The sequence below is a fragment of the Ochlerotatus camptorhynchus genome, unplaced genomic scaffold, assembly GCF_037179485.1.
Source record: "Ochlerotatus camptorhynchus isolate MF236.1 unplaced genomic scaffold, CSIRO-AGI_Acam_v1.1 ptg000307l, whole genome shotgun sequence".
Lineage (NCBI taxonomy): Eukaryota > Metazoa > Arthropoda > Insecta > Diptera > Culicidae > Ochlerotatus > Ochlerotatus camptorhynchus.
The window spans coordinates 2,981,756-3,053,844 of record NW_027040795.1 but is presented as its reverse complement, the minus strand read 5'-3'; the positions used below and the strand labels follow the sequence as shown (position 1 = coordinate 3,053,844).

At 42.1% G+C, this 72,089-nt stretch overlaps 1 pseudogene; it reads left to right on the top strand.

The window, feature by feature from the left end:
* Positions 1 to 32,182: 32,182 nt before the first annotated feature.
* On the top strand, positions 32,183 to 42,066 carry LOC135707270 (uncharacterized; annotated as a pseudogene).
* Positions 42,067 to 72,089: the final 30,023 nt, after the last annotated feature.

Here is a 72,089-nt window from a genome sequence, read left to right as displayed (position 1 = left end):
AACTATGATGTTTCCTTGAAATTGGTTAAATCAAGCCGCCATATTTGAAAACCTGGTGAGCAAAATATACGTCCAGGATCTATTGTATTTTACACCATCGGGTCGAAAATGGGTGTTAATACTGGAGCAGGGGTCTATGGCCGTGGAGTCAGTAAAGTTGTACCAGTCTTACAGTTTTTCAAGCTGAAACTCAAGCAATCATTGAATTGTGAATATCTGCCAAATAAGGAAATACAGGTTTGCTAAGATCTGTATATTCTTGGACAGCCAAGAAGCTCTTAATGTGCTTAAGGCATTTACATGTCTAGTGTGGGAATGCTTTCTTTCTTTAAAACAATTGGCCAAAAGGAACGAAGTTACATTATACTGGGTGCCCGGCAGGCTTGATAAAACTCCTCAAGTTCACTGAAGGATTTAAAATACTCTTATCATGCGAGTTTAGGAAGCCCTCGCTTCGAGTGAGTGAAGGCAGGAATATGGAAGAGGTAAACAAAAACTCCCCGAGACTGAGGAAGAGTGAACTGAAGCGAGAGGTTGATTTGACGAGAGGTGCACTTTTAGAGGCTCCGGATGATTTTTTTTTGTTCGAGGCATAAAGCTCAGAGTTCACCCAGGGTGAGAGTTATAGCGAATTCGTTTATTATTCAGTTCCAACCTGGATCGGGTATCAAGATTGGGCCTGCATGTTTTCTGACAAACGTCAGTTCGATCGTTTGTTTTTAAAACCCAGCTCAGGTTGAGGTTCGCACTGACAAAAAGTTCGGTTTCGCACTGGGTTGGAACTGGTTCCAACCCCGATAATAAACGAATTCGCTATTAGAGTGTGTGAAAGAAAACATGAAAATGAATGGCAACGAACATCACTCTCGTGTTATCCCCTTTCGCTCACAAACTGTGAGGTCGGTAGAATGATTTGTGAGTAGCAGTTCTACTCCTTATAAAAATGCTACGTTCGGCTCATTTCAGACTCGCGAGTGAGGCTCCATCAAGCCTGGTGCCCCGTCATTGTGGTATTATAGGAATTGAAAAAGCCGACAGTCTAGCAAGACAAGCTTCTGCATCGAGATTCACCGGTCCGGAACCATTTTGTGGAGTCCCTGAGTGCGTCCTAAGAACTTGGGAAATGTTGATGGTAGAATCTAATTGGAATACCACGGATACATCCAGACAAGTCAAAAGATTTATAGATTTATGATAATTTATACGAAAAGGTGATCCACCTATGATGCGGAGCGACAGCCCCTAATACTGTCACATATGTTGATTCGTAGTTTTCGGCCACCGTTCATTCAGTCAAACATCTATTCTTTCAAATGTTCGATTAGCCATCTTTTTTTTCAGCCTAGTGTTTAAGTGATCAAACGTCATTTTGCCACCTGTTCCTACATCAAGCATCCTTATTTACAATATCCTGCCCCCTCATGGATACATTTCGGACATCTTGCGTGTTAACTTCAAAGGCCTTGTGTGATGTGATCGTCCTGGACCACAAAATACATGATGACCTTGTGAACGACCTGGATGCTTCGAGTGGACTTGGTTTATGCCATCATTTATCATCACCAGTTGTGCATTACTACTAGTGACTTCCGTTACGTTGATATTTGATCGCTTCTTCTGAGTTTCCATAACCCGGTATAAACTATGGATCACTTAGTAATGAAACAAACTCTTTTGCTTATTGCAGCGCTCCTAGTGGACGTTTTTGGAAGCTCTTGATGTCTACTTGTTGACAACAACAATAACAGTGGAAAGCTGGCTAAAGTATTGAAATTTCCTAAAAACACCGAATGGCACATGCTCAAAACGTACAGGGAAACGTTGACGACGAATCGGAAGCCTCAAAGTAAACGACGGATTGGAACTGCCAACTGTCAGCTCCATGGAAAGGTCGTAAGGTCGATCAGAAGCAACCCAGGCATGTCCGATTGCGATTTGAGTAAAAATTATGATGCCACCCATAGTACAGTGCAGTGAATTTGCTACCGCGAAGGCTTACAGACATAGCGCGCCAGTAAGCAACCAAATCGATCACTCAAACAGAATACCGTATCTAGAACCCGTGCTCGGAAGCTGTATGACAACCTGCTGAACAAGTCCGGTGGGTGCATACTTATGGATGATGAAACCTATGTAAAAGCCGACTTCGGACAGCTTCCATGACCAAAATTTTACAAGGCGAAGATTCGAGGGCGTGTCCCTGACAGATTTAAAATTTGATTTTGCGGATAAATTCACACGCAAATATATGATCTGGCAGGGAATTTTCAGCTGCGGTCAGAAGACAAAGATTTTCGTCACTGAGAAAATGAAGAGCTCAGAGGTTTACGATAGTGACATTTTGGCGGGATCTTGCGAGTTGTCACTACAGCCGGGAAGTACAACAATGGTACAATGACAGCGTAGTCCAGTTTCTTCCGAAAACCCTCAATCAGCCCAATTATTCCCAGTTCAGGCACATTGACAACTACTGAGCAATTATGAAGAGGAAACTGAAGGATAAAGGTACAACCATTAAAACGACAGTTGATGGTGGGATGAAATAGCCAAAACAGTGGACGAGACCGTTGTAAGCCGCTTGATGGGTCCGTGTATCCGTTAATTCAAATCCGAAATAGACCCAAATTATGTTGTTCCATTACTAAGTGGGCCATGCTTTAGGAACACATTGCACTAACGTACTTCCACTACTGGTGCGTTTACCCTAATGCTGCCAAACTTATAATAAGGCCTGTACTCGAAAAAAAAATGCACCAGACAAAAGTGTTCGCCAAAAATTTATATTGAGTCGAATTTGTTGAAACTTTCAGGGAATGAACAAATACATATGGATTATGTTTCGGCATAATTACTTTATTCAATTTCCTTTCCTTCGCTGAAAGCCCGCACCTTTCTCTTAAGACCCCTCATTACATTTTGTGCAATGGTGGAGCCGAACTTTTTGGTCACTTTCATCCATTCTTTCGTCAACTCCAGCTCGTTCTTAAACACCTTGAACGATTTTCGAACTTTGGCCTTCATTATGGCCCAATATCTTTCCACCGGACGAATCTCTGGTGAATTTGGGGGGTTGGTGGTTTTTGGTACAAAAACAACGTAATTGTCTCTGTACCAATCCAACGTCGATCGCGCGTAATGGCATGATGCCAGGTCCAGCCAAAATAATGTCTCGCCTCCGTGGGACCGTAGGAAGGGCAACAGACGCTTCTGGAGGCACTCGGTGCGGTAAATTTCGCTGTTGATGGTACCCATTGTGATGTACGGTTTAGTCAGTTTACCGCATTGGCATATGGCCTGCCCGAGCAAGTATTTTTTGGCGAATTTGTCCACTTTCTTCTTCCTTATGACTTCCGGAACATGAAACCGTGATTTGGCAACGTAGAACTCCAGCCCCGGTATCTGCTTTGCGTCTGCCTTGTTTCGTCATCCATAACCACACACATCGGTTTCGTTAACCACTCTCGATACAGCTTCCTTGCGCGGGATTTGGCCGCCGTGTTTTGTTGATCACGCCGGTTCGGTGCCTTCCGGACCTAGAATACACGAAACACAGCTCGTTTCATGGTTTGTTGAACGAACCAGGCGGAACACTTTGCCTTCAGAGCCGCGTCGCTAATCGAAAAGGTTCGGATTACGCTTGAAATAATCCAACACCTTCCGGGCCTTAACAGGGTCAGCTGTCTTCGATTTTCTTCCACTTCCAGCCCGCCGCTCGGTCGTCTGGGACTCCTTAAACGATTTCACCACCCGAGACACAGTTGTATGGGTGATTCCCAGTTGTCTTCCGATCCATCTCATGGTCGCAGTCGGATTTTCCATGACGGCGCGCAAAATTCTCCGGCGATTTTCTTCTTGTTTCGATGACATCTCAATAACCACTGAACCGATTGTTATGAAATTTTGCACATGTAAACAATTCACTCGAAACTAGTTATACCCAGATTTTCATCAATTTTTACCCACGGATAAAAAAGTTACACACGGATAAAAATGGTGTATTTTTTTTCGAGTACAAGCCTTATGTTAGTTTCAGCATATAATCGTCAAACGGCCCGCAACAACGACTAACATAATGAGTTACACCAATAAACTCTATTCTACGAAGTATTGGCCCGTTATCAGAATGACTCGGTTTATGTAGACGTTCTTAAGGTCACAACTCATCAGAATGAAAATGGTCATCTAATGGCCCCTAAGCACGTTCCGCAAGCCTCGAAGAATGTGGCCAATGTGGAGAATGTGCAGCAGAAACCAGCTTTCAGCTATCCAAAGGCTCTAGAACTGGTCTTCGATACCCCGTAGGGAATAGAAAAAAAAAAAAAAAACATTCATTCAGTTTAACTATGTTCGACTGAAAGCGAAATAGAAAGAAACGACATATCAAACACTTACATCGAATCCCCGTCTTGGGCCATTCTTTCTGGAACCAATTCAATCTCTATTGATTGATCAAACTTTATGCTTAAAACAGCTATCTTACAGTTTTCCATGCGATTCAGCATCCGGTGCAATAATTTTCTCAATTTAAACGCCATTTGGAACGCTCGACGGCTACCACGTTCAACGCGATCATCTCGCTGTCGGTGCTTCACACCTGACACATCAATTTCCAATGTCTACGATAAACGCGAAACGTGCCTCGGATTACTCATTTCCTTGCCAATAGCCGATTTGCACCAACTATCTGGAAAGTGTTACAAACGTGGCCCATCGTCGTCTCGATGCACAAAGCGCATCTTCTGCGTCGTCGTCATTCAGAACTCATTTGCGTCGTTACAGCACGTTCTCCGCCGACAAACAGCTTTAGTTCACTCCAGTACCATTTATCTATGTGTATAGCAATGGTACTACTTTCAAGTGTCTGTCCCCGGTCAAGAAGCATCATCATCACTGTCATCAGCTTCGCTGATGCATACGGAATGACCGCCTCAGCTGTGAACGAGTTCGCTCTCTACCAACACAATAAAAAAAGCTAATTTCCATAAAACAAACAGCCAAGCGGTGCAAAAAAAAAACTTCAAGCGAGTGCAGCTTCAACATTAGTCATCTAATTAACAATCCCCCGTAAGCTCCACGAGCGAGATCAGATGTTGTTGAAGCTGCAAACCTCGTCATCCCAGTTGTAGCGTGTATCTCTTTGCAGCATGCATCCACTCAAGGTTATCCCGTTCACGGTTTTGTTATTGGTTCTCACACACCAGCATGACGCGGGGCAAAGACGATGGGAAACGTACCCGTTTCTAACCTGAAGCTCATGGTTTTCCGCTGTTAGGAGGACGGCTGATCCATCAATTTACGACTCCGTATGGAACGTCGATGCAGTTCTAGCTAATCGTATAGAATGTGCGAAGCCTGGCAAAAAAGTGCTAATTCAATCCGATCAAGTTAAGTGCAATGCTTTGGCAAATTTCCTGATTCGCGTGAAGTTTTCAATCTTGTTTCTTTCGTTGCCGTTCGATAATGGTTCCCGGGTGGAAGAAAGCAGCACATGAAATAATTCCCAACGAGTGATTAATGATCCGTCCAGGCTTACCCGTCCGACCACCACCGTCCTGCCCTGGGTTGAGACTGATAGCACCTTTTTTCTTGCTTCGGTTGTTATTTTTTCTAGAGACAAGCTTAATCGACACTGTAGGTTTTGAGGCCGGGTTGCCGCTGGAGGATTTGGTTGATAAACCCCGAACAAAAAATGGTTACAAATCCGTCAATGTACGATAATACATCATGTGGCTGCTTCGTAAAAGACTTATGCCGAAGCCGCACTCCCAGCAGCGGTGATTGCGATAACGTCAACAGGCACAGGTGAATAGATAAGTCAACGAACGGTGCGCGGAGGTGCTGGGGGATAGGGCTACAACTTGACAGAGTTACCTCACTCATATGCCCAACGGAATTGAGGATGATCAATGTTTACCTCTCTGAGCGTACACCGAAAGGAATGGAAATACCTCCCAATATTGACAACCATTTGTAGTGGCACGTCTTTGAAGGCACGGAGGCATGTGTTTACTAAAAAAGCTGATTGCCGTGACCGATTGATGAATTGTGAACATAGATTTGATGTTCCACGAAGGGAAAACGCTTGCATTTTGTAGTGTAAAATATCTACCGCTACATGCCATGTATTCTTCTGGCTCATCGCAGTTCTTCAACTCAACATGGTAGTAGTTCAAACTGGACGCACCCTGACTCCGGTTGTTTAAAACGACCATGGCAGCGATTACAATGACTTGAGTGTGACTGAATTTAGTTATATATAAGTTACTACAAATGTGTGTGTGCATGTGTGTCATCCTCTATCCCTCACCCAGCCGGGGGCGTTGGACAAGTAGAACTGTGAATAATTTGATCAAATCTCATGCTCAGTAATGGTGCCCTTTATGTTGTGAAGACTAGTACTTCAAAAAGGGTAACTTTTGAGGCAAGACAGGGTGTCCTCAACAAGTTAAGAGAACAGGATGCACTAGATATCTACAACAGGTACAGCAAAACATCATGTTTTCACGCATATTTTTCTCTAGTCTCATTGCTGCACTTTTTGCGATTTATGAGTAAAGGAAAATCAAATCTGGGTTGATCTCGTTGCCGGGTACAGCGAGTTTTGCCATCTTTCTGCACGCGTTATTTCTAAACATCCAAATTTCAGTCAGATTTACTCATTTCCATAAGAAGTAGGGCTACCCAATATTGAGCAAACAATATTGCATCTGACAAAATAGCAAATTAACATTCGGAATCCTTTTTTTTTACTTAATTAGAGAGATTTTTAGCCGTTGGCTAGTTCATCTCTAGGGGTCGTCCATTAATTATGTCACACATTTAGGGGGAGGGATGTTTTGAAAACTGTGACGAGCCATACAAAAAATTTAAGGTTTATACAAAAAATGTGACAAAAGGGGGAGATTTTACATACATAACGTGACATAATTAATGGACCATCCCCTATAAAATATGAGGCCCCATAGGGGGGTTCTGCCTGCAAATTTTGTTATTCACATGTACTTGAAATAGAAGCAATTAAAATAGATTCCAGTAAAAGGACTAACAATACAGACAATGAGAAAAAAAAACAATCTGGTACATCAAAGTTATGCAGGGTTTTCAAAGAGATCGGAGCTCCTCCGTCCGGCAAAAGAAAGTTAAGAGGACCTAAATGTTGTTGTATAGCCCAGCGTCCTTGATGAAATAAATAGCTGTCGCTAAAGTGGAAGGTTCGTCACCCAGTATGTCCCTAATGCTGTTGTGAAATGCGTACTGCTTCCGTAGTTGTTAGTATTGCGGACACCACCACAGGATGTGTTCCACCGATGCAGTGGTTCCGCAAACGTAGCATATTCTGTGGAACTACATCCCACCAAAACTATGTGAGATCCTTGTATGGCCTGTCCTAGGACGAGAAACTACCTTCTGGTGCGTAGTTTTGACATATCCGTCCACTTGCTCGTCGTTCCTTTGATTCTTCGGATGAAGAGGGATTGGGATTGGCACCACTCTGCTTCTCAGGCTTCCCACATTTTGCTGACTATCCATCGCTTTATGTCTTGCAGTGGCACTTCGTCGGTGTAACGGGGGCCAGCTGGTCCAGACCCTGGCAGGCTATCGGCTTCGTTGTTTCCTGGGATACCGCAGTGCCCAGGGATCCAGGAAAACACCGTGTTCGAAGGAGTGGCCTCCACAATACCCTGTATCCAGGAGTGAGTCAGGGTCTCCGGTGTAAGGGCTTGTATCACGCTGTGCGAATCGGATAGCACCAGTATGGGCCGGTCCGAAAGTGTGGTAACGACAACAAAGATGGCCGCAGCTTCGACGGAGAAAACTGAGCATTCCCAAGTAACATTTCTGGTTTTATGAGGGATCTGTAGACAATGATTTAGTCTTGTAGAATGCTTTAAAACCTCGATAAAACTAGCAATGTTGCTTGGGTTGTGGCGGTAGGCTGCTACTCATCGGTGCTGAAATTCCGGCTACTCCAATTCCGACCCCAGCTCGGGAAAGCGATCCTTCCGTGTATATGTGGGCATGGGTTGGGTAGTCCGAGCCTAGCAATTTGGCTACTGTTCTCTTCAGCACTGCAGAGTTATCTCCAGTTTTGAACCTGCTCTTTATCTGACTCTCGATTTTTGGTGGAGGTATGCGCCAATTTTTGTCTCCATACCAGTGGATTTTGGTCACTGGGGAGAGCTCCGAATTGGCAGTCATACGGAGGAGTCTGTTTCCCTCATCGAGCAGAAAGATCCTGTCATTTCCGGAGGTCATTGCGGTAAAGGCAGCGGCTTTCGTTGCAATTGCTGCGGTTATACGATGGCGGAAGGGCAGAATACCCGCTTCGATGCATGCGACATCGGCGGGCGTTGACGGACGAAGACCAGAGACAATCCGAACGTAGGTATTGAAAGTTGGTGCTAGTATCTGCACGAGCTTTTCGGTGGCGATCAAGACCGTACAGTAGGCGACTATCGATGACGGCTCTAGCAACCCGGAAATGAGAGTTGCGATTGTTAGACCGGTGGGGGCGAGAGATGGTGCGGATCAAGTTGATCCTACTGCGGAAGTCGTTCTCGATCGTCTTAAAGTGCTGCTCGAAGTTGAGGGACCAGTCAACAAGTACCCGCAGAATACGGACCGTCTTCTTCAGTGGTATGGGCTGGCTTCGAACTTTGCTAGGTGGCCCGTTGACATTGTGCCGGGATGGACACACGTGGCACCTGACGCTTTTGGTGACTGAAAGCTGAAACCTACCGCGCTGGCCCACCTGGCTACAGCGGAGACTGCTTCCTGGGCCTTGATCCTGTTACGTGCTGCTGTTGGGCCGGTAGTGATGATAAGTACATCGTCAGCATACACGAAAATGTAAACATTTTTCGGCAGTCCTCCGAAAACTCCGTTCATGGCCACAAATAAGAGGGTAACGGCGATAACTGAACCTTGTGGGACGCCCGTCTCTCCTCTGAAAAGCTGGGACCTCGTGTCGCCAACTGCGACTCTGAAAGAACGATCGGTCAGGAAATTTTTGATGAAGTGGACCATGGTTCGACACAGCCCCAGTTGACAAGCTGCTCTAAGACGAGGGGCGTCCACGTCCTGTTGAAGGCCTTCGATATATCCAGCGAGACGATATCGGTGTGAAAACGCTATCGTTGGCACTCTTGAGGACCTCCCTAATGTTGCGAAATAAGTTGACGTTCCGTACCCTTGACGGAAGGCGTGCTGTCGATGGTCTAGCAGGTTTTCGGTTTCAAGGAAATGCTTTAGCCTCCTGTTGACCAGTCCCTTCAGGACCTTGGACATACAGCATGTCAAGTTTATTGGCCGGAACTTACTAACTTCACGGGTTGTTTCATTGGCTTTTGGGATGGGAATGACTTAGATCTCCTTCCACGACGCTGGATACGAGCTGGTGAGCCAGAGCTTGTTGAAAAGCTCCAGCATCCCCGATTTCGTCGGGACCCGCCGGCTTTCCGTTGCTGCAGCGGAGGGCATGCTGCAATTCCTGCCAGGAGAATGCTTCGTTGATGTTCGAGTTCCCAGCGTCAGAAGAAACAGAGAAACTTGCAATGGATGACGTCGAAGGCTTAGATTTCCGCTGGAATTCGTCTTCGTACTTCTCGATGGCTACTAGATCGGTAAAGTCAGAAACCGCTTCACCGTTAATCTGTACGTGGAGCGGTGTCATGCACCGTTTCCCACTGAGGGCGTTGACTTGCCTCCATAAGTCGGCCGAAGACTGTGACGAATTCATTCCTTCCAGAAAGTTCATCCAGCTGGTTCGTTTGACGACACGGATTTCTTGCCGGCATTGATTGTGCGACTCATGGTAGTGACGGAGAGTATCCTCGCGGTCGGGATGTCCGATAGGAAGGCGCTTTACACGGCGAAGTGCTTTACCCCGGGCTTTAATGGCTTTCCTCGTATCTTCATTCCACCAGCGTAGCACTTTCCGCCCCGGAACGCTGCTGGTCTTTGGGATGGTTGCTGTTGCCGCGACCAGGGTAACACCTCGAGGGTCGGAACGGGGGCAGCTCCAGCTTGGGTGGTGCCCGTTCAGATCCTCAACCAGGATGCGCGGTTCTTCAAAACCCCGATGACCACGGAGTGCCGGAAGTTGTTTCCCCGTTTTGCTGTCCACGTGTACTTACTGCCTAGAGAGCGGTTCATTCGGTCTGTTGGCGCTTTGTTAGTTTCCTGGAGTGCGATGACCCAGGGGGGATCGTCGTGGCAAAGGAGCTTTAGATCACCAATGTGGTTCAGGAACCCATTAATGTTCCACTGCGGGATGACGTTTACTGGCTTAGGCAGTGCAGGAGTGGGGTACGGGTGCGCCGTGATTGTGGAGCTAGTGTCATCGCGACGGTGACTGCCACTCTGGTCGACGGGCAGATCTATATCGTAGGTGTCCGATCCATCGTGATGGTCGGAGCCAGTTGACAGATTGATATTGTATGCTGAATGAGACAGGGCCCCACCAAGGGCAGGTGTAGAGGTTCCAGGGCAGGGATGACCCAACAGAGAAAGAAGAGGTATTACCTGGTGGCGTACTAGGTTTGGCAGCTTCGGTCGTTGTTATAGCAGCATATTCGAGTCCCTCGAAGTCCTTCGGGGAATGGGTCGGTGAGCCCTTGTCCGTCCCGATACTTGAAGCAGACTTGACTCCTTCGTCGTCCATAAGGGGACGAGCGTTTCCGCCCTTGTGCGTCCCTCTTCCAGACCTCCCCCGGCGAAGGGTGGTTACCGTCAGTTTCGGGGTGGGAATGGCATCCGCACCGACGGGGCTCCAACTACCGGGGGCTATCGTTGGGCTCTTCTTTTGTTCCTTCGTCCGCGGGCCGCATTCGCAATCAGATCGATGTTTTTCAATCGTCATTTTGTCAGTCCCAACTTTGCTTACTCAATTATGGTGGATATGAGCAGATCCTACTCCAATTTGGGTTGTTTAGAAATAGCTTGCACCCATGCATAAACTGAGCAATTCGCATAACCTTGGGCTAAGCATCTAAAGCGGACGTTGCCCATGTCAATATATTCAAATAATCGTATTCAATTTCAATTTCTTTATTGACAGTAATAATGACAGTTTAGTTTTATGCCATCAATATTTATGATAATATTTCCCTAATATTTGCACCAATATAATGATAAGAGTAACTGGCGCTTCGAATCATGGTTTAAACATCATCCTCATTATTACAATAGTTATCAGAACTGGTAAATCACGAACAAAACTATTGAGGCATTAGCTTGTTTAGCGGCTGTGGTAAGCGTTATTACATCTCACCCCAGCAGGCCTGGGTTTAATCTCAGTCAGCGCTGCCATGATGTTCTGAGACATAAAATCTCTGAACTCGCCTTCCTTTGGAAGGGAAGTAAGGCCGATGGTCCCCGGTTTATGAGTTGATGGATTGATAGGTAGGGTCCAGGTGTGGGAGCTGCCTCCCTGGCGTTGGTAGCATTGGTGCTCAGTACGGAAAACAAATCAACAAAGCAAGGAATAGCTTGTTTAAAGAAACTGTGTTGAAAATAGCTGGAACGTCTATTGAAGACTCAAAGTGACGATTGACACGACCACGATTTGTTGTACATCATCATTTTTGTAATTGCGGATCTAAAAACTAGGTGTCGCATGACCAGTTTTGGCTTTGCTTTGATTCGCCAATACATGGCTGCAGGGACACTTGCCTTACCAACCAGACTTAGGCCTTGATGTCTCCACTTTACTCGATCCATGGCCACATTTCGCCAGCCTCGTAGTCTTCTTTTTGTTCCTGTTGATTTCGAGAACCATTTTCACTTACGACGTGCCAGCGTATCACGTGTGAGTGATACCCCGGTACCATTAGTGACGTAACTACTTGCGTTTACGTTGATTTTTTGGTTTACTAATACAATAATATTTCACAATCTGCTTCACCTCTCTCTGTACCTCATTTCTAGGTAGTCATATTTGCTATTGTAGCGAAATCAAGAAAGAAAAGAAATGGTTAAACTTTCCTCACCATACCAGTTGATATTTATAAAACATGGACAGTTTTGGCGTGATGACATGCACTTCCAATGAATTTTTCCAATACATTTAGAAAATGATGATCGAGGAATATTTCAAAAAGAAGAAGTAGGCAAATTATTAACCCTTTGTAGAACCATAAGATTATAAATGCCCCATATGGTATTACTAAACTTTAAGCTCCATAAATAAGTGGATCACACTTGATTAACATCAACCAACCTAAATTAAAACTATCCCTTATGCAAACTCAATTATGTATGCAAGTGACCATCTGTCGATTTTGCACAAAAATTCAGCCAAACCCACGAAAGTACCCTGAACTGATCCAGCCTAGACCTACCGTTCAATCCAAAGCAAACGGTAACGACCACCCCTCGGATTAACACTCCAAACAAGGCCCCGAACGACTCGGGTGACTTTAATCCACACCGATCGCATACCTACTTAACGATTCGAAGCATGCATAAATTAAAATACCTCTTTTGCCTTGATAGCTATCTGACGGGTACAAACGGTCACTTACTCGGTCAGTAACCCAACAAAGTTACTCGAAGGATGTGTCATTTTCGTTAACGACTTGGCGATTTTGTGTGAATTCAACGAATGTGGCGCGAAAACGAGCGATGTGGTGGGCACATGTACATGTAGGTAGGTACACATCATCAGACAGAGCCCCTTTCCCTTTTTGACCAAATATGGCTGGGAAGATTGGAGGGAAAAAGTTTCATGTTCGACAGGCCCGGTCCTAATTATCGCCGATGATGAGATGCCACACGAGATTCTTCTTTGGAGGATGGACCCGGCCCAGTGCAGCGCTCTCGGCTCTTACGTGACACAAAGTTTTATTTACGTGCGGGGATGATGGAATACGGAAAAGGAGAAAATACTTTTTATTACACCTTGCGCTTCTGGGGACACAGTGGGGTGGTGCAAACTGGGGAATTCGTTTTAAATCAAGAAAAACAAATGATTGACATTGGAACAGTTAAACTCGAATGAGGCATCCTTGTGCCGATTTATTGATGCCTGTTTGGGGTAGACCCACCGTGCAGAAACCTGTCCAAATTTAGCATTCCGGCGGAGGCACTTGAATTTCGGCAAAAGGAAGAGGAAAGGACAATAACGAAGACGTTAATCTGATCATTCTTCGGTCCCAATGTAGGCTAGGAATGTGTTTTTCTTTTCTGCCAAGTCCAGATCCCGAGCACGAGTTGTCCAGTGTTTATTTTTATTTTGGTCTCGTCGTCTTTCCACCGTTGTTTTTGCCCACCGTCGAGCGAGGGGGTGGGAGGGAAGAGCCTTCCGCGAGCCGCGTAATCGTTTTGTGGTCCCGGTGTTTATATTCGTGATCTTGGTTACACACTTTCCACGGTTTGTTTTGTTCCAAGCGGTAGCCGCTTATTAATAATTCAAAGGGGGGATAGGTTTTGTTTTTCTGCTTTGTTTTCCTTCTGGAGATCTTTGTCGATCTGCTAGATTTCATTATGCTGCTTTGTATTTCGTGGGATAACATGCATGTCAGTGAGGTGGTTTTACTTGACGCAGCTATTTCGGGTGCTTGTCTTCCGTGAGCTGCAACAAGATTCGGCTTTGTAAATCTTACTCACGACAGTGGGAACTATGTTTTTGTTTTATTTTTTTTTCGTGTTTGAGTGAGGATCATTAAAGTGGTATGAATTATGATAGGCGGTGTAATTAAGTTAAATATATTTAAAGAGCATATTGAATAAGAAACAGGTTTTCAGCGGTACGGTGGTGTAGTGGTAAGCGTGATTACCTCTCACCCCAGCAGGCCTGGGTTCAATCCCAGTCGGCGCCGTCGGGATGTTCTGAGGCATAACAGGCAAGTAAAGTCGTTCGTCCCCGGTTCATGAGTTGATGGGTCGATATGTAGGGTCCAGGTGTGGGAGCTGCCTCCCTGGCGTTGGTGGCATTGGTGCCCAGCACGAAACACAAGATCAACGGAAAACAAATCAATTAAAAAAAAAGAAACAGGTTTGAGATATCTTGTAGAATATTTTTAGTTAAGAATTGACGTATTGACAAAGACATTCCAGAAACCCCTAGTTCCTCTAACACGGTTTTGCCAGTAACATTCAACGTTCTTCACAGTTGTCCTGGTCCTGTTGTCCGTAGAAGTTTGGGGGTCATGCAGCTTGCTTGTGGAACAGCGTATTATGTATAGTCTACCTACCTCCAGGCTTAGCATGCTCAATATTTCGCACCAATAGCTAATTTGTTAATGCTGTTTGAAGTCTGCCTTGACGTAGTTTGATGCGTTGCTAATCTTGCTTGCACGCCATTTTGATAACTAAAGAGCAAATGCTAAAATCAAAATGGAGGCATCATTCTGCACGCAGACACTTACAAAATCAAGGGTGTTCAATTTTTTTAAATGCTCGGTTAAAAGAAATGTGTCAAGTTTAAGTCATCCAAATTTTGATCGTAACACCCTTCAAGTCCGTAAATACAGTAGATTTATGTTTAGGCAAAAGGCCATTCTCATTTTCGCATCATAAAAATTATAAGAGAAATATCCGCTGATCTATTAGGACCTTCAATGAAAAACTCATGTGTGAATTAAAATTTAGTGATTTAACTGCACAGTGAACTCCATTTTTACTTTATCGTTTGCTTAAAGTCAAATCAAGTTTCATCAACTGACGGAAGAGTTCTATACAAAAGCGTAATTTATTTAAAAAAAAAAATAAGCAAGTCAACTTTGCTTACCTTCGAACTATAAGGATGATCCCTAAAATTTTGCTTTAATAAGTTAGTTTGATTTATCCTCAATAATACATATAAGACCCTTTTAGAACATTCGATAAATTTTGACCTAAATATAATTGTATGTGTTTCGTATAATCACATAATCACATCATCAGTTCACATACAAAATATGCATTGAAACATCACCTTTGGATAGCAGCAAGTAGCGCAATATCCTTCTTCCCCCTACTAAAGATCAACAATTGAAAATTACTTTATTTTTGGAGAAAATTGTTTGTAGCTTTTTTATTAGAGAATTAAACAAAGCACTTCCTTCAGAAAAAAAAAGCACTTTTTAATGAATAGTTTAAAATTATTACAAGGCAAGTTTGCGTTTTAAGATAAGAACTTATATTATCAAAACTGGTTTAGAAAATTAATCATAAGTCTTATCACTATAGTTTCTTCAACATACCGTAAAATTGTGTTATCAATACTCCCGATCATAAGTTTGAGGTCATCCTTTAAAAAACTTGTAAAAGTTTTTTACTCATCTCTCTGCCATTTTACAACCCATTTTTGATCTTTATAGGTGGTAGTTCATAGGTTTTTTTCTTCCCTTGTTTTGTTTTCCGTTGATCTTGTTTTCCGTGCTGAGTACCAATGCTACCGACACCAGGGAGGCAGCTCCCACACCTGGACCCTACCTATCGACCCATCAACTCATGAACCGGGGACCAACGGCTTTACTTCCCTTCCGAAGGAAGGCGTGATCAGAGATGTTATGCCTCAGAACATCCTGGCGGCGCCGACTAGGATTGAACCCAGGCCTGCTGGGGTGAGAAGTAATCACGCTTACCACTACATCACCGGCACCGCTAATTTTCTGATATGTTATAAATGAAAAAAAGCCAGATGATTTAATGGAAGTTAAAATGTTTACATAGGGGAAATGGCTCTTATGTTGGCCTATGGATCTAAGAATGGGCCCATCGCTAAAAATGCTATTTATCAATTTTATCTAGATGAACGCGTCATTGGGACGGTACGTATGGATATTTTTGGTCGCTATTGAAAATTTAGTCGATTGCTGAATTTATGTATGGACCCAAATTAGGGGCATTTAGGCCGACATTACATCCATTTACCCACATACATAATTTTATGATAATATTAGAAAAATATAAGAGCTTTGAAATTCTGTCAAAATATATGTTTTATACCCAACCTGATATATTACCATATAAAAATGGCGAATTTTCAAATGGAAAACGTCAATAACTCTTGATTGGAAAATGGTATCGATAAGGTCATCGCGGTAAAACTGCGACTTCAAAAGTTTTAGCAGTTATCTCCAGACAAAATTGCTGAGAAATTTGAAATAAAAGAATATAGCTTAGTGAGTAGTTAGTCTTTTTTAGAAATACCACAAGTCCATAGAGGGAAATTTCTCTAAATCGGTCAATCGGAGATTAAACTAAGAACATCTAAACGAGATTATTGTGATTGCAGTTTTGAGCTTTGAGTTGGAGATCTTCAAACTACACACATAGAAATAACAACTTTTACACGAGACGTCCTCCATATTGGATGTAAATCATGGAACGTAAACAAACATTTCATGTAAAATTGAGTGTTCTCAAACAGAAACATAAGCAACTCGACGAAGATAACGTTTGATTGAATAGTTTTCTCGTTTCTTCCTACTGATTCTTATGTCAAAAAGGCCGTTTACATGTGTCGGTCGCTGGGAACCGAAATTTACATGACATTTTCGTAGTTTGTAGCTAATTGCCATAAAGTCATACGGTCAATTGAATACTCTCTGACTAAGCGGACATAGTGAAGATCTGAGGGATTATCTGATTGAATAGTTGATCAGAAGGTCTTATGAATAATTAATTAATCTGAATCGTTGTAAAACTATCCAAGGGGCTTTGAAATTCTCCGAAGTTCAGTGATCGACTCTGAATCTGCATTAACTTCAAAAAAATTGGAAGTACTTTGAAAAACTACTCTGAAACGTGGGGATATATAGAGAGTTATAAATATCAGGAAAACTGTGGAAGCATAAGGACAATTCCATGAATTTTAGTGAAATCCAGAGAACTCTAATTTATTTAGAACTTCAAAGAGCTTCTAGGGATATTTATGGAAGTCACCGGCTATCGTGAAAGCTTAAAGATCTTCAAGAAGATATTCAGACAACTTCGTACATTTCAGGAAAATGTTGAAAACTTTATCGAAGATATAGAGTAGTTTTTAGGAGAACTTCAGAAGAGTTCTGACGAGAACTTTAGAGTGGTCATGAGGAGAACTTCACAGTAGTTTTGAGGAGAAATTCAGAGTAGTTCTGTGTAGGGTTTCAGAGTAGTTCTAAAACTTTTAGAGTAGTTCTGAGGCGACCTTCAGAGTAGTTCTGAAGAGAATTTCAGGGAAGTTCCGAGAGCTCCAAAGAAGTTCCACCGGACTCAGGAAAATATCGGGCAATTTATTAAACTCCTCGGGAGCACCCGTAGCATATCTGGTCAGCGTAGTTCTGAGTACTTTAAATGGCCACCAATGTTCTTATTTTTGAGTTCTCGTTGTAGTTTGATGTGTCACATAAGGATGTAGGTTAAAGTTTCACATCTTCGGGGGTATTCGGAATATGTCCGGATCTGAGTTACGTGGTATGTTTGAATTCTGATGTAGTTTGATGCGTCGCATGATGGTGTTCAATAATCCGACCAGTTCCCAGAGGGTACCCAGATCCTGTTCGAATCTGGTTCGAATCTTCAGTTCCTAATATGGCCATCAATGATCATATTTTTTCTAATTCTCATGTAACTTGATGTGTCGCATGTGGGTGTTGGTGCAAGAAGAATCCCCAAGTAAAAATTAGGGTTTTATGAGGGTACTGTAGACCATGATTTAGACTTGTCGAGTGCTTTAAAACCTCAATAAAACTAACAATGTGACTTGGGTCAGACCAGTTCTCCGGGGGTACCCGGAACATGGTTCTGACTACTTACTACGACCTTGGATGATTATTTGGTTCACGTCTTGAAGGTTCTGGTTAGTTCAAGAACAGAAGTTTTTTTTTGCTTTATCACAATCACGATCGTCAAACGGCTGATGATTGTAACGCTTGGTACATTCCTTTCAATGTGCTTGCCAAAGCACTCTCCATAACCATCCATCAAGATGACGAGAGAAGTAAAAAAAAACTGGTGAATGTCGTCTGCGGTGGTGATCCATCACTGATCTGGTCATTCCCGACAATCACGACACTCATCCGTGCTCGTTGCAGTTGCTGCTTTGCTTGCTTATGTGAGTTTGTTCGTGAGTGAGCTTCCGTTAAATTTTGCCAGCTTTGTTTGAAACTTACACAGTTGCGCCTGCCGAGCCGAACTTGAAATGCGTAGGCATTGTTTTCATTTTCTTCTGTCGTGTCGCTTTTTCTCATCATCGTACTGCAGAAGTCTTCACTGTTTCCGTTATGCTTTTCAACATCAGCAGCAAATGTTACGTTTTGCCTGTGAGCAGTGACCATTACTGGCTCTACCTCTCACTGCGTGACAAAACGTTCTGTCAGCGATAGTCGGTTGATGCATTAACGAGTGTCGCGTGAGTGTCATGATATTTTGCATCACTGCTTGCAATGTATTCAGATCCTTAAAAATAGAATATCCTCAAAAACCCTTTATAGCTTCCCTCAAAGATTACCACAAAATTACGTTGAAGCACATCCTTTCCTGAGTTTAACCGACATTTTTCTCCCAATCGATTAAAAAAATTTCATTTAAAGTTTATTTATTACCTCATTTTCGATTTAATCATACAGACTACTCTACCTAATGGGCCGGCGCCGGTGGTGTAGTGGTAAGCGTGACTGCTTTCTAACACCCCGATGGGTCTGGGTTCAATCCCAGCCGAGGTCGGTGGGATTTTTCTGAGGCATAAAAATCTCTAGTCACGTCTTCCTTCGGAAGGGAAGTAAAGCCGTTGGTCCCGGCCCATGTGTGTTGAATGGGTGCAATATCCTACGCAGGTGTGGAAGCTGCCTTTCTGCACATTCGATTGCCGTCAACGGATGGCAATCGATGTCCGTCGGTGATTGGCACTAGATTGCGGAACAGAGACCGACGTTAAATAAAGGAAAGAAAGGAAAGAAGTACTCTACCTAATCGTAAAATCATAATGGACACCAACGTCGTTGAAGGCTTTCAGGCATGAGTTTAGTGGGTGTTTTAACCGCAGGCAGTTTTATGTGCAGGTACAGCAACAAGGGCATATCTCATCAGTTGCCGAGGTGGAACATAGAGATGGATTTCCTGGAGTAATTGAGGGCAGTCGATGTTTCCGCCATGTAGGTCCAAATTTGAACAGTTGCTGAATACTTTGTCGCCTTCCATGCAATATTTCCAAGTCAATCAAAGCGCAATGAGCTGAGTAGTCTGATAGATACAGGGGTCGACAGATCGCGTGGTGTAAATCTAATGAATAGTCTATGTATCCCTTCAACTTTGTGATAAGTGACGTGTGGGACGGAACCCAGATGGATGCAGCGTATTATATGAGGCTACGGACTAAAGTCTGGAACGCGCAAAAATGGGTCAACTTCAAATTGGTGTATTTCTGTTAAAAAATGCGTAAAAAAAACCCTGAAATGCTGCATTTGGAATTTGAGTGTATATACAATGGTTGCTATGATGAGTTTTCATCGTTTGCTCTCCAGTTTTCAAAATGACGTCCAAGCAAGAGGAGCAGCGTGTCAAAATTTTGCTTGCGCAGCAAGAGAATCCAACGTTCCCACACGCCAAGTTGGCAAAATTGCTGAATTGCGGGGAGCGTCTGTTGACCACCAGGAAGCTTGTAAGCGGCGGCAATCGAAATCCGGAAGCGGAATTCTAACCTCTCCACCCGGAAAGTCACTGGCAAGCCCAATGTCTCCCATATTACTGTGCAGCGGGCCAAGAAACGATCCGGGTTGTCGACGTTTAAGAAGGTGAAGGTGGCGAACCAAGATTACAAACAAAACACGTCGGCGAAGCAGCGGTCCCGAAAGCTGTATACGAATCTGCTCACAAAGTTCGACTGTGTCGTCATGAACGACGAAACCTCGAGTGAGTGGCGGCATGAATATGGAAAAAGTAAACAAAAACTCCTCGAGAGAGAGGGAGAGTGATCTTCAGCGAGAAGATGATTTGACGTGAGGAGTGCTTTTCGAGACTCCGGATGACTTTTTTGTTCGACGCAAGAAGCTCAGAGTTCACCCAGAGTGAGAGTAAAGGTGGGTTTAGACTAGGCAAGTCAAATGATCAACTCAGTTGAATTCAATTGACTTGAAAAGTTGAACCTGGTTCAACCTTTTTTCAATTCAAGTGAGTTGATCAAGTCAGTTGAATGGCATGGTTTACACGTTCAATTCGCGTTCAAGTCAGTTGAATTCAACTGACTTGATCAATTGACTTGCCCTGTCTAAACCCAGCTTAAGAGCGTGTTATAGAAAACATGAACATGAATGGCAGCAAACCTCACTCTCATGTTATCATCCTTCGCTCACAAGCTCTGAAGCTCAGCGGAATGATTTGGCAGTAGGCAATCTACTCCTCAGAAAAATGCTTCGCTCGGCTCATTTCAAACTCGTGAGCGAGGCTCCATAAAGCCTCTAGTAAACAGCACGGCTTTTTTAAAGGTCGCTCAACTACCTCTAATCTTCTAGAATATGTATCTTTCATTATTAAAGCGTTGGACAGTGGCAAGCACGTTGAAGCGCTATACACCGACTTCAGTAAAGCATTTGACCGCATCGACATACCATTATTAATCCTCAAATTGCAGAAAATAGGAATGGAGCCTGGACTCTTGAATTGACTTCAATCATACCTAACACATCGTAAACAAATAGTCCGCTTTCAAAATAAACTTTCAGAACCAATTTCAGTCACCTCTGGGGTACCCCAGGGTTCTCATTTAGGCCCACTTATTTTTATTTTGTACAAAAACGACATTTCCTACATACTTAAAAAATAAAATTGCTTGTATATGCAGACGACATGAAGCTCTTTATGGAAATAAGTAATTCTAGCGATGCAGAAGAATTCCAGAATGAAATCAATATATTCCACACCTGGTGTAGTAAAAGTCTACTTAAACTGAACGTAAAAAAATGTACTGCAATAGCATTTAGCAGAAAAATTGAAACACCGCATATTGAATTATCATTAGGCAACCAAATAGTAGAAAAAAGCAAAATTGTAAGAGATCTAGGTGTAATCCTAGACTCCAAACTAACTTTTATAGAACATTATAATACTATCATTAGTAAAGCAAACAGAATGCTAGGCTTCATCAAAAGGTTCAGTCATAATTTCGAAGACCCATACACTATTAAGCTTTTATATACCACATATGTAAGGCCAATTCTGGAATACTGCCACCTAGTATGGAATCCATACATTTCCATACACGAAGAACGCATAGAATCTGTCCAAAAACAATTCCTTTTATATGCTTTACGTAAATTGAATTGGACTGCATTTCCATTACCATCTTATGAAGCGCGCTGCATGCTCATCAATATACAAACACTTAAGGAGCGCCGCCAATTTGCAATGCTTTTCTTCATCAACGACATTATTTCAATGCGCATAGATTCGGCAGAAATTCTCGCACAATTAAATTTTTACGCACCTTGTCGATATCTTAGAACACGGAATTTATTTTCAGAAACATCGTACAGAACAAACTATGCAAAAAATAGCCCAATCAATCGAATGATGCGCCTATATAATTTGCATTGCGGAACTATTGACATCACTATGTCCAAGCAGCAAATAAAAACTAAGCTAAAACAGAATAGAATTAATGCATAGTATGTAAGTAAACATTGTAATTATCATTGTATGTAGTCTACACTGGCTTGACGAAATGGAAATAAATAAACTAAACTGAATGAAACCTCTTGACATTTTTTTTGTTTTGAAATTTAGTATTCCGTTTTAAGATGGCTAGGCCAAACAAGAGATCTAGCGTTTAAAAATGTTGCACGCGCATTCGTTAAATTCAAATTTTTCTTTAATTTCATACTGCAACTGGAAGACAGACTTAAGCAAAAAAATCTGCCGAAATTGTTAAGACAACTATTTTGTCGAACAGGTGATTCGCACTAGTGAGCTGACGAGCATTTATATTTGTGACAGCTGGCGTCATCATCCAGATTATTTTCACGAGCGAGTGTTTGAACAAATGTATATTACCTTTTAGTAGAAACCACAGATTTCCTAAGCTGTATAGGCCTGATTTCATGTCTTGTTATTACGGTAAAGTTACGTAAAATTTTTTGAAACCATCAACTTTGCAGTTTTAGCCAAAAACTAGAACCCTCCGAATTCATTCTACTTCGGCTTTTTTTAAAAATATTGATCAATCATCAAGATAATTTCTCGTAAAGGGTCCAGAATAAGTTGATAATACGAACAATAATCAAGCCAAAATGGCACACATAACAAATTACTTAATTTAACATGACGATAAGGTTGTGCAAAATTTAATGGAAAAAGTCATCCGTTAAGTCGGTCAATTCATATTTAGCAAAACATAGAGTGATCTCAACAATACCAGAGCTTCATGAGAGTAAGGTGCCAGAATTACATAAAAAAATATTTTTGAACTCTTAATTTTGTTTGACTATTTTTTGCTCGTTTTACTTACAGTCTCCCAGGAAACGGAATTTTAATTCTTTGAAAAATTGCATGTAAAATGTGAGGAGAATTACAGGTTCATCCACTTACCCTGGAGCAAATAGTTAGTTCCACATTATTTCTTACTAATACTTATACTTTTTCAGTTTAATATTACCACTGCAAAGTTATAAGGCTGATTGCTCAAAATATTAAAATCAAATAGCTATGACTATTACTGCATGAGCTTCCCAAGTGTTTCAAAAATTCTCACAATTCCATTAACACGTACTTTATTATTCATCAAATTAGTTGAGCATATCACAAAAATCATCATCTTCTTTGAGAGCCTTACCTCGTCTCATTTACCATACAACTGACACTGCCATGCTACCTGTGAGGCCTTCTGTGAAAACACAACCTGGTAGTGTAATCGAGGGCCGTGCGTCCCTCGGCAAACTTAACCCAGTAACCGAGCCGATTAGCAGCCAATTTTCTGAATCGGCTCAAATTTCATGCCATCCGCTTGCAACCGACAGTAAGCGTACCCTTCCAGGTCGGCAACCGCTGTGAGAAACCTTCAAAATTAGAACCATCTGTTGCAGAGAGCAGCAACAGCCTTTCACAGTATTAGTAAGTAGGTATCGGCTTACCTTCTCGCCAAAGTTTGACTTTTAAACCTTTTCACCTCATTTCTTCGATGATGATGATGATCATGAGGAAGTCGACGATGCCGGAGTTTTGTGCAGAGACCGCTAGGGTCTTTGCTGATTTTGTAGCTGTTTATGTTGCTTTTTTTTTTTTATTTGCATCATACTCACACCGTCATAATCAACATAATGGTAATGACTATAATAAGAGGGCAGTCGGCAGGGCGAAAACCTCAGCCGGCCGGCGCAAGCGGTGAGAAAAGACATCGAATAAAAGCAGCATGGTGCATAAATAATTTTGAAAGCATAAAACAGAGTGACAACCGTTGCAATTGCACGTGGAGGTGGTGGCTGTGTGGTTTTACCGGTGGGGTGGAAAATTCACATGTCCATTCTGCAGCAAATGTATGCACTGTGGCGAGGCACCGTGGAGCCAACCGGGTCGTATTTTTACGAGTCTCATAAAAATGCGATGCAACAAATATGTGAAAAGGGTCTCATATTGTTTTTTTCCTATGCGGAAACAATAACGACGTGTGAGTGGGTCACCGGATCGTATGGGGAAGAGAATCCGGGGGGGGGGGGGGGGAGGTCCAATCTGCTCAACGGAATGAACAACGAGTTGATGTCATTCGCGCGCGCGCTCGGTCGCCCCGCGGTGGGGTAGTTGGCGGATGTGTTTTCAAAAATATCAATACTGTGTCAATACTGTAAATCGGACATGAGTTTGGTTTTTACGATCTAACACATGTCGCAAGCAATAATTCACCGTATCATGCCAGAGGTGTGCAATTATTTGAAATTGTTACGAAAAGTTATCTCTCATTGTTGGTCCCCCAGCGCGGGGGGTGGGATAAAGCCTACCTGCAATATGGATGGCATGTAGTGTCAAGATTAACAAAACAGAACACAGCTTCGGTAGCGGCTTTTTATGGTGGTATGTGTGTGTGTGATTGTGTGGAGGAGCCTCTTTCCATGCATGTTTGGTTGCATCTACATGCATTCTCTGTACGTTACCACTTTGTACCACACCGCCAGGCTTGACGAAAGAGTTGTATGTAGGTACTCAGGTGACCGGCGAGCGAGCAGCACATTAAAAGTGCATTAAACATAGTTTATTCATGGTTTTTGGCTCAACAGCGTTGGGTTCTCCACTCGGATGATATGGAGCTAGACGATTTTTTTTTGTTTCTGTTCGTTTGGTGCTGATGTATGCATACCGTTGGGGTTAACAGTGCCATGTTGCATACAGGTGTGATACTTGGTTTTTAATATTTTAAATGTGAAAAATTGCGAGAGGAGGTGTTGCAAACATCAACAACGGATAGTTGACCTGATGGAGCACGGAAGTACAGGATGTCTGAAACAATCTGAATGAAATGGGAGCTGATCAGATTTGTTGTTGTTGCTGCAGTTTGCTGTTGTTATTTCACATATTTCGTAAACATATTTTAGAAGAAGTGGTGCATTGGCAGATCTAAAATAATTTAATTAGTACAGTGATATTAGAGAGGAGCGGACTGGCTGAATTTAAGTCAAATGAATTGTCAAAGTCAGAACAGATTTCTTTCTGCAAATGAAAATGTAATATGGATTGTTTATTAATTTATAATTACCACTTCCAGTGGTTTCATTGTATGGCAGTATCGCCAACGGGGGGGCAAAGCGCTTCCATTTCAGCAATGGACGGAAAATGTGGTCATCACTCACATACTAATCACGAAACAGTTGCTTTACAAAGTCGACGACGCATCAACCGAAAGAACTGCTGATGAAGAACAATGAGGGGGACCACACAATGGTTGCTGCCGAGTAAACAGACTGTGCGTCACAGCCGATTGAGCACTGAAAATATCGATGAACATTTCAAATGATCCTATCTATTTTCTTCATCGACTTTCTCTTTTCATAACCACTGCTATGCAAACAGATTTCGTGCTAATTCTACCACATAAACACATGGAACACATCTTTTGGAACTAGTTCCACTCAAGTTCCAGTGAGTTACACTCATACAAGCTTACATACATACATACATACATACATACATACATACATACATACATACATACATACATACATACATACATACATACATACATACATCGACAGCTGCAGCGAATAAGCTGTTGGAGACGGGCAAGGTCAAGGTTGGCTGGTCATTGTGCTCGCTGAAAGCCACTCCTCGGGTTACCAAGCAATTGGAGCGATGCTTCAAGTGCATGGGATTCGGTCACCAGGCGAGGAACTGCAATGGCCCTGACAGATCTGATCTGTGCAGGAAATGCGGAGAGGCTTCAAATGCCTAGCATACAAAAAGGCGATGGCAGGCCAACAGTAATGGAGGTAACCCAAATAAACCTCAATCATTGCGACATTGCTCAGCAACTGTTGTGGCAGTCGACAACAGAAACAAAGTGCGACGTTGCAATCATTGCGGAACCGTATCGAGTCCCTCCCGATAACGGTAACTGGGTTGCGGATAGAGCTGGGATGGCAGCTATACAAGTTATGGGCAGATACCCCATTCAAGAAGTGGTTGCGAGCTCATACGAAGGCTTCGTCATCGCCAAAATCAACGGAATCTTCATGTGTAGTTGTTACGCACCCCCCAGATGGACGATTGAGAAGTTCTACGAGATGCTTGATGGACTTACCGAAGAGCTGGTCGGACGACGACCGGTAGTCATCGGAGGAGACTTCAATGCTTGGGCAGTGGAGTGGGGAAGCAGGTGTTCCAATGCAAGAGGGCACAGTCTGCTGGAAGCTCTGGCAAAACTGGAAGTTATGCTGGCCAATAAAGGCACCAGCAGCACTTTTCGCAGAGATGGCCGAGAATCCATTATCGACGTTACTTTCTGCAGTCCGTCGCTGATGGCAAACATGGATTGGAGAGTGTGCGAAGGATATACCCATAGCGACCATCAGGCGATACGATATGGCATCGGTCAACGGAATACTGTGGCAGTACGGAGGACGAGAACTTGTGACCGAAAGTGGAAGACGAAAGCTTTCGACAAGGATTTGTTCGTTGAGGCACTTCGTGTGGACGGGAGTCCCGTAGATCTAAATGCGGACGAGCTGACAGAAACGTTAGTGAGAGCATGTGACACGACCATGCCGAGGAAACTGGAGCCAAATAACAGACGGCGTCCAGTCTACTGGTGGAACGAGGCACTTAGTACTCTCCGCGCTAGTTGTCTCAGAGCCAGAAGACGTGTTCAGAGAGCAAGAACGGAAGCAGACAGAGAGGAACGAAGAGAAGTGTTTCGAGCGGCCAGGGCCGCTTTTGAACGAGTGATTAAGCAGAGCAAGTCGAACTGTTTTAAGGAGCTGTGTCAAGACGCTGATGCCAACCCCTGGGGCGACGCATACCGAGTCGTGATGGCGAAGATCAGAGGTCCAACGATGCCCGCTGAAATGTGCCCAGAGAAGCTGAAAGTCATCGTGGAAGGACTTTTCCCGAAGCACGACCCAACAACCTGGCCACCTACACCGTACGGAGAAAGAGAGGGAGATAACGTCGAAATCACCAACGAGGAGCTCGTAGTAGTGGCGAAAGGATTGAAGGTGAAGAAAGCTCCCGGTCCGGATGGAATCCCCAACGTAGCGTTGAAAGCGGCGATCCAGTTATCCCCTGACATGTTCAGGATGGTGCTGCAGAAATGCCTGAACGAGGGTCACTTCCCTGACAGGTGGAAGATACAGAAGCTAGTGTTGCTGCCGAAACCAGGAAAACCGCCGGGGGATCCAGCATCATACAGGCCTATATGCCTGCTGGATACACTCGGAAAACTCTTGGAGAGGATCATCCTAAACAGGCTGACGAAATACACGGAGAGTGAGCACGGATTGTCGGAGAGGCAGTTCGGATTCCGGAAAGGGAGATCGACGGTGGATGCAATTCGGACAGTGGTCGAGAGAGCTGAAAAGGCGTCCAAACAGAAGCGGAGAGGAGATCGATATTGCGCCGTCATAACGATCGACGTCAAGAATGCGTTCAACAGCGCCAGCTGGGAGGCCATCGCCGAAGCACTGCATAGAATGAGGGTCCCTGACTACCTGTGCAGGATCCTGAGGAGTTATTTCCAGAACCGGGTTCTAGTCTACGAGACAGACATGGGACAGAGATCGATTAGGATCACAGCGGGAGTTCCACAAGGCTCCATCCTTGGTCCAACGCTCTGGAACGGGATGTACAACGGCGTGCTAACGCTGAAACTGCCCAAAGGAGTTGAGATCGTTGGCTTTGCGGACGACGTCGTCTTGACGGTAACAGGCGAGACGCTGGAAGAGGTGGAAGTGTTGTCAACCGAGGCAATCGACATGATTGGTAACTGGATGAAAGGAGCGAAGCTGCAAATAGCCCACCACAAAACGGAAGTGTTATTGGTCAGTAACTGTAAAGCGGTACAGCGGGCGGAAATCACCGTCGGGGAGCACACCATAACCTCGAAGCGTGTGTTAAAATACCTGGGAGTGATGATCGATGACCGGCTAAACTTCAACAGCCACGTCGAATATGCCTGTGAGAAGGCTTCAAAGGCCATCAACGCGATAGCTAGAATCATGCCGAACAACGCTGGTCCCAGCAGTAGCAAGAGGCGTCTTCTGGCCAGCGTGTCATCATCGATACTGAGATATGGAGGTCCAGCCTGGGTTCCAGCGCTGGAAACGAAGCAGAACCAAAGGAAACTGAGCAGTACGTTCCGGCTCATGGCCATGCGAGTCGTGAGTGCGTACAGAACCATCTCGTCGGAAGCAGTATGCGTTATCGCCGGTATGATCCCTATCGGCATCACCCTGGCGGAGGACAGTGAGTGCTACAGGCAGAGAGAAGCCGGAAGAGTACGGAAAGTTGTGAGAGTGGAGTCATTGGCTAAGTGGCAACAGGAGTGGAACACGACGGAGAACGGTAGATGGACACATAGACTAATACCGATTCTTTCGACCTGGGTGAACAGAAAACACGGAGAAGTCAATTTCCACCTAACGCAGTTCCTGTCGGGCCACGGCTGCTTCAGGAAATACCTGCATCGGTTCGGACACGCAGCGTCACCCCTCTGTCCGGAGTGTGGCAACGTCGATGAAACGCCGGAGCATGTGGTCTTTGACTGTCCAAGGTTCGAGGCAGTGCGAACGGAGATGCCCGTCCTTAACGTGGAGAATGTCGTTGATGAAATGTGTCGAGAGGAGGACTCTTGGAATGCCGTCAGCAGGGCAGTCACACAGATTATGTCAGAGCTGCAGCGTAAATGGAGAGAAGAGCAGCGATCTAGCAACGCCAGCTAGCACTGAGAGTACGACAAGTGCATGAGCACAGCCACCCCCCGAAGTAGTCGCTTCACAGTGGTCCCGGGGGGATCCAGGCAGAGGAGAGAGTAAGGAATGGGTTTTAGTGGAGCTGCACTAGGCAACTAGTGGATACCACACCGTGCCACCTTCACTACAGGCCAGGCTTCTTGAAGCTTTCCTAAACCTTACTATAAAAAAAAAAAAAAAAAAAAAAAAACATACATACATACATAGATACAAACATACATACTGGATGCAAGGAGCGAAGCTGCAAATAGCCCACCACAAAACAGAAGTGATGTTAGTCAGTAACTGCAAATCAGTGCAGCGGGCAGCAATCACCGTTGGAGAGCACACCATTGTTTCGAAGCGCGTGCTAAACGGCGCCGGTGGTGTAGTGGTAAGCGTGATTACCTCTCACCCCAGCAGGCCTGGGTTCAATCCCAGTCGGCGCCGCCAGGATGTTCTGAGGCATAACATCTCTGATCACGCCTTCCTTCGGATGGGAAGTAAAGCCGTTGGTCCCCGGTTCATGAGCTGATGGGTCGATAGGTAGGGTCCAGGAGCTGGGAGCTGCCTTCCTGGCACGTCGGTAGCACGGAAAACAAGATCGACGGAAAAAACAAACCAAAGTAAGCGCGTGCTGAAGTATCTGGGAGTGATGATCGACGACCGGCTAAGCTTTAATAGCCACATCGAATATGCTTGCGAGAAGGCAGCGAAGGTCATCAACGCAATAGCCAGAATCATGCCGAACAATTCTGGTCCAAGCAGCAGCAAGAGGCGTCTTCTGACTAGTGTGTCCTCATCGATACTAAGGTACGGAGGTCCAGCCTGGATTGAGGCGCTGAAAACGAAGCAGAACCTAAGGAAATTGAGCAGTACGTTCCAGCTCATGGCCATGCGAGTCATGAGTGCGTAAATAACCATTTCGATCGAGGCAGTATGCGTTATCGTCGGTATGATCCCAATCGGCATCACCTTGGCGGAGGACTACGAGTGCTATATGACGAGAGAAACCAGAGGAGTACGAAAAATGGTGAGAACGGTGTCGATGGCTAAGTGGCAGCAGGAGTGGGATGCAGCAGAGAACGGTAGATGGACACACAGGCTAATACCGATTCTTTCGACCTGGGTGAACAGGAAGCATGGAGAAGTCAACTTCCACTTGACGCAGTTCCTATCTGGTCATGGTTGCTTCAGGAAGTACCTGCATCGGTTCGGACACACAACGTGTCCGGAGTGTGGGAATGTGGAAGAATCACCAGAGCACGTGGTCCTCGAATCTCCTAGATTTGATGCTGTGCGAGAGGATATGCTCGCCCTTAGCACGGAGAATGTCGTCGAAGAAATGTGTCGTGAGGAGGGCACCTTTAACGCCGTCAGCAGAGCAGTAACGCAGATCATGTCAGCGCTGCAGCGAAAATGTCGAGAAGACCAACTAGAAAGTAGTACTCTCCGTCAGAGTAGGCTGAATCCACCACCGGGGATAACCGAGTAGAACGTGACGCTGGGAGCTAAATAGCTCACAACTTGGAGAGACGATCAGTGAACTGGAAGCGCCAATTAGCTGAGGTTAAGTCAGGTGCGTAATGCATGGCCCCCTCCGAAGTAATACGACAAGTGGTTCCGGGGGAAAAGGGCAAGGCGTCCAAGGAGGTTTTAGTGCGGTAAGAATCCCACGCACCGTGTCACCGCGACTGTGCGCCCAGTCGTCAAGCGGTGGCACGATGACCTTTTTGAAGGTTTCCCCTTGCAAAAAAAAAACATACATTCATACATACATACATACATACGACGGCGATACGACTTGCACCGGACGCAGCCAACGAGTTGTTGAAGACAGGACGAGTCAAGGTTGGGTGGTCAGTATGCCCCCTGAAAACTATCCCTCGGGTTACCAAGCAAATGGAGAGATGCTTTAAGTGCATGAACTTTGGTCACCAGGCGAGAAACTGCAAAGGCCCTGATAGATCGGAGCTGTGCAGGAAATGCGGAGAGAATGGGCACGTTGCTAAAGACTATATGAAGCAACCGAGGTGCATGCTCTGCAGAAAGAAGGACAGAAACTGCCATATGGCGGGATGTTTCAGGTGTCCAGCTTACAAAAAGGCGATAGCGGGCCAATAGTAAAGGAGATAACCCAAATAAATCTCAATCATTGAGACACAGCCACTGTTGTGGCAGTCGACAACGGAAACAAAGTGCGACGTTGCAATGATTGCGGAGCCGTATCGAGTCCCTCCCGATAACGATAACTGGGTGGCCGATAGAGCAGGGATGGGCAGGTATCCCATACAAGAAGTGGTGACAAGGTCTTACGAAGGTTTTGTGATCGCCAAAATTAAAGGAACTTTCGTATGTAGTTGCTACGTACCCCCGAGATGGACAATGGATTAGTTTCACCAGATGCTAGATGGACTCACCGGGGAGCTCACCGGACGGAGAACAATCGTCATTGGAGGAGATTTCAATGCTTGGGCAGTGGACTGGGGAAGCAGATGTACCAACGCCAGAGGGTATAGCCTGCTGGAAGCTCTGGCAAAGTTGGACGTGAGTCTGGCCAACGAAGGAACCATCAGCACCTTCCGCAAAGATGGTAGGGAATCCATTATCGACATCACTTTCTGCAGTCCGTCGTTAGTGGCAAGTATGAACTGGAGAGTGTGTGAGGAGTACACTCATTGTGACCATCAGGCGATTAGGTACAGCTTTGGCGAACGGATACCTACGGCAATGTGGAAAACGAAAGTAAGCAAGCGGAGGTCGAAGACAAAGGCATTCGACAAGGACCTCTTTGTAGAAGCTCTCCGGGTAGACAGCAGCGTCCCAGACCAAAGCGCGGAAAAGTTGACCGAATCGTTAGCGAGGGCATGCGACACAACCATGCCGGGGAAATCGGAACCAAGGAACAGACGGCGTTCAGAGAGCAAGAACAGTAGCAGACAGAGAGGAGCGCAGGGTGATGTTCCGAGAGGCCAAGGCTGCACTGAAACGAAAGATAAAGCTGAGCAAGTCAAACTGCTTCAAGAAGCTGTGCCGAAACGCTGATGCCAACCCCTGGGGTGACGCATACCGAGTCACGATGGCGAAGATTAGAGGTCCAACGACGCCCGTTGAAATGTGCCCAGACAAGCTGAAAGTCATCGTGGAGGGACTTTTCCCGAAGCACGACCAAATGACCTGGCGACCTACACCGTACGGCGAAGCAGAGGCAGACAACACCGAAGGTAGACAAGTCTCCAACGAGGAACTCGTAGCAGTGCGAAAGGGCCGAAGACGAAGAAAGCTCCCGGTCGGATGGAATCCCCAACGTGGCGTTGAAGGGGGCGATCCAGGTGTTCCCGGACATGTTCAGGATAGTGATGCAGAAGTGTCTGGATAAAGGTCACTTCCCGGACCGATGAAAGATACAGAAGCTAGTTCTGCTACCGAAGCCTGGAAAACCGTCGGGGGATCCAGCATCATATAGGCCTATATGCTTGCAGGATACAGTCGGAAAGCTATTGGAGAAGATCATCCTCAACAGGCTAACGAAATGCATGGAGAGTGAGCACGGATTGTCGGATTCCGGAAAGGGAGATCAACGGTGGATGCAATTCGGACAGTGGTCGAGAGTGCCGAGAAAGCGTTCAAACAGAAGCGAAGAGGAGATCGATATTGCGCCGTGATAACGATCGACGTGAAGAACGCATTCAATAGCGAGGCCATCGCCGAAACACTGCATGAAATGAGAGGGTTCCTAATTACCTGTGTAGCATTGTAAGGAGTTACTTCCAGAGCCTGGTTCTAGTCTACGAGACGGACATGGGAGAGAAATCAATCCGAATCACATCCTTGCCCCAACGCTCTGGAATGCGATGAACAACGGCGTGCTAACGCTGAAGCTGCCCAAAGGAGTCGTGATCGTAGGATTTGCGGACGACGTCGTCTTGGCGGTAGCAGGCGAGGCGTTGGAAGAGGTGGAAATACTGGCAACCGAGGCGATCCACACGGTTTCCAACTGGATTCAAGGAGCGAAGCTGCAGATAGCCCACCACAAAACGGAAGTGCTATTGGTCAGTAACTGTAAAGCTGTTCAGCGAAAAACTAATCTTGCTTTCAAATAAATCAATTTGATTTCTGATTTTGCAATCATAATGTTTAACTGAATGGGGGTGTCGTAAATCATTAGCATCTATGCTTCTCACGCTGAAAGATTTGAGCTGAAATCTCACCCCGGGCAAGTAAAGAATGATCTAAAATGTGTTGAACAGAACAAATACCATGGAGGCACCATATTTGAAGCGGTTTCTAAATCAAGGTACACAATAATGATCGACTATTTTCAATCATTAAATATTTTAGAAACGTTTCTTCTGCAAATAATAGTTCCAGTGCTCTAAGGATGATAGTGTAACCAAGTTTTAAAAAATATGCTGTCAAAATCGAGATGCGATCAAAATTAGACGAATGCGTCATCATTAGGAACGCGTCAAATATGGTGCTGGCACGGTAAACAATAATCGTTAGTTAAATGACAGATGAGCTTAAATTAAATTTTAAACAAGACGTTATCAGCAGAGCTTCAAGTTAAGTTGCTTTCATTGAAAAAGTATTGACTGCATAATGAAACCACAATATGATATCAGACTAATGTCGTGACAGTTGAAATCAAAATGAGTTTTCATATGATAGGAACTGCAAACTTTCATTTTGTTAACCGACTTTGCTCGAGATGTAAACACCACTTTAGGTACCTAATGCTTTAACTGTTTCCAAAATTAGGTAGTAATGCACTCTTTCGTAGCCATATGAAAACATGTTTTTTCCGTTTTGTCCGATCAGTTGAATCACACCAGAAATTCTGACTGCGTATGACGTGTCTTCAAACCCGACGCTGCCCTTGTCAACCCATATTTGACGCCCGTCACAACAAAATTCTCCCCCTTCTATTCTATTCCCGACGCTAAAATAGGACACAACGAGAATGAATTTCCATTGCGGTCGTGCGCGAGCAGGTCTATTATAGTGGTGCCTCCATATCCCCTTAACCATGGGAACACCACCCTGAAAGCAACGATGACGACGAAGGGACTCGCTGCCCTTTGTGTATGCACATTCGCCTTCGTTCCCTTCCATTTCCCTGCTATTTTCTTACTTTCTTTGTTATGAATGACGGCTCCTGTCGTCATCGTCGTCGTCGTCACCACCGTCGCCCATGGAGGCTATTCTAGTTTTTTTTGTTGCGCCCTAGCAAACCCATGAGTGTTGGTTTTTCCCGTCTTTGTTTTGCTTGCTGCACTTGTTAGAGCACGGAAAATTATCCTTTTATTGCGCCTTGCTTGAATGCTTGAAGGACTTTCTATGGGTGCCGTGGAATGTGTGTGGCTGGCGCATGGATGGTGTAAAAAGAAGCAAGGTGGTGTTGCTCAGTTTTTAAGGTCAAGTGGATGCGATCCTTGCGAGATCGGTCCTAGAGCGGGTACGGGAGTGTGGGTTTGTCCCAATTTTAGACTACTTGGCTGCGACAAATTGGGTTTATCGTGCATTACATTTTCTTTGAGGATAGGAAAATGGAGGGCACTTACGCGACAGATGGTATCTGTCTGAGGCGATGTTATCTCTTCGCCGGTAATTCAAGCGAGGGAGGATAACGGGTAAAGTAAACAATAAATAACGGCTTTTTAGTGCCAATTTGGACTACTAGTAAAAACTTGGTAACCTGAAGAGACGGTGTAACGAAACGAAACTTTGTTTTCAGTAAATTCAGCAAGTTATTCAGGAACATATCACCCAGCCAAGCAATTGTTTTCTGTCGATTAAACATCTATCATTGAAACAGCTAAGGTAGCAACCCAAGAGACAAATCCATACCAAAATCAGACACCCCCCCCCCCTCCCCCCACAGCGTCTCACACTTATCCACATCAACATGTCAGCAACTGACGTCGAATTCAATTGAAACGTGACACGGATTCACCACCATTCCTGCTAACGCACTACCGAACGTCCTCCATCCTGTCCAGGGCACACACATACACACACATACATTCATTTGGGACATGTGGCGGCGACAACCCTCAAGGAGTTAAAGTCGACCACTTTGCTACACATTGTTGTATCCAAACGAACGGACGACTTGGGGCGAGTCCTATTCTTTTGTGTTCGCTGCGCTGCTGTCCTCCGCATTCGGAATATGGACCAAAAACGATTATTTCCCAAACGGTCGGTGGTCCGAGCCGAGGTGGTCCTACCGATAAGTGAGCGACACGCGGAAAACAGCAGGAATCGGGTGGGAGAGGCAAGTGATTTGTCATCAGGCCCCCTCCGGCCAATACACAATGCTGCAGCAGCCAGGAGCCAGCAGCGGTAGGTAGTTGTTTTTGTGGATTTCTCTTGTTACATAACCTCAAATGGATTCTGGGCAAATGGTGAGATAAAAGCTGATGGCAAATCGTCCATCCTCGTCGACGACGTTTTCGTTGGGGAATGGAGCGGAAGGGACAGCAAATGTACTGTCTATGGACTGTGAGGCCGTGTGTAGCAGCCTCAGCATGTGGAGGACTCCTCTTCTCCTTATTGGATTCAATCAGAGCACTTATCGATTGCTTTCCTCTCTGCACCGACGACGACGACGACGACGTTGACGACGTGGCCAAATTTGCCTAGGTCGGCAGTATTGTTTTACGAGGCAATAACGTTTAGGCAGTGCGGATGTGCCTGCATGAACTTCGATAGCTTCCCAAACTGCGACATTGCAGGACCGGGTTAAGGAGGGGTGATTTCTTCATGCGCAATTACATCACGTGACGGCCGACCTGCATGATCTTGTTAGGAACTGGGAAGAAGTTTTGTGTGTGTGCAAATTATGCATTAAAGTTGGTGACGTTAGACAATTTCTGATTGATGAACAATGGGGAAATCTTATGCCAGTAAACATTGGTTTTGCGAACAAGGACAGAGAGATTCATCGAAATCAATGATGTTAAACAAATTCATCAAATGCAGCTCTACTTTTCAAACACATCAATTTCACTATAATCCCTTTCAGCAAATGAACAAGATATCAACAACAGTTGCCTTGCAACAAGCCGAACATATTTGAAGCCAGAACATTTCTCATTTTGGTAGATGTTTTGTGTAAGTGACAAACAAAGTTGAGAAATGCTCCAAAAGGTAGACCTGTGCGTCGATATCATCGGTTATAATTTAGGAAATTATATGTGTGTGGAAGCTAGTATGATAGAGAATGATTAGTAGGAACGAGTTATCACTGCTAATACACATCATTCTATTATCACGCGATTTTGTTTTTCGCTGCTATATTTCATCATTTGATTTTAATTTTAATAAGTTCTGCAATTAATTTTGCTGAGATTCAGTAAAACTTGCCGAGGCTTAGCTAACAAACAACATTTTGCTGAGATATCAGCTAACAACCAAATATTTTGCAGAGGCATCAGCAAAATTGAATGCCGAGGTAATTGGCTGTTGGAGATTTTACCGAGCTAGCTTAAGTGTGTATACAGGCAGAAATTTACTGTATAGGCCATTGTTTGGCTGTATTAGCTAATCTACAGATAAATTGCATGTTGGATGCCCAGCGTCGGCTTAATTTATCAAATTGTATTCATCAAGAACCAATGATTAACTTCTACATGATTTATGGTATTGATATCTAAGGAAGCAATAACATAATACTTAATAAGGAAAAGAAGGTACCCTGAAATTGATAGTATTTAACTGATAACTGAGGATTCTTAATTTTTAGTACAGATACCATACTTCTCATGTCGAATGATGTTGAAATAGGATGCAGTCTTGCGTCTTGATAAGACAAAATTAATTGATTTTATGAAAAGTAATGAGAAATTTTCATCAATAAATTGATCCCGTTTAACGGTACCAAAGTTGAATCTCTCACATTTTGCAAACAATGCAAGCTTTCTTATTATTTATATTTTATATCAAATGTTATACTAACTTACTCATCGCTTGAAAAAAATATTTTTCAGAGGTAAATTGGATTCGTACCTGTGGAAAGAAAGAAAATAACAATTATGAATTAAAATTATAGATGAAATTTATATTGTTGATGGTTAGAGTATATTTAAAATAGAGTTTAACAAGATAAATAACTATTAAATGTATTGAATTTTCAGAAGATCACATATATGTTTTTAGGTTTAAAAAATAACCATGTTATTATTACTACTATGCGTGAAGTTAACGATTTACATAATTTATTTATTTATTTATTTATTTATTTATTTGGAGGGAAAAGCCCACAATAGTGGGCGTAAAATCTCATAATTTCAGTACCAACAGATAACATGGAATCCTACAGATACATTTGCTTGAACTAAGTCCTAAACATATAAAAAGATATTAATGATAACATAATTAACTTAATTTAAGTACAGAAAACAGAAACCGTCAGGAAGTTAAAAGTACATTATAAAACAGATTCTTAAGCCTAACACGGGACATATTAATCTCAAAGCAATTATAACATTTGTTGACAATCTTGCACATGCTAGTTAACGGCTCATTAGCGCCGTAGTTTGTTTCAGAAGCCGGGATGTTGAAAAAATAATGAGAACGTAAATTCACGCGTCTGATATTGACATTCAACTGCTGCAGAAGTAAACCGCAATTGATGCCCGATCGCAGGAGATCAGCGATGAACGTAGCCTTAGAGACGCCTGACAACGACTTTCATAAGTAGCGAGATTGAAAGGATCACTCCAGGGTAGCCAACGAAAGGCGAAACGTACAAATATGTGGAGCGGAATAGCGAGCAGTAGAGTGTTTTTAAACAGAAAATGTCTCTAAAGTCTTTGGCGAAACGAAAAATGAAACCAAATTCAGAAGATGCCTTAGCGGAAACATAAGCCACATGGTCCTTGAAGGTGAGTTGTGAATCAAGTAGAACACCTAAGTCTTTAATGGTAGATTCACGGCTTAATATTTGCTCCTGCATGCTGTAAGCATAACAAATATCGGTTCCTATGGGCAGATGGCCAACTGTGTTCCAAGCTGAAATCCAAGCAATTTTAGAGTGTTCCGTTATATGTTTGCGTAGAAACTATATGAGTTCAAAAAAAATGCGTCATGTCCGACAGTCAAGCTGCTCTAAATGCTTTAAAGTCGGCGACATGTACATCAAAACTTGTCTGGGAGTGTGTTCAATCACTTCAAAAATTGTCTTGACATAATCAAGTCAACTTATATTGGGTTCCTGGTCATTGCGGGATTGAGGGAAATGAAAGAGCTGATGCACTAGCAAGACTCGGATCTTCTCATAAGTTCATCGGGCCAGAGCCCTTTTGTGGCTTATCGGGTGCATCTCTTAGAATGGAGCTAAAAGCGTGGGAATCTTCAAAAGTGGAGGAAAACTGAAAGAACACTTCCATTGCTAGGCAGTCGAAGCGATTTATTAATCCAAACATTTCTGTGACCCACAAAATCCTGGAACTTTCTAAGAAAGATCTTAGTATATAACAGGTCATTGTCCGAGCCGTTATCACTTGAAGCTGATTGGAAAACTTCAAGATGATGTATGTCGCTTCTGTGGCATAGAAAAGGAAGACTCGGAACATTTGCTTTGCCACTGTCCGGCAATTTTCAATAAAAGGCGTAAGTTCTTCGACAAGGGGCTGTTCTTTGACATTTGGAGAACAACTCCCAGTACGACAGTGCACTTTATTCGAAGTATAATGCCGTGCTGGGATAATGCTATTAGTCAAACGATGGCGATCACTCCTAATAAAAGTGATACGGCATCTTGATATAGCTAAAGAAAAAAAAATGGGGAATATATCACAATAGATCAGAAAAATGGTCGCAGTGATGAAAATACCCGACAAGGAAAAAAAAAAGCATAACAGATAGGTGATTTTTTTCCTGGAAAACGTTATAATGGCACATTTAGAAGCATTTAATACCATCCTGTTCTTGTCACAGCAAAAACGTCCAGCTGCTGCTGAAGAAACAATGCATCACTGCGATCTTTGATGACAAAGTATAGTTTTAAATCGTCAGCATAAGACAGCTTCAGGCAACGGATCGAAAAGTAAACGTCATTCAGATACAATAAAAATATGAAAGGTCCCAGATGACTGCCTTGAGGTACACCAGAAGAAACTGCAAACGGTTGAGAAAAATGATCTCCAATCTTCACTGACATATGTCGACCGGTGAGCCAATCAAGCCGTGAAAACCAAGTCGCTCTAGTTTGGCCAATGCAATCTCGTGATTGATTTTATCAAAAGCAGCAGAAAGATCGGTGTAGATAGCATCCACTTAATGACTTCTTTCCATATTGTTCAGTCGCGATGTAACTAGAGCATGTGTGTTTTAAATAATCTTGCACCAAAAGTTCAAAAAGTTTTGAGACTGCACATAAAGCAGCGATACCACGGTAGTTGGACACCGACTGCTTATTGCCTTTTTTGAAGACAGAGAAAACAAAAGAATACTTCCAGCAGTCGGGAAAGATTCCAGAATCCAAAAAGAGGTTGAAGATGGATGCTAAAGGTGCGGCCAGCACTCCAATACAGTTCTTAATAACCGCGGAAGAGATTCCATCAGGGCCAGTGCCAAAAGAATTTTTCAAACGACAGCCTGCTCTACGAACATCATTAGTCGAGATAGGCAGACACTGCTGAATTGTGACATGAACAGGTCAGTGATTCCCGTATCCGTATCTGATTCTTCTTGATCCGTATTGTACATTGTAGAAGGTAAGCTCGATTCCTTCCGTTGATCGTTCACATGATTCCAGAAGCTCTTGGGATTTGCTTTGAGTTTAGTTAGTAGAAAGCGCTGATAGGCTTGATAAAGCTGTTTATTGAGCCACTTGTACTGTTTGTTAACGAGGTTGTACTTCCTCTTCGATGCATCCGTTCGAAGTTTACAAAATGTCTTCAATGTCGTTTGGATGACTTCAGTCGCTTGAGTCGGTGGTTGGTCCAAGGAGGGTTACTTGATATGGGTGGAGTTGTCATGGGTACAAACTGGTCGATCGCATACACGACAATATTCGAGAAAATAGAAGAGGCAGCATTCGCATCACGATCTCGGAGTTCATCGTTCATCGTTCATGATGTTCAAAGTTCATCGTTCATGATGTTTTCGAAAAAAGGTTGCCATTCCCTCGAAGTCAGTCCTACCGTAGTCATACGATACGCTGTCCACGGTTACCCGAAAAGTGGTGAATGGTGTCTACAATTCTTAACTAATCGTTCGGGTGCCTCTTGAACCAAGCAATTAGAGGCGACTTCACGGCTAAGGAAACATAGATCAAGCAGTCTATGATTGTCATTGAAGATCCCGTTCCGTTGCAGAAGATCAGCAGTATTGTAGCAATCTAGGAGAGATGCTACTAGAGGTGTAATGTATGAGCCATTAGAGCGAGGATGAAAGAACCCTGTTTCATTCGATGACCAGTTGACTGAAGCAAGATTGAAATCACCAACAAGAAGGATTTCGTCAGTAGCATTCATCTTGGATACAACCCAAAAAAAGTGAATCAATGTGTTGATCGATCAACTCAGAATCGCCAAGTTGATCCGGGGGTGAATACAACACGCAAATGAAGACACGCTAGCAAGACACCACCGCCGGAAGCTTTGGGGCTAGTGGCTCGAGAACGATCAGTGCGATAGACCGTAAAATCCGAACTAAATATTTGCTTAGAAAGTGTGTTGCTGTTCAACCAAGCTTCGATGAAGGCGTACATATCGTAACAAGCATCCGAGCAGACCAATTTGTACTCACCTACAGTTGTATTTATGCCTCCAACGTTTTGGTAATACAGCAATATTTCAGCTCCCTTAATCCTGGATGCGTTGCGGTTGCCATTAGAGTCATCATGGTTGGGAATGACTGAAATTGTCGAGGGACTATGTACGGATGTGTAGTGTTAATTTCCCGGTTCAGCAGGACATATACTGTTCGTGCAATTACCTGAGAAACCAAGCTCAGTGACTTGATCATTGCAATCAGAGTCATCCTAGTGAGAAGCGGCTGAAACTGCGAAAGGACTTTTTTACAGCAGTGTAGTGATCATTTCCTGCTTCGGCAGGACATATACAATTTGCGCAATTACCTGAGAAAACAAGCTCAGTAGCTGATTGCTACTTCCGAAGGCGAGGCTCGAATGGAGAAACGCTGACAAAACTGGGCCAGAATCCATTTTTAGTAACGGTGTTAGTGAAAATTGGGTTATCCAAAACTAGTACTTTGAAGGATACAAAGCTCACATGACGTCCCTTTCTAGCAGCGGAAGTTAGCGGTTGACATCGGAACCAAGTTTTAGTCCTGCCGGTTTTGCTACAGATGTAATTTGATACTTGGGAGGAGGCTTGGCATGCGATGTGGCTTTAAAACCGTTCGAAGAATCAGTAGCAGGAATAGAAACATTGTACGATGGCGGTAACACCTGCTGAGGAACGTGTGAATCCACATAGTTCGGATACAGGATCGAAGATGTCCGAGGTGGTAAATACCAAAACGGCATTGAAGCCGGCGTATATAGTAAAGCAGGTGGATGTACTTAACGTCAATATCAGACTTAAAGTGGACATTTTATATGAGAGATAAGAAGATGAATGTATAGAGTTGAAAGATCCGTTGTAGTATGGCGGTGTGAAAATTTTATATAGAAAGTAGAAAGCGAGCACAGGACAATTTTGAGGAAGGTACGAATTGGATCGAGCATTTCCTTTACCAAACTCAGCATTTCCTTTACTGAACTTCGTAGACGATGACGGATTCGGGACAGGAACAGGTAATGTATGGCTGAAGCACAGAATGATAAACCGTAATACTTATCTCAACCATTACAAAGCACCGAATCAACCAAAAGTTTCTACTACAGAAATCAGGCGATATCGGAATTTGCTAGCTGGAACAACAAAGGAATACTGGCAAAAATCAAGTCAAAATTGTTCCAAAGAAGTCCTCTCGATGCTTTCACAGAATGAACCGGAGTTCCTGACGAATGAATTTCTAGAAGTATCCCAATCGTATGTTCGATATCGCTTCGACGAGGATAAGCCACTGAATGATGTTTTGACGAGCCTTCCAGTGTTGAGACGAAGATGTCTTCTGAATTACCACTTTGAGAGTGCAACGGGTGGGACAGCGGGATCTTTGGAACAGTACTTCACTGCCAAACGATCGAAAATCATCGATTTTCCGATGACAAATCGCAAAATTGGACTCTTGTATGCCAATGCTTCGGATTACGACATCTTCACATTCCTTTGTCGTTACTTGGGAGAAAAAATTGATGACGTGATTATTTTGAAAGAAGTAATAGAGTGGATAGGTTCAGGGATAGGTTCAAAATTAAAATATTGCTGTTCTATTTCACTTATTGTTACACTAGTTTTCTTTTAACTCATTTTGTATGAAATTGAGGTAAAATAGTTATTAAAATTCATATTTTCATCTTAATGTTTCAGACTGTGGAAACAACAAACGGGTGTTCTATGTGTTTGCCGAATAAGTACCCTTGAGTGAAGGAACTGAACACGTTGTGGTCAATGTTACGGACTTGATGTGTGTTCACTGTGTACACAATTTTATGCAAATGAAGCAAACATCAAAATTCATGGAATTCATTCAGGAATATTTTTTCAAAACTCTTCCAACAACTGGATCAAAGTCGAGTGCTACGCGTAAGGAACAGCAGCAGCGAGTAGTTAAACGTATCATCGAGGTCATTGCAAATCACATTCCCAAGAAGCAGTAGCATAAATGTTTAGCCAAACATTACAGATGCCAAGCCTGATGATGGATGACGGAAACGAAATGATATAACATTGAGAAGCAAGCCAGGCTTAAAGTCTGGAACGCTCAAAAATTGGTCAACTTCAATTTGGTGTATTTCTGTTTAAAATTAAAAAAAAAACCTGAAATGCTGCATTTGGAAGTTCATTGTAAATACAATGTTTGCTATGATGAGTTTTCACCGTTTGCTCTCCAGTTTTTAAAATAACGTCCAAACAAGAGGAGCAGCGTGTCAAAATTTTGCTCGCGTAGCAAGAGAATCTGGCCAAATCGACCGTGACAAACGTTTTAAAAGTTTACGGGGAGCGTATGTCGACCGCCAGAAAGCCTGTAAGCGGCGGCAATTGTAATTTGGACGTGGCAGCGACGACGAAGAAGGTGGCGGTGAAATATAAGTGGAATCTAAACCTCTCCATCCGGGACGTCGCTGGCAAGCTCAATGTATCCCATACTATTGTGCAGCGGGACAAGAAGAGCCGGGTTATCGACGTTTAAGAAGGTGAAGGTGGCGAATCGAGATTACAAACAAAACACGTCGGCAAAGCAGTGGTCCCGAAAGCTGTATACGAATCTGCTCACAAAGTTCGACTGTGTCATCATGGACGACGAATCTTATGTGAAGGCGGATTTCAAGCGCGTCAAATATCAATATGAACAATATATTCCTGAGCAGATTTGTTTTTTGATATTGTTAGAAATGTCAAATGTTCATTAATGCTAATAATTGCAATAAAAATACTAACGATTTACTATGATATTGCAAGAGGAATGAAAAATATAATAGTTGCATAACTCAGTGTCAACAATTTCGCTCATGCTCCATGTAACTGATCATTATGACAAATGACCTTAATCTTTTCGAGATTGTAATATTAATGGTTATAAGAAAACCATTGGATTAATCTACAAAAGTACTTATTAAGAATGCTGGGGTTCCTAATGGGAAATTATTATAACAACAGTGCAACTGTGTGTTTTGATTAACACAACCGATGAGAGTAACTCAAAATTGAGCCAAATTTGACGCAAAATTACAAAGAGTGGGATTGGTTCCACAGTAAAATTTTCATTGTTATTCCTTAAGAATCTTTTCGAATATAAGGAAAATAAACGAACATTTTACTCAGTCAAGGACTAAACTAATGTACTGAGTGAAACCACTTTCAACCAGTGTTGGAAAAATATCAAAAAATCAAATTTCACCAACGCCCAAGATCACGCTTGATTTTCGTGGACAAAAATCAACAAGCAAACAACTGCGGTTGATTTTGCAAGCTGTGATATCACAAAACTCGCCAGCTGCAAATCTCAGCAAACTGTGGTGAGATTGAGTTTCATAAATTTTGCTTTACACCCGAATGCAACCGAAACTTCCATAACGGCTGGCAGCAGTCGCTTTGTGTCTGCCATCGGTGAAGAGTAAAAAGAGATAGCATACTGTACTTTCTCTTTCTAAGTAAACGATGTGCAACGGAATAATTTTTGTGTCGAGTCAACTTCTCAGCTTGATTTTTGCACGTTGTGAATAGTCTCGCAATATCAAAGGAGCTTGTTAAATCAATATCAAGCATGATATTTTGTTCTAATATCACGCGTGATATTGCGAGCTCATGAGAGCGGAAAAATATCAATTGATTTCTGATTTTGCCAACACTGCTTTCAACATTCCTCATATTCACTTTTTGACATTTTTAGTCAAATCCCAAGTAAAAATTCAGCAACCATTTAGTTTAAATACAGCATTTCAAAGTGTAAAACATTGCTGTTTAGTAATTCGCCTTTTTGCTACTTCAAAAACCTTTTATAGTCCAGGAAAAAAGTCGACGATTGCCTTTTTTTTTAAATAAATTTAAAGCAGTTCTCAATCCCTCCATAAAGCTGTTCTGCAATTCAATCATAAACTGCATCAGCAATTGTATATTAACGTCGTGATCAAATACTCTATAAAAGTGTTCTTTCATTATAAAATCGACCATAAAATAATTAGGTTTTAAATGAGAGCAAAAGGCATGTATAAATGCTATTCAGTCTTTTTAAAATGTATCATAAAACCCACAATCACTCTGTTTACATTGAACTTAGAAGATATGGATCCTCATAGTAAATAAAACCAAATTTTATGACAAGGAAATCTCGAAGGATAGACGAAGTAGGATGAAAAATTCAAGCGAGCACGTGCGATTTAACCGGTACCAATAGATGACGATCGGAATTACTTGGATCAGTACCGACAGCAAACTACCAAACTGCCAGTTAGCAGAGATTAGCTGATTTCCGATCCATGGCAGCCATTTTATTCGGCGAAAGGGTCAACTAATCAAAAATTTCATTCAAGCGTACATTCCTGCGTCGTTTGATGATGAATCTTCGGAAACAAGCTATTCGAAATGCTAAATATAATACAACAGTATCGCACACTTTCTGAGTAACTGCTTCCAATCCTTTGCCTGGGAGAACGTTGGATCGCACAGCGCAACTATAGAAAGATAAACAAACTCTGACGTTTAAATTTTTGCTGGCAGCTTTGCCTCCGTAAATGCAGACATAAATCTGAACGGGTTAGGATCAAGCAAAACGGCTTTAGATAAATACAATTCAGTCTGTAAGTTTTCTTCATAGAAGCCTTTTTTAAACCTTTTTAATTTGTTAGGGATTTCTTGATAGCAAAGCAACGTTTTCCCAAATGGTCCATGAAAACCAACTTTTATGCCTCCGCCATATTACAGTCATCTTGTTGGCTTTTCACAATCTTCGTTTTTCAATCTACATTTCCTTGCATATAACTTTATTTTGGTCAATTTAGCAGTAAGCAAATTTTTAAAATGCGAAAATCTTTTTAAAAAATCTTGGCTTAGCTTGATAATCGATGTTAAGAATAATTTTGTTTTAACTTATATATAAAATAATAAGTGAAATCAACGTTTTCCGAGGGCAGAATATTTTTTTTCGGTGTTATCACGTACATTTCACATAAGATTTAATATGGCACCTAAAACTAGGCCACTTTATGAGAACTATTCAAATAATTTTGGTGATTCAAAAGGATTTTTATACGATCAGTTTTTATTTTAGTTATTTTGATAAGATCGGATGGTAATAATGAATTCTTTGCAATCTTGATTTATGCTTTTCAAGTGGATTTCGCAAGCGGCTTGGGAAAATGGCTCAAGAAAGGGTTTTATTGATGCCAATTAGCATTTTTTGTAGCTTAAATACAGTTTTCAAATCGTTTTCAATGCGTTCGTCATATAACCTTCTTGCAGTAACTCAATCTTGAAGAGCTCCGAGAATACATCATTCAGAACTTTCTCCAGGGTGGGCCAACTAGACAGATTCCAGACTTAACGAGGTTTTTGTGGATGCATCAACGGCAAAACAGCCTTGACCAGGGTTTTATGAATGTTGTTTTATTGTAGCTTTGTAGTATTTAATAAAACTAAAAATATTACTTGGGATTAGACTCAATTTTTGTCAAGCTTGACTCAACTACTCAGTTACCCTTATCGGTCGTGTAGAGTGTATACGAAAAGTTTTTATTTATTTATTTATTTATTTCATCAACCGATGTAGACTAGTACAAATACATATACAAATTTGTTTTTCTTAAGAATATTAAAAAAAATATATTGTCAGCTATTATATTTTTTACTTCCTACGAGTTATGATTCCGTATGGAGTTAAAATATTGTTTTAGTTTATGCCGAGACATTGAAAAGTCAATGGTTTTGCAGTATTGATTGTAAGACGCCATCATGCGATTTAATGGCCCAAATTTTGCATAATTTGTGCGATGATGGGTTACGGCAAATAAATTTCGATTTCTGAGTTGTCGAGTAGGTACATAAAAATTTAATTTTGATAAAAGTTCTGCTGAGTTAATGCGCTGCGAAACGATATCGTTTACAAACGAAACCATTGCATATTCACGACGCTCTTTTAATGTTTGTATGTTTATGAGCATGCAGCGTGCTTCATATGATGGAAGAGGAAATGATGTCCAACCTAATTTACGAAGGGCATATAATAGAAATTGCTTTTGTACTGATTCTAATCTTTCTTCGTGCGTGATTGAAAATGGAGACCATACAATGCTGCAATATTCCAGTATTGACCTCACATAGGCAATATATAGTGTTTTAATTGTGTATGGGTCCTGAAAGTTATAGCAAAAGCGCTTGATAAAGCCTAGCATGTTATTTGCCCTGTGAATAATTGTATTGTAATGGTCTATGAAAGTTAGTTTGGAGTCTAAGATAATCCCTAAATCCCTGACTCTTTCACATTTTTCTACATTCTGATTTCCTAATGCAATTGAAATGTTTGATGGTGTTCTTTTTCTGCTAAATGATATTAAGTTGCATTTTTTTACATTCAGTTCTAATAGGCTTTTTTTACACCATGTGTAGAATATGTGTATTTCACTCTGGAATATATTGATGTCTTCATCATTTTTTATTTCCAAAAAGAGCTTCATGTCGTCGGCATAGATTAGCAATTTTATTTTTTTGAGAATGAAGGAAATGTCGTTTACGTACAGAATAAAAAGAAGAGGTCCCAGATGAGAGCCTTGCGGGACTCCTGAGGTGACTTGAATTGGGGTCGATTTCTTTCCGTTGAATTTAATTATTTGTTGGCGGTTAGTTAAATATGATTCAAGCCATTTCAGGAGTCCTGGCTCAATTCCAATTTTTTTCAATTTGAAAAGAAGCATTGGTATGTCAATTCGGTCAAATGCCTTGCTAAAGTCTGTATAGAGAGCTTCTACGTGGTTTCCATTATCCATTGCATTTAATGAATAGTCTATAAATTCAAGTAAATTTGTCGAGGTCGAACGTCCTTTAAAGAAGCCGTGTTGCATGTCAGTAATTCTATTTTTGGTTTGAAGAAATAATTTTTCATTTACAATTGCCTCGAAAAGCTTTGGAATGCAAGAGATAATGGCTATTCCACGATAATTACGTACGTCAGATTTTCGGCCAGATTTAATTTTTTTTACACTGATAAAAATCTGATTTCCTTACGAGAATCCTCAATTATGAATGCATATGTAATTTTATGTGTTGAAGTAAAAAATTACGTCACATTTTAATTTAGCATGACACAATCGTCAACGAGTAAAATTACAGATTTATGACATTTCGCATCGTTATAAGCGAATGTAAAAACCTAAGGAAATCTAAAATTACACGAATTTTTCGAAGTGTGTAGTTGATATGACTAATACCGACTAATAAGACTAATAAGACGAGATGTAAACTAGACGAACGAAATACGAAGCCCTTGTCAGCTAGGATGCAGTATTTGACAGCCATGTCAAATAAATTAGTTTTATTTTAAACAGACTCACAATGCTGTAGCCATCGGCTCGAAAGTCTACCCTCGAAAAGGTGTCAGCAAAAGGAGAAAAGGTTCCTCTCACATTGTTTGTGAAATATAATTACTCCTATTCCTGGGAGGAATCTGTTTTCACCAAAAGAGACAGTCTTTTGCAGAATCTTGTTCTTTCCCCCAATCCTCCCTTGTTTCGAACTTCAATCCCCCCTGCACCAAAACGTAGCGTCAAAGTTTCCTATTGAGCTCAAACGGAACAAACGTGCGAAAGTGCTGCCTCGATTCCCTCGTCTGCTAAGAAAAGAAAAAATATAAAACTGTCAGAACTTACACGTGGGTGAGCCGCCATACCTCCGATCTTGTATGAATGTTGTACGAGCGAAAAAGTTTAGATAACATGATACGTGAGTTGATAGATCTCTATCAGCTTTTGATCAAAATAAAACCTTTTCTTTGCAGTTTTCCATTCTTGCCCGGATCCCCATTGGTCTCCTTTGTTTCTTTTATGGGCAAAGTTCAAATTTTTCTCGCGAACTTTTGGCCTTCCCCGGAACGTGTTGCCACGCTACCACCAAGCACCTTTCACAGCAGCCATCAATAATGTTTGAGCAATGTTTGAAGAATTACGCCGTCGATTAGTGTAATTCTACTCCTGGAAAACTTTTCCGATGCATTTAATTTTTTCCTTCCTTCCGATTCACAGTTTTTCAAATTAAATTCAATTAGACCCCGACTCAGCAGCTACTTCGAAGCGAATTCTTTTCACACAAAGTTCGTGACCCAAACTGACGACGACGGTGGGAGCTCACTCTTCCGTCCGGAGCACTCAGGAATAACAATCGCAAGCATCAATGACCAGTAGTTGGGAAAGAGTGATGAGGAGACCAACTAAAAAAAAAATGAACCATGAAAGGAAACACCAAGTAATGCAATTATGTCTTCTCTTGTTGGCCGAACTCTATGATATCTCGTTATTCGCGTAGTGATAAATTCAATAGTAGCTCATCAGAAGTTTCCGTTTTGGTTCCTTTTATGCTGCTACCCGCGCGTTGAAGACGCTGACGACGACGCTTGGGTACCAAGCAACGCTAATCAAAACTTTGCTGATGACGAAGCCGGGATCCGCTCGGACTGATACTAATTTCATTACATTGAAATGTTCCGCAGCACCTAACCTTTCACTAATGGAGGGAGGTGGTGATGGCAGTATGATTCAAAGCGAGAGTCGAACTAATGTTATGACACTTACAGCTGGCAGGTGGCATAACGTATCCGATGACGAAAGATTAGAGTGAAAGGTTGTCATGTGAAGCTTCTTGCTAGAACACAATCTTCTTTTCTTTTATTTAACGTCGGTCTCTGTTCCGCAATCCAGTGCCAATCACCGACGGACATCAATTGCCATCCATTGACGGCAATCGAATGTGCAGGAAGGCAGCTTCCACACCAGCGTAGGATATCGCACCCATTCAAATACAACACATGGGCCGGGACCAACGGCTTTACTTCCCTTCCTAAGGAAGACGTGACCAGAGATTTTTATGCCTCAGAAAAATCCCACCGACCTCGGTTGGGATTGAACCCAGATCCATTGTGGTGAGATAGCAGTCAGTCAGAATTAGGGCGTAACAGCTTTTGTAAACAACTGTACTTCTTTCGATGATTTCTAGAAAGTTAAGGCTCGCCAACGCAAATCAACAACACCATCGGGTAGAGGAAGACTTCCCCAACCCGACGGTTACGTTGGTTTGAGTGAGTGTGCCTTGAGTTCCTATAAATCATCAATAGAAGTCATTGTTTACAAAAGCTGTTACGCCCTAATTACAGCTCTAGCTAGATATACGTGTATAATTTTACCATTGTTCTCTATTTATTTAACCTCATCCTTCCACTAGAAATCAAGTTTCTTCCCCTTCCTCATTCCAACGGTTTTACATTCTGCACCTTTGTCGATCGCTTCCTGAAGAGCTCTTAAGCATATGGCTGCTCTCAAGCATACATTCCCGCTAATCAAACCCGCTAAAATTCAACCCGGAAAATTTCCAAATGATCCAAACGGGACACATTACCATTCGACGGAGCGGTGAATAGTCCAAGCTAAGGCACTCAGCAGCTTCGTCTACTGCAAGGTCCCCTCCAACGCCATTTCGGTCGTTAAGGAAATGAACAATCCTAGAAAGGAGCACTTTTTACTTTTGGATACCGGAAAAGCGACCCAGTGACAGCCTACCAAAACAACATATCCGGAATGGTTGAGTCGATTCGTGTCGCTCCGGCGAGACCAGACATATATCCTGATATCTTCTGCCGAGAAGAGTGGTGCGGGGGCTCTTCTTGGGGAGGATATTCCTGGAAGAGGTAGAGCAAGAATAGTAGCTCCAAGGGGAATTGCCCACCGGGAATGTTCGGGTTGTGCTGAGCGCATTTCTGTGTTTGTGTGGCTCCCGGAACGAACTACCAACTAAAAGGGGTTGGATCGGGCTTGCGGGAGGACATATATTTTTATGATTCATTATGGTCACCAATTCGAGCATGGCGTCGCTCGGTAAGCGGGTCGTGTGTCTGGTTTTCCTAGCGAGGAAACGCGAACCACAGCGCAGGAAGAGTGAAAATTATCCTCCTGGTGGTGGTGTTTTCTTATTTTGACTTTGCCGAGCCCCCGCTGGCTGGAGGCTTTATCTTCCGTTCCGGTACCCCCAACCGAGACGGGCGAGTTAGCACTGTTTGAATTTAATTTTAGAAAAGTTGTTACCGAAAAATTGGAAGAGCAAAGAGAACGGTGTGGAAGCAAAGTAAACTTCGGTTCCCTTGGATGCCTTCCTTTAACATACGTGTTCTTAAATACATAAAGAAAGAACGACCCACATGGATAGTTTGTGCAAACATAGGGAAGGAGCATTCGGAGGAAAGTTAGTCACAATCAGCGGTGGCGGTGGCGGTGAGTGAGGTGGAAGGTGAAAATGTAAAAAAGTATTCAAGCGAATGTTACTGATTTTGACTAGGGGTTGGCCTCAGTCGGCCAATGAAGGAGGAAAAGTTTATTTTTTGTGCTACTCTGCAACACGGTGGGGAGGGGTCTTGTAATGCCCTAGGATAATCGTTTTAATTAGTTTTAATGGCGCCGGCGGTGAATGAAAAGCTTTTTTGTTTGCCGGGTTTTTGCGTGTGTTGGCATGGTTGGCTCGCCCTTTTTGTTCGTGTGCGGGTGAGTGTAGAAAGGATAATGTGAAATTTAATGCCATTTTTAGGTACCGTTGTGGCTGATGGGGAAAATTGTTGAGGTTTGGTGTTGTGTGTTGTTCTGTCCGAAAGTAGGCTTTAAAGAGGATAACGCTCTGGTTCTATTGTTTGAAACATCAGAAAAGAAACCGTGATGATAAAGGAAGCGATTTGCTCGGTTAAGCAACCAGAGACTCAAGAAAGTTACTCCTTAATTCTTTTCGCTTACATACCTGGGGACTGTTGAAAGTTACGCACCTTTTCCAATTGAGGATGTCCGTAAGCCACAAACAAAAAGGTTTAATCCGATTTTGTCTTGGATAATCATGAAGAAGATAATTAAATGCATGACTCTCAACAACTAAGCGCATGCGATTTAAAGCCATTGCACGCTGCTGCTCAATAAACCCAACACCTCAACTTTAGATAACATCTAACTTTAACGTTCCAAGCGCTCTTCTTTACAACCACGTAAACGTCTTCAAACGTACACATAAAATATTTGTTTGTATGAGAACGACGAAAATTCGGGCCAAACTTTCCCCTCCAGTTTGTCTCATTTGCCCCTAGTCCCTACCCATGAGGCACGTACCTCATTTTCATTGCCAAGCAAACATAAAGCAAACCCAGCGACGAACACGAAGACGAATATAAACGTCCTATAAAAGTATTCCAACCAATACAGTAAGTAAAGGCAAGAGACCCATCATTTTGTCATCAAGGAGGCTTTCCCGGTACAGTTCATGAATGCGAAAAAAAAGCAGGCACTTTGCGTGCCGAGGACATTTTTAGAGACCTACCTAGGTACCGAGGTACTTGCAGCAGCAGCAGCAGCAGCGACAACAGGGGGGTTACTACAACAGGTACCTACCGCCAACTCACTACTAGAGCAGTAGACGTATAACTCCTCACTGTCACGGAGCTTAGCAGTAAGGACATAATGCAGTCACGGCACTCAGCCGAGGGAATGGGGCTTAGCAAATGGTTGGGATTACTGCCCGGATGCCGGGGCAAAATAAAAAATAAATAAAATACGACATGTCAGCGGTGTAAACGCTGGAATTGAACAAATAGTGACAGGAGCAGCTTAATGCGACATGCAAGGGGCTTGGCAGATTCCAAGACGAACTGATGAAATTTTCGCATTAGATTTATTAAATTATAAAGGAAAACTGAAACATGAATTGCTTTTTGAAAATTATTAACTTATAATAGGGTAAATTCGGCACCCATTGACCCATTAATATTTGTTATGTCAGGTTTTTCTTCAAATGAAATATACGCACTACAAAATACGGTTGATTTCCAGTTGCCGATAATAGATCAGCTGGTTAACATGCAGTTCAAATGGAAAGGTTGCCGAAGAAAAAGAAGGTGCCGACAATAGTCCGACTCACCTGAGAAGTTTGGAGTGTTGTAAAAACGTTTTCGAACCGTTTTGAACAATTCTGTCGATGGTAACCGATAGAATAGCAAGCAGCAGATAAATGTAAACAAATAAACAAGGCATATGTGTGCGTGTCGATGATTTTTTTTTTTAAATAGAAGTGTGGGCGTCCTTAGATTGATGCGAATACGTAAATTCCCCTATAATATTTGGGAAGATCAGAACAATTTGTTGTACGGGAAGGACGAAAAGGGTGGGGGTTAATGGGCAAATGCTTGTTTAGTCGTCAAATGTCACAGCACAGTAGGCTAGGAATGCAAAATACAGTGCGACAAAATTAATAATTTCGGAACGAAGCTGCTTATTACAATAAGAATTATCTTTTAGTATAAACAACGGGTAGGTATCTCTGCACAGTGGGCCAAAAATACAGATGAGCACAACTGGGCGCTTTCATTGGTATCTATGGTTAGAAAATTTCATGATAATAAGGTTCCCGTTTCACCTGTGCATACAATGCCTTGGTTTTCTTTGCATGCACGTAACCTATAGCACATACCGTAGTAGGCTGTGTATAAAAGATTTACATAGTTTGACAGTTGCACCATGACAAAGTGGCAGCGTATTCGTGATTTGTCCCGCGCGCAAATGTCGCAAAAAGACATTTCAATCGCCGTGGGAGTGTTCCGGTGGACCGTCAAAAGGGTTTTAGGCCGAGAAAAGAAAGGACAACTATCCGCGGAGGTGGCCACAGGTTGTCCGAGGTCAGCTCGGGTTCCGAGGGTTATCGCTGCTATCAAAAGGAAGATTCGGGTGAATCCAGTGCGTTCAATAAGGAAACTGGCAAAGGAACACGGGATCAGTGACTTTACGGCACGGATGATCGTTAAGGTAGACTGCGGGGCGCAGTCGAGAGCACGGAAAAAACTCACATGATTACCAACCGCATCCGGGAGCTACGAGGCGAACGATGCAAGAAAATCTTGAACTTCCTTAAGCGAAAAAATCCGGTAATCTTGTTCACCGACGAGAGCATGTTTACCGTCGATCCCGTATCAAATTCCAGAACCGACCGGTATATTAGTTCTCTTCCGGTAAAAGACGTGCCCGACGAGCACAAGAACGTGTATCTGACCAAGCATCCTGCTAACGTTATGGTATTTGGATTGGTGGCTTACGATGGCAAAAAAATGGACCCGGTGTTCATTCCAGAAGGTGACAAGGTCAACACGGAGGTCTTCATCGGGATTTTACAAGGGGTAAGTCACTCAGAACATTGTGCCGAAATTATATTCCGCACAGCTTGGGCACATCCATCGGCACATTTTCCTCATACTTTCGGCACAATCTCGTAGGCATTAGATTGTCGAAAATACAATGGGAGCACTGCTTAACAACTGTCATTGAAGTTGCTCAGAACATTACGTGCTGTTTGACTGTATGTTCAGGAACATCTTCTAATTGAATATACTAGAGGAACTCAGACCAGCACATGCACATATCACTTATAAATCTAAACATGAAATGTAGGTACTAGAGTGGACTCAAGGGGAAGAGGCAGTTAATCAGACTTCATTAGTACCCTTAATTCAAATAATGCTGCAACTCACACAAAACAAACTAAAGAAGTCTATTCATCACCCTCTATAGTCGGTCTCCAATAATGCTCCCCACCGGTTCCAACTCTTTCCGGCCGAAATACTAGGTTCTGGTCTGCCTTTGAGGGCATTATAAAACACTAAAATACAAGACTTTTATTATCACAAAACACCGAAATTTCGCACACAAGCCACTTCCCGCGTCATCCTCAATCCGATTTATCCTTGCGAATTCAAACCAAAACATTCAAGGTGTCAGAAATACCGTATTGCCGGGATGGATATTTAACAAACAATTGCACATTGCTGTATGATCGGCACAATGTGTGTGGAGTGACCTACCCCTTGGGATTTTAATTAAGTATGTTCTTCCTTGGATCAAAGAACAGTACGGTCCGAAGCCAAATGTTATATTTCAACAAGATGGGGCTCCGTGCCACACCTCGAACCATACTCAGAAGTGGTTGCAGGAACATCTTCCGTTCTGGGCGAAGGATATGTGGCCGGCATCCAGCCCCGATTACTCAATATGGCGCGTCATGAAGGCCAAGGCCTGTTCTAAACGCCACCCGAGTACAGCAAGCCTCAGACAAACATTGACCCGTACCTGGAGAGAAATGGATCCAGACTACATTATTAGAACCTGCCGTGCATTCCGGAAGCATGTGGAGACCGTAATTGCAGCAAGTGGAAACTCGATCGATGATTAACATAGTTTAAGACTCTGAGAAACATCCCTCCTTTAAATAAATAAAAAAAACTCGGAAACGAAATTTTTAAGAATTTTTAAAATTTTGACATTGCTCAATGGAGCAAACATTATCACGCATACGGTACTATATCTGCACCTGCGCTGTGCATATGTGATTATTGTTGACACAATTCAATTTTTGGTTTCATAATTTCAACCTTGAATATTTGGCGAAGTTCTGCCATGGATTCCTAATGCTAGTCCGAAGCAGTACATCATTTGTATTGGTAACAGTCCGCATCGTGCTCTCTTGCCGTGCGGATCTATTTGCTTTTTGCTGAAGGAAGTGTTACTACTACCTAAAGCTACAACAAATTTAAACAGCACTTTTCAGTGCTCAACCTGTAAAAATTTTCTACCTTGTTCAACTCTTATTCCTCTTCGATCCTTGTTTGGACCCTACCCGAGGTAATCCTTCTTGGATATCGATTTGGAAAATTCCTCTTCGATCCTTCAGATTCTTATAGTAATCTGCTTGGAAGTCGATCTGGATAAAAATTTACTGCCGCCATGGCGCCTAAACGCAAAAGAAAGGGGCAAACTCTTGACCCCCCTTCTGATGAAATTAATTTGAGTAATCAATTTGATTTGCTCACGGATGATGAGAATGATCCATCATCCAAGAAAAATTCTAGTAAACTTTCCCGGCTTAATGCCAAGAAGGAAAAGATTCCCCCTATTGTGATAACCACTACCGATTTCCATGCTCTTCGCTTGGAACTTTTGAATTTCGTGAAAGTTAAGTTTTCACTACAAATTGGACGTCGGGGTGAATGCCGTGTATTGGCTGAAACCTTGGACGGATTTAAATGTCTTCTCAAGTATCTTACTGAGAAGAAGCACAAATTTTTTACTTACGACACCAAAACTGAACGTGTGTTCAAGGTTGTCATGAAAGGACTGCCCAGTGGTGAATCCCTGGATCAGATCAAAGATGAACTGGCAAAATTACTTGGAGTTGTGCCACTCCAAGTAATCAAAATGAAAATGAAATCCCGTCCTGGCGATTCGCGCAACGGGATTTCTAATGATTTTTATTTAGTTCACATCAAATCTAGTGAATTAAAAAACCCCAAGGTCTTGAAAAAGGCTACCTTATGCTCCATGTCCGAGTGAAGTGAGAACACTTCAGGAAGACTGGAGGAAATTTCCAAAACCTCACCCAGTGCCGTAAGTGCCAGGGATGGGGTCACGGAACTAAAAATTGCTACATGCCAGCTAAATGCATGAATTGTGGTGATTCCTCTCACGCAAAGGACGACTGTCCTGTGAAGGAAGATCCTAAGAAATTTAAATGTTCAAATTGTGGTGAAAACCACAAATCCAATTTTTGGGAATGTAAGACTCGCAAAGCGATCCTACAATCTCGTTCTAACCGTCAGGTAGGAAACACTCCACGTTTCCGACCAGGTACAAATTCCTCTGCTGTTAACAACGGTCAGCGAGGAACAAATTCTACATTCGTACCCGTAGGTACAAATATCTCCCCTGCTTCAAATGTTTCATCTGTACCTACTCCCCTCGCTGCTAACAATGTTCAGCGAGTTAATGGAGCTACCTATGCTGCTATTGCAACGGGTAGAAATCAAAATACTAACCAACGTTCTAACGGAAATTTTGACAATTTTGACTTAGGAAGCATTACTGCCCCCAAAATGGAATTTTTACAGAATTCATTAATTGACATGATTTCTGATATGCTTAAATCTAACTCCATGTTTGATGCTATTCAAACTGGAGTAAAATTTGCAAATAATATTGTCATGACTTTAAAATTCAGTAATGGATTTTAAAGCATTAAATATTGTAAATTGGAATGCTCGATCTCTTAAAGATAATGAAGACGAGCTTTTTAACTTTTTGAGAGTTCATAACGTGCATATTGCCGTTATAACTGAAACGTTCCTTAAACCTGACCATAAGGTTAAGAAGGACGCAAATTACTTGATTTATAGAAATGATCGTCTTGATGGACCCTGTGGTGGCGTTGCCATCATTATTCATAGACGAATCAAGCATAAAATTCTTTCTTCATTTGAAACCAAAGTTTTTGAAACTTTGGGAGTTTCTGTTGAAACAAAATTTGGACAACTTACGTTTATAGCTGCCTATTTGCCATTCCAATGCGTAGGCCAGCAAAAGAATTTTCTCAAGGGTGACCTCCAGAAACTTACCCGTCATAGGTCTAAATTCTTCATTATTGGTGATTTTAATGCAAAACACCGCTCATGGAATAATGTTCAAAGCAATTCCAATGGTAATATTCTGTTTGATGATTGTTCTGCAGGTTATTACACTATTCAATATCCAAACAGCCCAACATGCTTTTCTTCTGCAAGAAATCCCTCCACTATTGATTTGGTCTTAACTGATTCATGTCAACTTTGTAGCCAATTGGTTACCCATGCTGACTTCGGTTCTGATCACCTTCCAGTAACTTTTGAAATATCCCAAGAAATAATTTCTAATCCCAACAGCTCTACTTTCAATTACCATAGAGCTAATTGGGAGCGGTATCGAACATTTATGGAATATAACTTCGATCCAAACATTCCTTTGCAAACCAAAGATGAAATTAATTATGCTCTTGAATCTCTGACTACTTCTATAGTTGAAGCAAGAGCTGCCTCAGTACCAAAATGCGAGGTTAAATTCGATTCAATTATAATAGACGATGATCTTCAGCTCTTGATCCGTCTTAAAAATGTCCGTAGGAGACAATATCAAAGAACACGCGATCCTGCCATGAAAGTTATCTGGCGGGATTTGCAAAAACAAATTAAAAAGCGATTCTCTGCCCTGAGGAACAAAACTTTTGAAAATAATATTTCTAAATTAGACCCGAGTTCCAAACCCTTTTGGAAACTCACAAAAATTTTGAAAAAACCTCAAAAGCCTATTCCAGCGCTTAAAGAAGGTGGTAAAATTTTGATCACAAATTTGGAAAAAGCTCAGAAACTTGCTAAGCAATTCGAGAGTTCCCATAATTTCAGTTTGGGTCTTACTAGTCCTATTGAGGATCAGGTTGCTCGGGATTTTCTGAATATTTTCTCTCGGGAAAATATTTTTGATGATTCCTGGGGGACTGATTTGGACGAAGTAAGGTCTATAACTAAAAATTTTCAAAATATGAAAGCTCCAGGTGATGATGGAATTTTCTATATCCTCATCAAAAAACTCCCAGAGAGTACCTTGTCTTTCTTGGTAAAATTATTTAACAGATGTTTCCATTTGGCATACTTTCCTGATAAATGGAAAAATGCAAAAGTTGTTCCAATTTTGAAGCCGGATAAAAATCCAGCTGAAGCTTCTAGCTACCGTCCAATAAGTTTGCTTTCTTCAATAAGTAAACTTTTTGAAAAAATAATTTTGAATAGAATGATGCTTCACATCAATACGAACTCAATTTTTGCAGATGAGCAGTTTGGATTTCGCCATGGGCATTCAACTACTCATCAACTCTTAAGAGTTACCAATTTAATTCGTTCAAACAAATCTGAAGGCCACTCAACTGGAGTTGCTCTTCTAGACATAGAAAAAGCATTCGACAGTGTTTGGCATGAAGGTTTGATTGCTAAATTGAAAAAGTTTAATTTTCCACTTTATATTATGAAATTAGTTCAAAATTATTTAACTGACAGAACTCTTCAAGTAAATTATCAAAATTCCAAATCTAATCGACTACCTGTTAGGGCAGGAGTTCCTCAGGGTAGCATTCTTGGGCCTATATTGTATAATATTTTCACTTCGGACCTCCCTGATTTGCCTCAGGGTTGCCACAAATCTTTGTTCGCTGATGACACAGGCATTTCCGCTAAAGGAAGAAGTCTTCGTGTTATTTGCAGCAGACTGCAGAAAAGTTTAGATATTTTCTCTTCTTATTTACAAAAATGGAAGATTTCTCCCAACGCTTCCAAAACTCAACTTATAATATTTCCACATAAGCCTAGAGCTTCGTTTTTGAAACCTAGTAGTAGTCACAATGTCACTATGAACGGAGTTCCAATTTCCTGGTCAAACCAAGTGAAATATCTTGGATTAATACTTGACCAAAAATTAACTTTTAAAGATCACATTGAGGGCATTCAAGCCAAATGTAACAAATATATTAAATGTTTGTATCCTCTTATAAACAGAAAATCCAAACTTTGCCTGACGAATAAACTTCTAATATTTAAACAAGTTTTTAGACCGGCCATGCTTTACGCTGTGCCAATATGGTCTAGTTGTTGCACTACCAGGAAAAAAGCACTTCAAAGGATTCAGAACAAAATTCTGAAAATGATTTTGAAGTTGCCTCCCTGGTACAGTACAACCGAAGTACATAGAATTTCGAATGTTGAGACTTTAGCACAAATGTCCAACAAAATAATTAATAATTTCAGGCAAAAATCGTTGCAATCCTCAATTGCAACGATTAATTCCCTTTATACTTAGATAAGATTTAGTTTTAGTTTTTAGTTTTAAGATATCAATTGTTATACTGACATGCAGGTTAAAAAACCTGTTTAAAATACTGAATTTCCAAGACATGAACAATGTAAAAACACTTAGATATATATCATAACAATTAAGGCTGGTACGTTACTGCAGTAACTGGAGCACCTACGTTAAAAATGAAATGTAATTTATTTTGAATTTGGAACAAATAAAGAGTTAAAAAAAAAAAAAAAATTTGTATTGGTATTATCCTTTCTGTTTTCAGCAAGCAAACCACGGAGGGCGAAAGGGGGTGCTTCATTGTATTGTATACTCCGTATTCCGATGGAAATGAAAAGAAACGTATGGAACAGTGCCCTCTACTACTCCGTGTTGTGTTTCGGTTTGACCAGTTTTAAATCATCTAGGCTAGTGGCTTTTATTTTTTTAAAGGGTGATACGGTCAAAATTTGGTCAAGGGAAAACGCGTGTAAATCGGTGAAATCGTTCATTTAAAAAATCAAATTAAATTTCTTTTTCAAGTTCAATTAGTATAAAATTCAGGAAAAATATTCAGTTAGGTTTCCGCTTTTCCAAATCCGAATTGCCGGGCCTTACGCTTGACCCCTGCCATCAGATTTTGTACAGCCACCTTGTCCACCTTCTTTGCCGCAGAAAGCCAGTTTGCCTTGAACTGCTGCTCGCCCTTAGCAGTTTTTTTGGTCTTCTTTAGGTTCCGCTTGACAATAGCCCAGTATTTCTCAATTGGGCAGAGCTCTGGCGTGTTGGGAGGGTTCTTGTCCTTGGGAACCACCTGCACGTTGTTGGCGGCGTACCACTCCATGGCCTTTTTACCGTAATGGCAAGATGCCAAATCCGGCCAAAACAGTACAACCGTGTTTCTTCAGGAAAGGCAGCAGACGTTTATTCAAACACTCTTTCACGTAAATTTCTTGGTTGACAGTCCCGGAAGCTATGAAAATGCTGCTTTTCAAGCCACAGGTACAGATGGCTTGCCAAACCAGATATTTCTTTGCGAACTTTGACAGTTTCATGTGCTTGAAAACATCTGCTACCTTTCCCCTTCCTTTTGCCGTATAAAACTCCTGTCCCGGAAGCTGCTTGTAGTCGGCTTTGACGTAGGTTTCGTCGTCCATTACCACGCAGTCAAACTTCGTCAGCATCGTCGTGTACAGCCTCCGGGATCGCGGTTTGGCCGTCGTATTTTGTTTATCATCGCGATTTGGAGTCACTACCTTCTTGTAAGTCGATAGTCCGGCTCGTTTTTTGGCTCGATGCACGGTTGTAGACGATACACCCAGCTTATTTGCGGCATCTCGGAGAGAGAGGTTAGGGTTTCGCTTGAAACTACCGGCAACTCTCTTTGTCGTCTCAGCGGCTTCCGGTTTTCGATTTCCCCCCGATCCAGACTTCCTGGCTGTCGACAAACGTTCTACAAACACTTTAATTACATTTGTAACGGTTGATTTGGCAACTTTTAGCGATTTTGCCAACTTTGCGTGCGAGTAGCTCGGATTTTCGCGATGCGCGAGCAAAATTTTGATACGCTGCTCTTCTTGCTTGGACGGCATTTTGACAACTGAAGAGTGAATTCCAAAATCAAAATAGGAGCAACATTCTACACACACACACCTTCAAAATGAGGGGTGTTCAGGTTTTTTAAATGCAAAATTGAAAGAAATACGTCAAGTTGATATTGACCAAATTTTGACCGTATCACCCTTTAGACCGTTCCGGTGGTACTGGTAGTGAGCGGCTTTGATGGTTCAGAACAGTTTTATCGAAGTTGGGAAGGGAGTGGCATCGTTCCGGAAGCTGAATTAATGACCATGATTTGGTTAGTGGGGAGAGCGAAGGGAACGTTGAAGACATAGGTAGATCAATTTGGAGCAGGGAGATTCGTGACGGAGCTGAAATCTCAGCTGAAGGAGGTTAAGTGGAATTGTAAGATGTTGATTGGTCAGTTGTTGGGCTTGAAGTTGAGCTCCTGAAAGTCGACATTGGTGAGTTGGTTGAAGGATAGGTTTCACTCTCGGACACGACCCTGGTAACCCAGCGCTTGAAATAGAATATTTGTAGGCTTGGCGGAGAAGAAGTCCCAGCTAATTGTAAAGTGACCGATATTTTCCGGCAATAATCCTCGTAGAACTGATCCGAACGCATCTTTTCGAACTCTATGAGGCTCGAATTGATTATTATTATTATTATTATTATTATTATTATTTATTTTTATTCATCGGACTATTGTCTACATGAAACAACCTGAAAGCTGAAACAATTCAAGTGTTTCTAATCCGTGCCAAAAAGCGAGATGAAGATTCCCCAAATTCAAATAATTCTTCGACAGCCGTAAACGTACGCATCATAGTTGTTAGTGGTTCGTTGTAACCGAACGCCGTTCGATAGTACCGCGGTTGGAGAAGGGTACCACTTCGTAATGTTCTCGGTGGTACTCGGATATCCAACAGCGAGAGAAGCCTCGAGCAGTCGACCTCACCATTCAATAGCTTGGCAACAAAAACTGCTTGCTGATTTTTCCGTCGGCATTCCAGAGTATCCAAGCTCAGCAGATTGCAGCGATCAGAATACGGCGGGAGATTTTGCGGATCACGCCATGGTAGATTACGTAATGCTATCCTGATAAACTTGCGCTGAACACTTTCGATCCTCAAGCTCCAAGTCAACTGATGAGGAAACCAGACCAAGGAGGCATTTTCCAGGATTGGTCGCACAAGTGAGCAATAGAGAGCTTTCAGGCAGTGTGGGTCAATGAAGTCCTTCGATATTTTCGACACAAAACCTAGCTGGCGATTCGCCTTTGTGATCAGAGCAGAGCGGTGGAGGTTGAACGTCAACTTAAGGTCCAGTAGAACACCAAGATCGCTGAACTGGTCGGTTCTTTGAAGAACCACACCGTTGATGGCATAGTCAAAAACAATCGGCTGCCTGATGCGGTAATACGACATTACCATACATTTAGGAATGCTGAGGGTAAGCTTATTCCGACGACACCAATCAACAAACAGATCCAATACCGATTGAAGACGAATGCAATCCTCAGCAGTCCGCACCACGAAGTACAGCTTTAGGTCATCGGCATACGCATGGAATCCGAGCCGCACAGAAGCGTCGTAAGGGGATCGGTGTCCATACAAAGGCCACAATCTGGCCGTAGTTGTTTTATAAGTGGTCGTTTACCATGTTTGATTCCGTAACGCTTCACCACTTCGTTGATCAGCATGTCCGATATAATCCGCGTACAGGAAATTCCAGCCTCTGTTCTTCACCAATGTCCCTTTACCATTAAAAAATCCTGCTAAACGCAAAATCCAAAAATTTGAAGGGGTGAAAAATGTTTCACTTCCGTTAACAAGCACAGCACTCTTCGATCTCCATGAGTAACTCAATAATCTTTCATCGATTTTTACAGCAACCCATTTTATACCTCGTTCACATTACAGCCTATATCACGTAACATATGCTGTCTTGCAATGAGCACTCATACATAGGATTTCCAGTGAAAACTAGATGCATGAGCGCTCATTGCAAGACAGCGTATATCACGTGATATACGCTGAAATGTGAATGAAAAAAATTAAAAATTGAAAATTTAATTAATTTCAAATAATTGGGAAATTTAAACTGCTTTCATAGTAATCCCCATCAGTGATGGCATAATCATTAGAAAATTGATATTTTTCCTCTCTTATTCGCGTTCATTGGAGCAAAATATCATGCTTGATATCGATTTTACAAGCTCCTTTTTCCAAACGAGACTATTCACAACGTGTAAAGTTGAAGCTGAGAATTGCACCTCGTTTCCTTAGAAAGAGAAGGTATAATAATTGCTATCTCTTTTTTCTCTTCACCGATGGTAGTCACGAAGGGACTGCTACCACCCGTTATGGCAGTTTCGGTTGTAAAGCGAAAGTCATGAAACTCAATGTCACCACAGTTTGGTGAGATTTGCAGCTGGTGAATTTTGTTAGGTTGGTATTCCGAACTGCAATATCACAGCTTGAAATATCAACCGCAGTTGTTTGCTTGTGATATAGGGGAAATGACTCTTATGTTGGCCTATTGATCTAAGATTGGGCCCATCGCTAATAATCTACTATTTATCAATTTTATCTAGATGAACGCGTCATTTGGACGGTACTAATAGATATTTTTGGTGGCTATTGAAAATTTAGTCAATTGCTGAATTTATGTATGGGCCCAAATTAGGGGCTTTAGGCCAACGTTACATCCATTTCCCCTATGTGTACGGAAATCAAGCGTGATCTTGCTCTTTGGTGAAATTTAATTTTTTGATATTTTCTCAACAATGATCCCCATACAAACTTCAATTCTTTTGCCCGTCCTCTAAACTTTCATCAATCGTTAGATTTTTTTGCACAAACTCATGAAGAATAGCCCACTAAGTTGTGGAACTTCATAATTTGGGTCTATATAGGATTTGAATTAACGGATTTGAAAACGGGTTTTACTCAAGTGCATACCTTCCTTATATTTTATGAAAAAAATACGAAACGGATTATTCGTCGCAGTTTCGAAGGAATTCCTGAATTCGTCGCAGTATCGAAGGAATTCCTCAATTCGAGCCATCTAGCGGTGCACAACAGTCTCGTTTGTTTTGGCGATTTTATCCCATCCATTTTTCATCTTATTGATCTGATGAATTGCCTAGTAGTTTTCAATGGGCCTGAACTGGGGATAATTGGGTGGATTGAGGGTTTCCGGAACAAACTGGACTCCGCTGGCTTTGTACCATTGTAGTGACAAATCGCAAGATCTGGCCAAAATGACACTGGATCATCATGTGAATTGATGAGGGGCAGAATTCGCTTCTGGAGACGTTCGATTTTGTAAACCTTCGAGTTCATCATTTTCTCAGTGACGAAAACCTTTGCCTTCTGGCTGGAGCTGCAAATTCCCTGCCAGATCATATATTTGCGTGCGAATTTATCCTCAAAAAAAAAATTTAAATCTGCCAGGGACACCTCCTCAAGCCACCGCCTTGTAAAATGTTGGCCCTGGAAGCTGTCCAAAGTCGGCCTTTACATAGGTTTCATCATCCATAAGTATGCACCCACCGGACTTGGTCAGCAGGTTGTCATACAGCTTTCGAGCACGGATTCTAGCTATGGCATTCTGGTTGAGTGATTCATGTGGTTGCCTACTGGCGCGATATGCCCATAGAGGTAACTCTAAGACCAGAAGGTCAGCTCTGGTACATTCTACGGTCCCAAGCTAATTGATGCACCCTTCGAAACATAGGAAAATCCAAGGACCCCTCATTTTATCTGTCAAATTTTTATAGCGAATCATATCAAAAAAAGTGTAGTACTAGAATTTTGACTAAAATGTACTACGTTAATCGATTTGCTTGGGACCAATGGGATAGTCAAGCAGTGAGCCAATTTAAAATCGTTAGTTTCCACCGGTTGGTATGCCTGTAAGCCTTTGCGGTAGCGAATTCTGCACTGTACTACGGGCGACATCATACTTTTTACTCAAATCGCGATCGGAAAAACCTGGGTTGCTTCTGATGGACCACACAACCGTTGCATGGACCTTGATGGTGTCGTCAAGGTTTTCCTGTACTTGTAGCCAGCTTGGACGCGGACCACGATGGATTTTCCAGGTGAGTGTGCACGATTTTTTTCTACGCTACTCTTGCATGGTAACTGTCTCCAAAACAAGAGCGTTTTACGAACTGAAAAAAATACACTGTTATTGTTATTGTTGTTGTCAACAAAAAGACGTCTAAAGCTTCTGAAACGTCCACTAGAAGCGCTGTAATAAAAGAGTTTGTTCCATTACTAAGTAGTGTTCCATTACTAAGGCCATGGCTTATAACTCCAAAGGTTATAAATTGAACTGGAGAACCACTTTTTTAAAAGAATGATGTACATACTTAATTTTATTTGCCGAATCTCTGCTATTTTTGACGAGATTTACTTGGCAACAATTTTAACAAAGATCGCAGCAAACATGACGCTTGTTTCCTGAGATTCAGCCAAACCTATTCTAAGACTCAACAACCAAACGTCACTTTTGCTGAGATCTCGGCAAAATATGTTTGATTCATCATAAAAAATTAAGTGCCCACCCTGCAGGAGATCAAATTCAGTTTAGATTTCTTGGAATAAAATATACCAGGCACGATTTCACAGCTCAACATTCATCCCAGAGCTTTCCCATCACAGCGTTCTATCCTCCAGTTGCAGTTCTAATTGAGACACAATAGAGACAAAAAAAATGTAGTGGAACCCATCAAAAGGAAAAGCTCCGCTGAAGGACGGCTCCTTTGTTAAGAATCTCATGAATACACCCGTGCAACGCTGTTTACATAATACCGAAATGAAACAATTATTCATAGCCATTCCAAACAGTACAACTAACTACCCAGTGACAACACTCAGCGCCATCATCAGTCCCGAAACCATCTTCCCAAACCAAAACGTGCACCCGACGACCCGGAGTGCGCGATGCTTCCGCTTTTGTTCCACAACAAACCCGAACACCATTTTCCGAAGTTAATCGCACGTTCTTAACACTAATCATCCAAACTACCTCACCGGCGGCGGGGCGGACTTCCTTACCAACGACGATGGCAGCGACTTAATGTGTTCGCAACAGTCCGCGTGATATAACGACAACGACGGCGACGACGATTCCCCGGAAAAAAGTACTCCATCCCGGCAACCCGGGCGAAGGAAATCTTCACAAGGAACCATAGAAACCGATTTCTTTCTCCCGTGCTTTGTTCTGTTGCTGCTGATTCCCTCGCCTGTTACACATACATACACGCAAGGAGAAAGAGCAGAATCGCGCAATCTATTCCTGGATTTTCCTTGCCCTTCGACACCCCCCACGCTCCATCGTGCACCGTTCATTCGCTACTTTATGCTTCAGTGCTGTCTGTGAACCCACTTCCTCGGCAAAGTATCAGCACACTTCCGTGCGCGAACCGAACGAAACCGTTCAAGATTTGTCTTTGCTCTCGCCAAGGAAAGCTACCCTCCTCCTGGAACGGCAGCCGCATTCCCTTCTGCTGAACTCTTCAAACAGGCAATAATTTTCCTGCTTTCCCCAAAGATCCAGCTGATTCCCTGTCGACGTCCGTGCGGGTGAAAGGGGCGCAACGACGACAACTAAGACGATGGATGGTGTGTGGCGAGTGCTGTTCCTGGTGCTACTAATGTTGGTTTCTTATTGCCAGGGTAAGAACCGCTAACCCGGTGCGCCGGGCTGGGCGACGACGGCTGGGGAAGCGAGCACAAGAGCCACTGAGGTATCTCGCGTGCACTCTTTAGCGATATTGATCAAAATCGTTGAAAACAGCGAGGATAAAAGGCGTGCACAGATCGGGGTAGGTTGATTTATAAAATATCTTAGGGAAATGAGTAAAAGATTCGTCCGGAATGAAATAATGCTTGAAGGAGATGACCCCGGCGTAGTGGTTAACATCCATTCCTTTCACGCCAAAGCCACGAGTTCAATAATCAACCCCAAAAAAGTCACTAATGAGCCAAGAGTGTTGAAAATACTCCAAAATAAATGTTTGAATGCTTTTTTTTCTCAAATTTAAGCATTATTAATTTTTGATTTAGGTGAGCGACTGAAAGTCAATTTTTATTTGTTATATGCAACAGTTAGAAGATACTGAGAGGTTAGCACATATCATCGGCAAGAGACGTGCGTGTGAGAAAATTTGCGAAAAAATGAATGGGAATTTTGGGTTCGAATCCCACCGGTGCCCTTAGATTTTTTCGCAAATTTTCTCACACGCACGTCTCTTGCCGATGATATGTGCTAACCTCGCAGTATCTTCTAACTGTCGCATATAACATTATTAATTTTTGTTTGGTGAAATTTTGCCTTTGAATTCTAATTTCAGCTGAATAAATGCGTTTCATCGTTTACATCCAAAGGAAAGTGATTCCATTTGCAAAGAATCTGTAGTTCGATGATGAGGTTCATTTGTTCCAATACAGTTAAGGTGATTCGCAGTGACATTCCAAGTAACAATTTTGGTTTTATACGGGTTCTGGAGACCATGATTTAGACTTGTAGCATGCTTTAAAATCTCGATAAAACTTGCAATGTTACTTGGGATCCTTATTCTCGGAACCACTTAGAAACATTAAGTGCACAAATATAAGCTTCTATGACACGTGCAATATTCAAATTGTTACTTCACGTTTGCTGCACTGCAGCATACATGAAGTAGCAATTTCAGGTGAAATAGGGCATTGATTTCCAAGATTTGTGTAATTAAAAAATCGAAGCAGAAGTGCATGTATCGCCTACTTAGCTGCCATTTGTGGAATCTACAAGGAATCACCTTATCTAGTGAGGGTCTAGTATCACTCCGGTGGCATCAAAATTCAATTATATGCCAGTTATTGACAGTTGATGTAAACATTAGGAGTTTCAGCTTCGTTTATGCGTTTGGTATCGTTGCGGTAGGTGAACATTTATAAAGTGCGTGGAGTTTTAGATGGTTGTTTCGGTGTATTTCAGTTGGTTTTCTATCGCTCGATGAAATAATAAGAGGGAAGTGCATGGAAGCGAATTCACGGTGGCTTCAAGAATCAATGACCGTGCTATTTATGACCGTGAGTGGATGGGAACGCCACCATTACAACTGACGGCAGCTTCAAGAACCAATGGCCGTGTCAGAGGATTGTCTAGTATAAGAGAGGAGCGGTTTCAAAATAAACTGCCTTGGGAACCTATGCCTGGGTGGTTTCTAGCAACACTGCCAATGCAATCAACATAGGCGCTGCACGATTGGCTCTGGCTTTGGCAGTTCATACGGCTCAAAACCAGTTAGTCCGCTCCTCTCTTATACTAAACCCTCTCAACAGTTAAACTTCTTTAAAATTCCTAGTGGAGTCCTTTGATTTTTTTTCCCTGCAAAGCAATCTTTTGTAATTAGCTGAACAATAATTGATAGTTACCTACTTGAAGCTTGAAATGAAAATCTGCTAAAATAATTCACAAAAACCTTGTTGGCATTTACATCTCAGGAGGTAACTCTAAGACTAGAAGGTCCCGAAATAACGTGCTCAACTTTTTGGCTCAGCTCTGGTACTCTCTTCGGTCCCAAGCTAATCGATTCACCCCTCGAAACATAGGAAAAACCAATAACCCCGCATTTTATCTGTCAAACTTTCATAGCGAATCAAAACAAACAATGCGTAGTACTAGAATTTCGACTTGAATGGGGTACGTTAATCGTTTGCCTGGGACCAATATGCTAGTCAAGTAGTGAGCCAATTTAATATCGTTAGTTTCGTATTGATTGTTGGTATTACCATTTTTAAGTATTTTCTATATCCTTATTCTACATTCTGTTGAAAAGTAATGCAAATTTCAGTGCCTTGAGACATAAACTAATTCTACGAAAAAGGGGAGATGCTTAAAGCCAACAGAATGGTGCTTAAATGCCAAAACAGACCAAAAATTGCCTCTAAAGCACGAAAAAAAAATCGAAAACATTAAAAGCGTTTCAATGATCTGGTCATAATACTCTTAAAATGATTTCAAACCTCCCGCCAGAAACTAATTTGTAAATCAAAACAGTTCAGCTGTTGAGATTTTGGCAAAAATTACCAGAAGCGGCGATAATTTCTAACCCCAAAATGAACATAAAGCATCCTGAATGTCTCATAAACGTCAAACATGAGCTTAGATACTCCAAACTGGGTCAACCCAAATTGCCAAAATAGTCGTACATTGGAATGATTAAACAACTCTAATAAAACCATCACTGCCAGACAGAGACGCCAAGGGCGAAAAGGCAAAGTAGCGTATTTCAAACGTTTCTACAAATATTATCTACGACACTAATTTCAGTGACATTGAATCAATGCGTAATCCCAAAGGCATTCTGCAGAAAATTAATAGGGAATTCTAGAATGTATTCTAAGGCCTTCCAAGAGTAATTTCTAGGTAATCATGAAAATAATGTATTACCACACATTAAGATTTTGTTTCCGTGTTCGGTACATTTTACCGAAATTAGAACAACTGGACGTTCGGTAAAACTTTGACTTTCATTTTAAAGGCTATTGAAAATAATATCAAAACATGTTCAACCTTGATTAAATAATCAAATAAAAGTCATTTTAGTGGAGATTTAGTTCCAAAGTAGCTGAAAAGCAATTGAATTGAATTGCATAAATTTTACCGAAAAGTTCAGCTGTTCAGATTTCGGTAAAAATTACCGAAGTCGGCGATAATTTCTAAGTGTGCAGGAAAAGGAAATTCTGAGCAAGTTCCATAGGAACTCAGAGGGAAATTTAAATAACAATTCTAAGGGAGCTGTAACCACAATTCCAAGAAATGTCTGGCAAAAGCTCCAAAGAAATCCTGCCAGGAATTCCAAGAGAAATTCTATCATAATTCCAAGGAAACCTGCACTACATACCATGAGGAGATTAATCAGGGAATTCTGGGGAGGGAATAGTAGTGATATCCATCCGGCATGTGAAAACGAAGTAGGCTGTGGCGGCGATTGGTTGTGTTTATTTTTGCTGACAAGATTTTTTCTCGTAATTCCCCGATCTAAAGTGTTTTTAACAATCCCCAGTTTTGATTTCGACAAGTGGGTTTTAACCAGAAATGTTACTTTCTGTGGAACGTTCTTCTAGTGCACTGCAATCGAGCTGTACATTACGCGTACCATTTAGGTCGATACGGAATCAACCGTTATGGATAAGGTAAAGCCGGGACTTTTTCGAGACCTCTTCCACCCCGACAATCTCATATATGGAATACAAAACGTTCCGGACAATTTCGCCTTAAGAACCTTGTCAAATCGGGAAGCCGCCATCCATCTGGAAAGTGGCAGAAGCACCCAACAACTAGCAAGTCTTTTTCATGTTCCACTCATTCGATGGTAGTACTGGAAATGGAAAGCATCGGTTTGAGAAAACTTTCTAGTTTATCAAGGATTTCTCGCGGTTTGAAAACCACGTGAAGTTTACGGACAAGTTGCATCCATACCCCTTACCATCCCTCTCCAACTGGGGAGTTTGGTAAAGAGAGATGATCAACCTGATTCGTACCTTCCTTAAAATTGTCCTTGCTCGCTTTCTTCTCTCGCTTTCTATATCCAATTTTCACATTGCCGTACTCTTACGGAACTATCAACTCTATACTTTTATCTCCTCATCGATCCATTAAAATGACCACTTAAAGTCTGTTACCTGACGCATATTCATCTTCAACTGACGCATCTTCAACTATGTAAATCGTTAACTTCTCGCTACTTCAAAAAAGTTAAAGTAATTATAGTCTATTTGATGTATATTTTGAATAAGTGTAGACAACTTGTGCTCACTTGTGCATTTTTGAAAAAAAAAATCATTCAGAAAATCATATATAGTTTTTCAAATTTCATGATAAAATATATAGTATTCTGGAAAAGTTCTGTCCTGCAAAAAATTGGATTGACCAGTATCGATCGAATAAATATGTTAAAAATGTTCATTTGAACGAAAACTTAAAAAACGAGAATTTCAGACAAATTTTATAAAACTTCGTGTCGCAGACAGCTCGATGGTCCGAGATACCACTGCACAAGCGACACAAAACAAGCAGAAACTTATTGTACACACCCACACGCCGCACAGAATTGTATTTCCCTCTACACTCCACACAGCAGAGAAACACAAAGAGCGAGTCGGTAGGTATAAAATTACCGGTACCAAACTTTACCTACATTAGTCAAATCATACCATTATATCGTACACTTTATACTCGCGGCGTTAGATCACTTGTATATTGATCTAACGCCGCAAGTTCATTTCTTTGTCTCCTGACCGAAGCCAACTACAAGCCAAGCATTCAGTCTTTTTCAAGACTAAAGAGTTTAACTTTTTGTGGCTAAGCCCCTAAGTCAGTGACCGGATAGTTCGCTCAGCCGTTGCCAGGCGTTGGTGCTCATCGAAAAGGATTCCCAGTGCGTGGATTTCATGTCTTCGGCAACTGTTCATATAATGTTTACGTTCTACAACTTTTCCGAAGACAGCAAGCCTCTGCTGAACTATTTCTATACCTAAAATTGTAGTCCTAACTAAGCCCAGAAACTTCATTCAAGACGTCAACTCAATTGGATGCAATTCTATACCGTGGCCCACTTAGTAATGGAACAAGCTTTTTTGTTTATTGCAGCGCTCCTAGTGGACGTTTTCTGAAGCTTTTGACGTCTATTTGTTAACATCATCAATAATAATAAAAGTGTATTTTTTTTTCGAGGGGTGCGACACATCTAAATCTCGATTTTAAATGGTCGAAAAATCTCACACTCTTTTTCATCTCTCGCATCTAAACCCATCTACTCGCATCGCTCTCCACCTTTTTGCAGGAAATCTTCAAAATCACAATCAATCGTGTTTCTATCTATTAAGCGCGAGTGCATCTCACAACCAGGGATGCCAACAATATAGAATAATCTGTATTTGTACAGATTTCTTAGCAGTCTTTAAACCAAGAATCTGTAAATACAGATATACAGATTTTTTGATTGGGTAAATGTATATACAGATATTTTGAGGTATGTCTTTAATTCAGCTAAATTTTTGCGTCGGTCTTTCTTTCATGCTGCCGTATGATTTATAACCTTACCTCGAGAGTGTAGAACTCAATGAACTGGATTACCGAGGTGAAGTAATCGGGCTCACACAACTGCATGACAACACCAACGTCACAAATTGCATATACCTACATTGTTTTTTGGATTACTAATACAGGTTCATTTCATGATCTGCTTTACCTCTCCCTGCACCTCATTGTGAAGAACTGTCACCTTAGCTGACAAGTCTTCTTATTAGATTTCTCGTTCTCTGAAACGCACTGTAAACATTGCAAATGTATTGCTGGGAGAACTGTCAGAACGCCATTTAACCAATATAAGCAAAGATTCAAGAAAAATAAGCCTTTTGCTGCGTGAGAGTTGCGTTTTCCGGTTTTTCTGCTGCGTTGACCTCATTTTAAAAACGTTTTGATTGTTCGTTTGATTGTGCGTGTCTCATTGCAACTTGTTCGAGATCCCGGATGTGAGAATCAAACGTTTTGTTTTAGGTTTTTGAATTTATAAGCAGGGAATCAAAATCAACGATTCAGATAAAGATAATGGCATTCTCATTTTGGTTACACTCATGATTAGTACAAATCCATAAATCATAATGGACAGTTCTGGAAACGATAAAACGATTATCATTTGTGTAACAGATCATGAT